The 70947-nt window shown below is 40.7% G+C and overlaps 6 protein-coding genes and 1 long non-coding RNA gene across 9 annotated transcripts in view; 3 read left to right on the top strand and 4 right to left on the bottom strand.

The window, feature by feature from the left end:
* The window catches only part of LOC135433321 (larval serum protein 1 gamma chain), an 11585-nt gene extending 5761 nt beyond the window's left edge, over nt 1–5824 (bottom strand). The window contains exons 1-2 of the mRNA XM_064689338.1: nt 5741–5824; nt 1959–1986 (exon numbers count right to left, since the gene is read on the bottom strand). Of these exons, the coding sequence (XP_064545408.1) occupies nt 1959–1986; nt 5741–5824 (112 nt within the window). The remainder of the gene's footprint in view (nt 1–1958; nt 1987–5740) is intronic.
* Nucleotides 5825–16066: 10242 nt separating this feature from the next.
* Nucleotides 16067–34744, top strand: hid (head involution defective). The gene is made up of 4 exons (XM_064689080.1): nt 16067–16717; nt 30239–30752; nt 31345–31603; nt 33291–34744. The coding sequence occupies exons 1-4, from the start codon at nt 16402–16404 to the stop codon at nt 33369–33371; spliced, it is 1170 nt and encodes a 389-aa protein (XP_064545150.1). The 5' UTR covers nt 16067–16401; the 3' UTR covers nt 33372–34744.
* A 1570-nt stretch (nt 34745–36314) lies between these two features.
* Nucleotides 36315–37372, top strand: LOC135433137 (uncharacterized). The gene is made up of 2 exons (XR_010437030.1): nt 36315–36819; nt 36889–37372. It is a non-coding gene; the product is annotated as an uncharacterized LOC135433137 (long non-coding RNA).
* Nucleotides 37373–42139: 4767 nt separating this feature from the next.
* On the bottom strand, nt 42140–43183 carry LOC135433326 (uncharacterized). Its single transcript, XM_064689343.1, has one exon. It carries the CDS (start codon nt 43181–43183, stop codon nt 42140–42142), a length of 1044 nt encoding a protein of 347 aa, XP_064545413.1.
* On the bottom strand, nt 43105–59368 carry LOC135433367 (uncharacterized). Of its 2 annotated transcripts, none has more exons than XM_064689386.1 (3): nt 59041–59368; nt 57590–57800; nt 43105–43290 (listed from the first exon to the last, which is right to left on the bottom strand). In XM_064689386.1, exons 1-3 carry the CDS (start codon nt 59246–59248, stop codon nt 43221–43223), a joined length of 489 nt encoding a protein of 162 aa, XP_064545456.1. In that variant the 5' UTR covers nt 59249–59368; the 3' UTR covers nt 43105–43220. The 2 variants fall into 2 exon arrangements, with proteins under 2 accessions (XP_064545456.1, XP_064545455.1); XM_064689385.1 differs by lacking the exon at nt 43105–43290 and adding an exon at nt 53981–54453 and having other exon boundaries at nt 59041–59363.
* Nucleotides 44954–52693, top strand: LOC135433310 (uncharacterized). Of its 2 annotated transcripts, XR_010437077.1 has the most exons (6): nt 44954–45089; nt 47656–47902; nt 47995–49515; nt 50775–50895; nt 50964–52470; nt 52543–52693. XR_010437077.1 is itself a non-coding variant. In XM_064689328.1 (5 exons), exons 2-5 carry the CDS (start codon nt 47793–47795, stop codon nt 52416–52418), a joined length of 3207 nt encoding a protein of 1068 aa, XP_064545398.1. In that variant the 5' UTR covers nt 44954–45089; nt 47656–47792; the 3' UTR covers nt 52419–52510. The 2 variants fall into 2 exon arrangements, 1 of the variants encoding a protein (XP_064545398.1); XM_064689328.1 differs by lacking the exon at nt 52543–52693 and having other exon boundaries at nt 50964–52510.
* Nucleotides 59369–64050: 4682 nt separating the features above from the next.
* On the bottom strand, nt 64051–69767 carry geko. Its single transcript, XM_064689291.1, has 3 exons — nt 69137–69767; nt 65274–65475; nt 64051–64601 (listed from the first exon to the last, which is right to left on the bottom strand). Exons 1-3 carry the CDS (start codon nt 69357–69359, stop codon nt 64415–64417), a joined length of 612 nt encoding a protein of 203 aa, XP_064545361.1. The 5' UTR covers nt 69360–69767; the 3' UTR covers nt 64051–64414.
* Nucleotides 69768–70947: the final 1180 nt, after the last annotated feature.

Genomic DNA, 70947 nt, shown 5'->3' with positions numbered 1-70947 from the left:
AACAACAAATAATTGCGTTCATAATTAAATGAATTGTTTTAAAAAGTCTGATAATATATTCAAGCACAAGAGTGACATTTTTGAGCTGAGAATTATTATTATTATTTTTATCATAATCATTATTTTTATAATTATCATTATTATTATAATTATCAATTTTATTATTATTATGATAACTTTATTATTATTATTATAATTATTATTATTATTATTATTATAATTATTATTATTATTATTATATTATTATTTTTATCATAATCATTATTTTTATAATTATCATTATTATTATAATTATCAATTTTATTATTATTATGATAACTTTATTATTATTATTATTATAATTATTATTATTATTATTATTAATTTTGATATTATTAGTATAATTATCATTATTATTATTATTATTATAATCATTATCAATTTCATTAGCACTATCACTATCATTATTATTATTAGCACATCAATGTGCAAAGCCTAAAAAGCAATTGCGCATGGCAGACTTTCTGTCTGAAAATAAATAAATTTTATTAAACAATCGATTTACACAAGCATGAACTTTGTAAATTATTAAATTTTGAAAATTATAAATACCGCTGGAGCCTAAGCTAAGCTTATTAACGAGTGTTCACTGTACAAAACTTTATTTTATGATGAAAATGTATGTCGCAGAAAATGTTTATTTGAGAGTTCAAGCAGTTTGGGAAATCACAATATCAGAGTTTGATTTAATATCAAAAAAATGTAGACAGTAATTATTCAAAACCAAATAATCTTGAATACAATTTTAAAAAATGTAAAAAAAAAAATATATATATATATACATATAAGTTGCATTGCAATCCATCATTGAAAATTAGCAAGCAATTTTCCACGTGGTGGCTTTTTCAAATACTTTGTTGGCAAGATATTGTCTGTTGGCTAAGATATTGTCTGCCTACTGCCATGCTCCGGCATCTAGTTTCCCCAGCTGCTGAGCTCAGTTACTCACATTTCTCATCGATGCTCAGACAACATGGTCAGAGCCAATGCTCGTGTCCAAAGAGTCGCGTTCTTGAAATGGCTAAGGTCTGACGCATAGGCCCCAACGGACAGTCAGTGGTGCATACTTTCGCATACCCCAAACGAGCAGCCAATGCGACCGACAGCCGGTGGCGAAATGTAACCAAAATGAATCATCGATGAAGTCGCAAGTTTTTAGGCAGCCGCAGAGCCGTTCCAGCGGCCTGGGTGGCGATTGGTAGTCGCTCTGCCCGCGTTTAATAAGCCATGCGACACACACCGAAAATTGGGTCAAGTGAGATAAATGCATAAACACCATATTTAAAAAAAAAAAAACCAGAAGGTGGGGAGAAAAAAAGCAAAAAAGCACAGCACACAAAGAAAGAAAATTTTTGCTGCCCGTCTGAGCCTCGGAAATTTAATACAAACAGTTGCTCAAAGTTGGCCGGGAACAATGGATGGGCTTTCATGCGAACTGTCAACTTGTCACGACAATTAAGCAACCCGATGACTATCTGGCTATCTATCGTTAAATGTCTTTTCCCCCATGGCCCAGTCGCTGTCAGTCTTCAACTTTGACGCCCACGCGCGCAGGCATTAAACAAATTAAAGTGGAGAATTATTGAAATATGATATTGAAAGACGACAGAACCGAATCTGATTTCTGGACAGGTAGCCCGACCCAATTCGCTTTGCACTTGCGTGTCACTTGATTAAACAGCGTTGAATTTGTTGGATCCCAAGTCCCCAACATTTCCTCACACATCAAATTGTTTGCCGTGGGGCCGCACTGTCACCTTACAAAGAATCAAAAGTTAAAGCTCTTCTTCACCCAAAGTTCTCAACGTTCTGTTCACCAATATTTGTTTACCATTTAGTTTATTATGCTGCGTACGCCGCGGCTCTGTGTTTTGTTTGATTGCCCTTATTGGGGGCCTCCTCGGAGTTCGGAGTACTACATAATTTCCAATTCGAGTTATGATTATTCTGTTTATGTTGGGAAAGTCAAATAACGGACACTATGCTGCACGCCAAGGGGCATTACGTATACACAATTTGTCGTGCATAATTTCGGATTGATGAGTTTTCAATCAGCCTGTACGATGGGTTTATTGATCTTATTCTTTATGCAGGTGTTGGGAAAATTGATATTACACCAAATGCTTAACAAATATTATACACAAAATTTCTTTGTCAATGCCTGGGAACAAATCTCAAGTTCTGTAATACCTATAAATTAATGACCATTATGCCCTTAATTTATGCAGCCTATTAGATGCGAGGTGCCGAAATTAAGTAAAACATGAGCATGGCACATTTCAGAGCAGGCCAAACACGTCAAATAAGTGTCAGATGCATAATAAACTAATGTTAAGAAGCCGACACTTATCTTAAAGGTAGTTTAAAGTGAAGGAGGAGAGAGAGGAAAAAGTTATGCTAGGGGTAAAAATGTGTCAATCAAGCTACAAAATGTTTTGAGCTGCTTATAATTCTCAAGTGGTTATAGCCTCGGGTTAGTAACAACGACTTGCAAATCTTTTGGCGTTAGCAATGTCTGTTGATGATAGATCGAGGCTTCTTGAAATAGCTATACAGACAATCTGATCAATCTAACTCCAAATGTAGTTAAACCATTCAACTTTATCTAGCTTTAGTATAATTCGTCCCTTTCTATCTACCAGATCCAGCAAAAATATATGTTTTCAATTTCAATTGCAAATCCTATAAAGTAAAAATAACATAATAATAAATCAGCCAATAATTGGTAGTAATAGGAGCTGTCTACGAATATGTATTAGGGGCCTACCTAAGATATCAGATATTCATATACGATCTGTTGATAAAGGGGCATTTATTACCAGCTTCGATACAGTATTCATTCCAAGTCGTATTATACAAATTGCGCGCTGAAAGCGTCAAATCATCGCGAGGATTAAGCGCCGTACAGTTCCCCGAGTTTCAGTCCAAGACTCTCCCGCTTCCATCTTTAAAGGCAGCTTCGATTCATTAGCTGCCATGTCAACGGCAGAAAAGTTCTCAGGGCAGAGAACTGGAAAGAAGATCACATTTTGTGTTGCGTCATTTTTTTGGTTAGCTGGTTGACAAATTTCGTTGCATTTCCTTATTTTTGATTCTTTATCAAATGTGATATTTGCCGCGTCATGGCAGGGCTTATGGCCAACCGAATCAAGCATTGATAAATGATCGCGTACAGAAGTCGTTCTGGATCCATTAGGCCGCTTCTTATGTAAATCTAGCTGCTGTGCGATTCTAATGAGCCAGGCAAAGAAAGGCACAATCAATGCAATTGTCAAGGGCTCCGGCTCAAGGCCTGCTTAGAAGTCCGCGAGCAGCGCGTGTCGTAGCGGAAGTGAGGCTCTGCCTCTGGGGGCAGCAAAGCCCGTGTCTGCCCATTAGCCGGAGCTCTTCCAGTGAAAAGAGGGGCCCGCAAAAAGTGTTAATGGCTACATTTTAATGAAAGACAGTGCAGGTGCGGCGCTTGGGCGGTCCCTTCATGCATTAGACATTCCGTTAGCTGCGCGGCCGCCTGATGTCAGCAGCCAAGAATAAACAAGCGGCAGCGGCAGTCGCAGCGCGTGCCAAAGCCAAAGTCTCCCCGATGTCTGCCAGCGCTGAGGAGAGCCAAAAATAAATATGCCAATTTCCAGATACGAGACGAGTTGAGCTCCAGCAGCAGATCCCTTCGCCAGTTGAGCAAAATTCCATTGCGCACCCATTTAGTTTATAAATAAAACTGCCGCTTCACTGTCAAAGTTGACAATTTATTTTTAATCAACAATGTGCCAGCAAGCCGGGCGCGTTCCGCTCGCCCGCTCACTCACTCGCTCGCCTTATCGCGCAAATGTATCTCACAGATACAATCGCCAGAGCTCACGCTATGCGCGAGCTACTCGCATCTGACAACTGCTACTTGCACACACACACCGTTTTTGCCATTTATGAAACACTAAATGCATGTCGCGTACGCTGTCCAGGCTTATAAATACCAGCTATGTTCTTTGCAAGTGTATTCCAGTCGAGGTTCTATGATTAGTCGCGAGTTACGGGTGTAATACATAGAGTGCCATGCAAATTAGCTGCATAATTATTCACGTAATGTTGTTAAACTGATTGCGACTTAATTTTTATAATGCTTATAATTTAAATAATGCTTATCATCCAGCCTTTAACATTTTCAGAAGACTCATAAGGCTTAATATTGAATATGCAAATGCTTTTTCTCTTTGTGTGCTCTTTTTTATGTATCTAAATATTTAAAGAGTATAGTTTAACCCTATACTACATACTTATATGTGCATTTTTGTATGTATGTATTTATGCATATTTACATTTATATATGTGTCTATGATGTTTTAGACCAAAGTCAGTGCAGTTTTGCTTTCTGCTGCGCTGCAAATTAAAAAGAAAAACTATTTTTAAATATCGCCTTACTATGCGATTCTCATGAATTGACGCAAGCCCTGACCAGTTTTGTGGGCAATCTAAAATACTTGATTCTTGAATGAATTTCCGCTTGTGTATATATTTATGTTATTTTAAATTTATATATTCACATAATAATCGAATTGTGATAAAAGTATATATAACTATTCCATCTTGTGGCTTATACGTTTATCAGCAGTTGCAGACATTTTATCATTGCTTTGCAGATGCATAGTACGCACCAAATAGACAGTCAACGTTTGTATCCTCCAGCAACAACAACAACAACATCAATTAATAAGAAATAAAACCCGGAAAAACAATTTTTAAATACTAATTATAGGGGTTTCTCCAGCAGCAGCAGCAGCAACAGCAGAAACAGCAACAGATGCCTGGATACAGATACTAATACAGCTATAGATACAGATACAAATGGTGCTGGGCCACGAGCAGCAGAGTGACTGAATCCGCAATGCAACTGCATTTATCACTCAAAACAGAAAACATTGGCAGAAAAACAAAAAGAAGAGTGAGAGCTGATTTTTTGTTGCTGCTGCTACCTTAATCGAAATGTATCTGCGAAGTCTTCCTTTTTAGCCAAAGATACTACGAAAAAAAGCAGCGCCTGCAGTTATTAGAATTGTATGGTAAAAGTTGTATAGAATGCCTATTGCAGCTTCCGCTGCACCAACTGCTGTGGCAGTTACTGCAACTCGCATTTGTTGCTGCTGCAGCCGCACGTTGATTTCCCCCCGAGGGCAATTACCAGCTCCATGTGCCAGCAGCTCCTGCTGCTCCAGCTCCAGCTACAGCTAGAGCTCCGGCCAGCAGTCCGCAGTCCGCACTCTTTGCAATTTATAATTGTAGCCCCGAATCTCAAGTTGGATGCAGCCTACACCCAACCTGCTACTGGTTGCCAGCCGTCGCCAGCCCCTACCCTCTACCCTACCCGAGGGGGAGAGGGGACAGTTGTTTAGATTTATCATTTCAGCTGGCAAAGCATCTAGATATAATAATTTTGCGTTTTCTGCCGTGTCAGTGGCGTGCTGTTGCCTCTCGTATCTTATGGATACTTTTTACGCTTTCATGCTAATTTGCGTGTGTGTGTGTGTATGTGTGTGTACAGCACACTCGCTCAACAGAGCAGAGCCTCGTTGAGTTTGAGATTTGTGGCATGCAACACGCGCCACAAATTAGAAAAAATAAGTGCCTACCGAGCGGTACGAACAGGGCTGTGGCAGGGGGGTGGGCGACGACTGCTGCGTATTAATTGGAATTACTGTAATTGCTGACAAACTGGCCGAGGTGTGAGTCGGTCCACTTGCTGCTGCAGCTTCTGCTTCTGCTGCTGCTTCTTCTTCTTCTTCCAGCCACTGGGCATCCAGCTGGGCAGCGCCTGTCAATGGGTAGGCGGCTGCCTGCCACTGCTCTTAGTATCTTATCAGCGTGCTTCTCAGCTCATCAAGCGGCATGATTGTCTCTCTTTCTTGGGTTTCTAGCGAAATCGTTGCAACGAAAGCGAAACTTGAAGCCGCCCCACGTCCACGTCCTCTATGCTCCAATAAATCTTGACCTCAAAGACTGGCGACTGGGATCAAAGCATATGCTACCGCTTAAAGACTCTGGAGCAAACGCTGCGCTTGGCCAATTTACTATATCTCTGGGTCAAATGAGCAAAACTGAGCCTTCTCACAGTGAAGCTATCAACTTTCATTACAAGCTGACCTGAAAATAATTGCGTATATTCGCATTTACTTTCAAGACAATTCTCAATGCACTTTAATGCATGCCAGTATATCTATCTGTATATAGAGTTTGTCCTGAACAACTGAAACTTTCTTTCGGATCAAAACGGGGAAAATTATGAAAAACGTTATAAACATAAGACGACTTTGCTCCCTGGGAGTTGAACCAGCAAAAGTAAAATCGGTGGTTCGAATCAAGAAGCATTTTTCAATACTTCAATATTTTATGTATAATTTGCTATACATTCTCAACAATCGAACCAAAACCAATGCATCCCACATGGCAGCCCCTCGCCGCCTGGCCCAAATCGAACGAACCAATTTTAATATGAGTTCGCACTGGCTGCCCCGCCAGCTGCGCAGCCCTCGCCCTCTTGCAAGCTCAGGCATATAATTTGGTTGACGCGCAGAATAAATGATAAATGCAATCATTATAAAAAGCACGGCAACAACCTACAACAACAACAACAGCAACAAGTTGGCTAAAATCCAAAAAATAAAAATAAAAGAGAAGACAAACCTAAAACTTGGCGAACACGAACGTATGATTAAAACTTTGCTGCGCCTCGCAGCCCGCAGTTTGAGGCGTTGATGCAACAGTCAAGATCGAGAACTAGCTGGCCGGTCAGCCGGGTTTCAGGTCTCAGCTTCCAGTTCCCAGCTTCCAGGTCCCTGTTGTCCAGCTCTCGATGCGTGTGCCCGAGTCTCGCCCCTGACACGCCCCCTTCCCCCCACCCTGCGCAGGCGATCGTGATACGCAGGCTGCTCGCACCGAGGAGCCTGCCAGAGCTCTTGGGCTAACACAAATGTTTTATGGCCGGGCGAAGCATAATTTGTTAGCCTGCTCGAGCAGTTGGCCTGGACGGAGGCAGTGTATCTCTGTGGAGGATGTGCTCGCCTGTCCGCCTTCTCTCAATGTAGCTTTCGTTTTTTTTTGTTTTTTTGCTTTTATTTTTTTTGGCTGCTGCACAGAAGCTGCTCGCTGGCTTCGATTGCGTATAATTTCAGCTGTAGCTGGTGCCTGCTTTCTGGTTTATTTTTCATGCCATCATTTGCCTGCGGGGCATAATTTTTGATGAGCTTTTGTCTGCTTTTCTGGAACAAACGATGCTGTACCCGAGAACTTGAAGGGTCGCACAGTTTTAGAAAACTTAATGCCAGCGCGATCGATCTAAATGTTCAAACCTCAGTTGACGATGTCATTTAAATAATTATATAAAATGGTATATTAGTGTATCCAGAATAAGCCCCACTTTTCTTTTTGCTACCGATCGCAGGGCATGGGCTGTGTTTTAAAGGCCTGCCCTCTACACGCCCATGCATACGAAGTATCATCAAAATATATGCTACACATTTTCACTTTATGAAGTTCTCCTCGCTGATTGTACCGGCAACGGCAGCGGCAGCGGCAGCCCCTCCCCTTAGCCCAGCAGCTGAGGCCCCATCAGCAGCGGTTGCCCCAGGTCTCAAGCCGAGCTCAGCATGCATATTTTATTGGCAAAAGGCTCGAGGGCAGGCCAGGCTTCAAGTGGGGACTGGCTCCGAGACTGGGACCGGGACTGGGACTGGGACTGGGACTGGGACTGGGCTTAGGCCTGGAACTGGGACTGTGCTCAACTGTGGGCAGTCTGTCAGGCAGTCAGCAGGGTCGCCGCTGATGAACGTCAGTCGACGACGTGTTTCGTGTCTGGCATCTTAAAGATACTTTTTTTTTGTAATTTTTATTTTTTTTTTTGGTTCGGTTCGACTCTTTTTCGCTACACGCGGTTCGACGTTTGCTGCGCTGTATTTTATGCTCATTTAATCTCGCTGCGCGTTTTTTAACACATTTACGGCCGAGCCGAGTGGAGTGGAGCGGGGCGGGGCGGGGAGGGGTGGCTACAACTACAACCACATCATCGATTATGTTGATCTTTTTCTGTCTGTGGGTTGCTCCGGCGACCGATTTTTTAACTGCGCACTTTTCAGTGCCAGTGCCAGTGCCAGTGCCAGCTCCGAGCCCGGACCGAGGACCGAAGACCGAGCGGCAGACAATGGCCGGAGTCGAGCGGCGACTCGCCAGCTCAGCTACCTGTCTTACACAAAATAAACGCACGTCCCGTTCCCCAGCCGCGACCCCTTGGCCGGACTCTGTTCTTGGCAGTTGCCCAGTTTCTTAGCCAGTTTCAGTTTTATTTTTTCTTCTACCATTTTGAATGTTTTCTTTACTCTGTCTTTGTAACATAGTTTTTGTTTTTTTTTCTCATTCGATTGTCCGTCCGTCCCACTGTCCGTCCGTCCATCCATCTGTTGGCCTGTTTGTATTTGTGTGCGCTGCGTGAAGTTTGCGGATCGGCCGGGGGAGGGGGGCGTCCAGCTTGAAACCCTTTGGGCGCTCATTGTCAGCTCAGGTTTGTTGTTTTTTGAGACCAGATAAAAAATAAATAATAAAGAAAAAAAGAGCAGCAAACCAACTGCGGCGACGAGATATATGATTTCTTATTGTAAATCATGACATTTTGTTGCTTTTGACTTGGCTGCTTGTCCGGCTACTGTTTCAATGTTACGTTTGATTTGCTACACCGCGGCGGGGCACGGTGGTGGGGCACGGACGAGACGAAGGGGCGGACAGACAGACAGTCGGACAGTCGAACAGCCTTAAGCCCATGTGAATTTTACATCTTTGAAACGTTTAAGCTAACGAGAAGTCATCGGTCTTTAAATGCAGAAATTAAATAAATATTTTTCAATACTTTTGGTATGATATTGAACCCAATTCCTTTGGGTGGGAAAATGTAAATTTACTTGTATCACCCGCGTTTTAAAAAAATATTAGATGAAAAATAATATGTTAACTTATAATCATTTATAAAATTAATAAATCCGTGCTATGATTTAGAGAACAGAATGGTGCCCACCCCAAGGTAGGAAATTGCGCGGAAAACTTTAGGAACATTTTACAAATTTTCCACAGTTGGAAAATGAGTGGAAATGTTTTGTTGAAAATTTAAAGATAAAAACTTGGCCTGCAAAAGGCCCGTCAGTATGTTATCTTATACAAAACGCACTGAAAAGTCAGTGTCAATATAAGTGGGAAATAATGTATGTGTGCGTATGAGTCTGCCTGTGTATGTATGTATATATGTATCATGAACTTATATTCTTTTACCAAATTCAGACTCAATTTGCTTTTCGGTGCGTTGCGACAGTAATATAAACGTATTTTTAAATTATGTTCTTCTATGCGATTCTCATGAATTCGAGTGTGTCTTGCTGCCCTTCATGATTTGGTAGTAAGTACACTAATAGATTTTATGTCTCCTGATACTCTTGCGGTAATCTACACTCTTCCATTTTGTATAAATGTGAATCTCTATCTCCCTCTCTCTCCCTCTCTCTATCATTATATTTAGTCCTGCTCTTACTTTAATTTTTTTTTCAGGGATAGGTCTTGAAAGTTATGCCACCCCACTACCTAATAGATCCTTAGTAAAAGTTTTAAAAATATATTTATAGATATAATATATTTTAAGCAACTTTAGATGAAGTGCGTGATATCCTAGCATGGACTATCTCTTGGTAATCTCTAAGCTCTGAATCTAGAACTTGAGCCCATTCACTGGTGAACCCTTTTTAGTGGACTTCTTCCCTGTCGGTGCTTCAGCAAAGTGCTGCAAAAAGCTCAAGAAATATAAAAGCTAACTAACTTTGAAGCTATGTTAACTCTGAAGCGACCCGTTGCCAGCTTGTTGTAAAGTTAGTAAAAACAAAGAATTACCCTAATTCAGGGGCCTACTTTTGATGTGACCTGACCCTCCAGCACTGGGCAACCTGCCAAAGTCAAAAGGCGCTGTGGAAATGTAAATAAAATTGCCACATTTATTCTCAACACACACACACACACACACACACACACACACACACACATATACACACAGAGAGAGAGAGAGAGGCGCGCACATACATTAAAATCTTGAGCTGTTCGCTGGCCCCTTCGCATTCGCACGCTTTGACACCTAAAGTGTGCGCCCATACGCCTCCACAGCCCATCGTTGCATAGCCCCACCCCCACCCCCGCCACTCCCCTTTGCTACCAACGAACCCTTCACTCGGCTGGCAACACTTTTCGCTGGGCTAAACTCTCGGCAGCAGCAAACGGCAACAGCAACGGCAACGGCAACGGGCGCCCCCTTCGTTTATTTTAATTTTTTGTTTCGCCTGCGCTTTCGTTTTTATGTATCGGAGAGGAGCATTTTTTCAGTGTTTTTCCCGAGTTTTTCTGTGGCGCTGCCCCTCGGCAACATTTGCTGCCACATTTGCCACAGCCGGCACACAACCCTCTCGCCAGCTCTCTGGGCTCTCCCATTTGCCTGGCGTGCTGCTCAATAGGTCTTGCACTTGATAGGTCAGTGACCCAGTTGATGTGGATGTGGACGTGGATGTGGACGTGGATGCGGATTCTCTGATGTGCTCTGCCCTGCTTTGCTCTGCTCTGTTGTGGCAGGGCAGTGCCACGCGGCAGCCAGGCGAGGGCTGACACTCAGCTTTTGTCGTTGCCAGATCGGGATACGATTGAATGTTTTGTCGTTAGTTATGACTGCGTAAAATAAAAACGAAAAGGTGTGGCAACCCCAACCACTATTAGCAATTGTCAACGGTCCAGTAGATAGCTGCATATGCAGACTGCGGTTGCCCCCGCCCACCCCACTGCTCCCTGCTCTAAGTACACACAGCATCGAGTTGCATAAGCCTGCGCGTTCCCTGCCTTTTATTTCATCTCATTTCGTAATTATCATTATCAGCATCATCATCATCATTATTTCTATCATCATCATTATCATCATCATCATCGTCTTCTGCCTTTTCTCTATCGCCTTGTGTTGCTTTTATTTCTGACTTCTTTTGCGCTTTCCACAAAGTCAACGTTCTTGGCGTTTTCGCAGCTGCTTCACCAATGCCAGCAGCACTGTGCCCGTGTCCCTAGATAGGGCGTTGGGCAAAGGGGGGCAATGTGTGGTGCGGGGGCCAGCAACATTGGGGGCTGGGCTGTGCAAGATTGCGGCACATGTGACGCTGTGGTCGCGTGCTGCTGCCTCTCCATGTTGGCTGACTTGATGCCTGGCTGCCGCCTGGCCCTTAGCCCTTGGCCCCTTGCCCTAGGCAGAACCCGCCGAGTTCGACTGAAGGCAACTTTTGCCGCTTGCGCTTCATTTGAGTTTGCTGCTGCAATTGGCTTGGGCGAGGGCAACTGCTGCTGTGCAGCCTGCTCTTATCAAGAGCAGGTCATCAAGATGCGGGGTAAAAATGGCAGCTGGGAGGCCATAGAAAGTGTTACTTCAAAAAAATAATATTTATTTTTATGGCCAAAGTTTGCCAGAAGAGTTTCATCTCGATAGCATTTTATCGATAACAAACTGAGCTGTTGTTGTTGCCCTGCGATTATTCAATACTACTGCCCCAATGACTTAAGCTCTGCTATAATCCAGCCTATCCCCCCGTCCCACAAATTTCTCTCTCTCTCGCTCGTGTTTAAGTGACTGAAGGCGAGCTCTTAATTTAACGGTAATTTGTGTCGAACAGACAGCTCAGCTCGCATCTTTGTCATGCCCAGCCCCCGTACTGCTGCCCCCGCCCAGCGTTCGTTTCACTCTACTGCGTTTGTTCTCCGTTTGCATTGCGGCTGCGCAGCCGCTGCGCAGGCTTTTCTGCAGCAGGCGCACAATTTACAGTTGTTTAGCCACAGCAGCGGCAACGCCTAATTGGTTCTTGTTGTTGTTGCTCCTGTTGTTTTTGTTGTTGCTGCTGCTACTTATTGTAAATATGAATTATTATTTATTTTTATTGAAGCGGGCGGCGGCGTTTTCGTCACATTTTGCGTGGCTGCCGTCAAATGCAAAAATTTATTTGTTTTCATTGTTGTTGCTGCTGTTCTTGTTGTTGCTGTTGCGAAATTGTGTAATAAATAATTTACGCTCGCTTTTGCAGCGTGCCACATAATCATATTCAATAAAAACAACAACAACAACAACAGCAACTGCAACAGCAGCAACAGCAGCAACAACAACTGCCATAAACTTGGGTTGGGCATTGGACACTACTTCGCATACTCCTCGATCCCCCTCTTCCCGCTGCCCCACGGTTCACTCAGTAACTCTGTTTACTGCGGCTGCCTCGTTTAACTCTTTGGGTCGCTGACCCAGAAATGTCAACGGGGAAGTCTTTTAATTCGTACACATCGTTTATATACATTCATACATTCATACATACATACATACGTGCATGCATACATACATATGTATATGTTATTATTATTTGCTTTAATTTTGTCAAGTGAGCTTTAAATAGTGATTTAAATTTATTTTTGACATTAATATTTTTATTATTATTGCTCAACGTTCTTTCTGCATATTTCTGTTAATCATAATTGAGAAGGTGTCGCACATTTAAAGTATAAAAAGCAATTGTGACGTCAGTTGTTTTCTTAAAAAATTAAATTACGAAGGGATTGTGTAGAAATTTTTTCAGCTTGCTTTTTATGCAGTAATAAAACTTTTGCACCTACATACATACATATGTATATTTCGATTTGTCCGCGTACCCACAATTGTTAGCTGAAAGCAATTAGTTTTATTGATTGGAAATATACAGATCTACATATATATAGTGAGAACTCTTCTAACGAACACTCCTGTCACATACAGACATACATATGTATGTATTTTTTAATCTTATGGATTTATTACATTGTATCTAAGCCAGTTACAAGTGCATACATACATACATACATACATAGCTTCTAATATCTACACGCTGTTTTGTCCAACATATACTATCTTCATACTTACATATGCTTATATGTACATACATAAGTATATATTATTAGTAATGCATATATTATTAAGTTATTCGACTAAATCCTGCTACATAGTCCAACCTGTACCTGTCTTTGTCTAACGCCCTTACCTATTCCTTTGTCACAGCTTCCTTGAAATTACGCTACATATACATGTACATACATATACATATACATATGTATGTACATACTTATGCACATGAAATAGAAATAATAAAAATTTAGGGGGAAAAAAAGTAAATCTCAGGCAATTTGCGACCGCATTGCTCTCACATTACGCTTAATCAGTTTCATTGCAAAAACAAAAGAAATCAACAGGCAGCTGCAACAACAGACCCGGCCCATACATACATATGTAACACCAGTTCTCCAGGCCATACACCGATACAACTCCCCCCTTCCCGCCAAGAATCGTAGTCAAGTAATTGGAATCCCTAATGAAAAAGCTTTGTGATAAAGCCAGCAAAAACCAAACGAAAAAAAAAACAAATCAAACTAAAGCAAAACGAGGCAGAGTATAAATTATAACAAGTAAGAATGTTGCAATCGGGTGCAACCGACTGCGCAATACTCGTTATCAGTTCAATTACAGTTTTAAACGCGTTAACCGTCAAATTGATAAGGCGTTTCCGATTTGCCACGCCCCATCGCTAGCTGCTGCAGCGCCCAAAAAAGTAGCCGACATCAGGGCAGCAGGACGAATGGACTCCTAGACGAACATGGAGTAAATCGAATATACCCCACTCACTTTGTGATAGAGTATAAAAAGCGAGCCCCTTTTTCTGTGCAGTGCTGCCCTCTCCTCTTCTCTTCCTCTTTGAACCTCTTCGCTTGTTGCATGCGCATTCATGTTCATGTTTTTGAATTTCATCATATTGGGCAATCCTTGCATCACGCGATACGTTATGTGTGTCTCTTATCTTTATTTTTATTGTTACGGCTTTATCGGCGTTTTCTTTACCTTCTCGACCTTCTCTAAGTTGTGCAGTAGAAAAAGTTGTAGAAACTTTTTCGTATAACTTTTCGCTGTGAATTTCAGTTAAGTCAATCTAAATCAATCTATTTCTTATGTACAAATACATACATACATATGTATGTACATATAACTGTTAGATCGTGTTCTTTAGCAGATCTGTCAGTTAAAAAGTCTGGATGAAAATACTTACATAGCACGGACATATTATGTACGTACATACATACAGATGTATGTATGAATATAAAGAATAATAATAAAGAATAAAAAGAACACAAATTTAGAACAAAGAAAGTTCTTATTATTTATTCGTATTAAAATAGATGTATACAATACATATGTACATATATGTACATGAATAGAGATCAGCTGTGTTGGACTCATGGGGTTTATTGATTTTAGAACTTAAACTAACTAAAATCCACTTCGTATTATTTTTTTTAATTCCTTTCGCATGTAGTTTCGCGCGCGCAACATAAATCTAAGAGCGCAGAGAGAATGATTTAGCATAATTTGAGAGCCTGTTATTAAAGGGTACGATTGTGGCTCAATGAAACAGGTTTGGAGCGCTTTAAGGATATGGTGAAATTGTTCAGAATGTGACAGTATGGAGCAAATGGGGCTTAAGAACTTAGAATTAACGATATATGTATGAACATATTTCACTGATCTGAGAATCTGTAAATAAAGCTTATCAAGAAATACATAGAAATACATACATATACATTAACATAAAATAAAACCTTTGCTATATGCATACTGTAATTTCGTCAGGAAAAAATATTAGTGCCAAGATAACTACTTTTTAACTACCTTTTTTCTACTACCTTTTTCAGTTCGCGTACTCTGCTACACTTTTTGGCGCGTAAACTCAGCTCAATCGCTTCCAACCTCACTCGTTATACCACGTACTTGCAGTATATTGGGATACTTGAAATACAATCTTGTCTAATTGAAAAATAAATAAGACCAACGAATTCTTCCGGATAATCTTATAAAAGGAAATTCGGAATGCGTCCATGTGCCCAGGTATATATGCATTTAAATTATGTTTATAGCATATCTAACAGTCGAGCCAGCTCGTACTGATTTATTTCTAAGAGCAAAGCCTTTACTCTCGCTCGTTTCGTGTTCCTTTCTTGTTGTTGTTGTTGCTCCATGACAAAACGCCAACAACAACAACGACGCAGACTTTGTGCCTGCAATCGCATTTTTTGTTTTGCTTCGACGTTCGCTGCTCTGCCGCGTCGCTGTTTGTTGTTGCTGAGTTACCTGCTCAACAAGATCTTTGTGCTGCCTCGCACTCGCACTCGAACAGGCACACACACAGGCGCACGCTCAAGCGGACACAGACACGCCGCCTACTCACTCGCTCTCATAGTGAAGAGCGTAACGCTCGCGCTGAATTTTTATTTTGTTTTTGTTGTTTCTTTTTTACTCCGCTCTTTGCATTGTATGAGCTGCGGCGTTGGCGTTGGCGTTGATGTCGATGCCAACGTCGACGTCGACGCTGGGTGCCCCGCTGCGTCCCCAGAGCCAGAGCCATAACTACTCACTACTACCTGCAGCAACATGCATGTGCATAAGCATAAGGCCTAGGCAGTCCGGCTGCACTCTGGAAGTGTGGCAGCGACGCCGCTGCCGAGGCTCTCCCTCTGCTCCCATGCTCGATGCGGTGCTCTTTTAATTTGAGTCGTTTTTTAAACGCGCGTATCTTGCAGATACGCTGCCTCGCATTGCGCCGCACAGCGCATTCAGTTTAGTTCAGTTCAGCCGCGAAGCGAGTAAAGACGTGTTTTCTCCTCAAACCAAGCCAAGTGGAAATCAAATCGCAGTTTGAGTTTGCGACACGTTTTAAGTGCTTCGTGTGTTCTTTCTACGCGACTTGAGAATTTTGAGAATTGTTTGTGTTTTTAAATAAGTTGCGCGAGCTTTATGAAAAATGCGAAAAAATCGAAAAACAAACTAAACAAAAATAATAAAACAAATATCTAAAACAAACTGATTCAATCCTATGCGATAAGTGTAAAAAATAATTTACTAAACAAAGATCATACGATACGACAAATGAAAATAAAAACAAAACAAAAAAACAAAGAATTAAAATACTTTGAGTGTTTGTGCTGCAAAACATTTCTGAAGTTTAACAACCTAAAATGCTGCAATTTTTAATGTTCAAAATATTGCACAAGAAATACAAAATCAATTGAGTGCACGCCCAGAAAAGTGTCACTGAGAGACAGCAGAACAATACGAAAAGCCAAGTCAGAGCAGGACAAAAGTCCCAAATTGAAAATCCAAACCAAACTCCGAAGCACCACACAACAAATTTACGAACTAAACCGGCCCATACACAAATATTCACACACACACCCACACCCACGCACTCACACACACGCACACACATAATGGCCGTGCCCTTTTATCTGCCCGAGGGCGGCACCGATGACATTGCCTCGAGCTCATCGGGCACCTCGGGCGTCTCCTCCTCCTCGTCGGCATCCTCCTCGTCAGGCGCATCCTCATCATCGGGCGTCTCCTCCTCGTCGGGCGCATCGGATGGCGCCAGCAGCGTCGCCTCACAGTCACCCAACACAACCACCTCGGCCACGCAGACGCCGATGCAGTCGCCGCTACCAATGCAAACGGACCAGGTGCTAATCGCCCTCTGCGAATGGTATCAGCAGCACCAGCGACATTACATCAGTCAGGCGAATACCTCGGGTAAGTTTATGGCTAGCAAGTCCTTTGAATATAGTGTCTCCCCCTAAATGGGTCATTTCTTTTTTGTTATTTGTTGTTTTTTTTTTACAGCTCTAATTAGCCAAGTTGCTGTCGTTGGCCACTTGACTGCATTTCCTTCTGTAGGTTTCACTTTTCAAGGTTGTTGACTCATTCCAAGTTTTATGCCCCCGACTATTGTCGTAGCTGCTCAGTTTGTTGAGCCACGTTCGCGATTGTTATTTTTTGCGTATGGTCAGCACATTCCGTAAGCCAGTAAGAAAAACAACAACAACAACAGCAGGGCATCATGTTACCGCATATTCTGTAAGGGGAGGCTTGAAAAACTTGCTTAAAAAAATTAAAATAATGGGCCAGATATTAGACAAAAGAAGTTATTAGCTTCAGAACATACTTAAAATATATACATATATAATACATACATATACTCATTGCTCTTCTCAAATGTGAATGCTATAAAGTTAATCCCACTAAAAAATATCGCATATATATAAACCCATAAAAAACTTATAGTATTTCCCTATTTCCCTTCCCTTACTCAATTCTTTTCTTAATATGCTTTGTGTGATTGCCAATGACAGGAATTGAATCACCTAAAAGTCATTACTATAAAGAGGGATTCCTTTGATAAATATTAATAAAAATGTCGTAGTATTTTCCTTTTTCCGTAATCCTTTCTTTAATATTATTTTCATTACCCAACGGATCATCTGAAAATCAATAATTAAAAGAGGGCTTTCTTTAATATATGTAATATTTATGATTCTTATAGTATTTCCCTAATTTGAAGCGCAGTAAATCCTTTCTTTAGTTTGTCTTGCACCCTACAATGGATTTTTTAAAAGTCAATACTTTAAAAAGGGATTCTTAAAATATATTCTATAATATATATATATATATATATAAATATATGATTATTATAGTAGGTCACTAATTCCTGGCTTGGTTTTTTTTTATTCTTGAATTAGTCATCTCAATTATAAAACATTATTTCGGTCTTTGCCAACCGCATTGCAAAATCTTTCTATTTTAATATTCCCCAATGGATCATTTCCAAATCGATACTTTAAAACGGGATTCCTTTTATTAACACAATTATATTGGAAACTACTTAATAGAAGTTTCCTGTTTGCCAACCGCATTGCTGACTAAATACAGGCTCTATAGCTGCATATGAATCAGCTGTAGACTTATTGTCGGGGCGGTAAAAAACGAACACGCCTCTGATTAGACTTAAGATCTGGCGATACGTCAGTTCTATTGCAAATTTAACGAAATCCAAGTCGATTTTCAAGTGGTAAGCCACAAACTTATGCTGAATGCGGTATTTTATAGCTAAAATAAAAAAAAGCGAAATAAACAAAATAAACGAAACAAAAGGTGGGCGTGTGCTGCTGTTGCTCGAGTGTCCATAAAAAAGAGCTCGGCACGTTTAATTGGCACGCGCCAAAAAAAAAAAAAATAATAATAAAGCGCCAGCTCCAGTTAAATACGTCGATTGCAGTCGAATGTCTTATTCGAATTGTGTATCCATGAGATATGTATCTTTGTATCTGCTTGTGTGTGGCACGTTTCTAGCTGCGGCCAGTTGCTGCGAGCCACTAACCCAAATTATTAAACGCCATTTGACCTTAGGCGCACGTCTGGCCCAGGCACCATTTGCAGTTGCAGTTGCAGTTGCAGTTGCAGCTAGTTTCGGCTGTGTTTACAAAGCATTTGACTTAACGGTAGTTTAAGTAGCCTTTGACTGCGGTCAAAGCATTGTTGCATGTTGCGGTCTCTCTCTCTCTCTCTCCCTCTCTCTCTCTGTTGTCGCGGCTTTTGCGTAATAGACCCGGCCCCTTGTCGTCGCTTGTCAGCTGCGGTTTGTTACGCCGGACACTGAGAATGGCGAGAAAAACAATTTTCAGTGTTTTTTTTTGTGTTTCTTTTATGTTTTTGGAATTGTGTTTTTCTTAGTTTTTTCCTGCCACTGTCAGCAGCTTCAGCTGCGACGCCCCGCGCTGATTATTATTTATGGCCGAGGTAGGCAAAACCTTCGAGAGCTCCCTACCTCGCACGGTCGAGTCATGAGTCACATTTTAGTAGTTGTTTATTAACTGCAATATATATGTCATAGATATGCGCTCTTAACATACGTATATATTGATTATAGCAGTAAAAAGCAATCTTTTTGGCCTGTCCAAAACGCGTTGGCAGTCGCCACCCGTTTGCCTAATTGCCCTGCTCGGAGGAGGTGGTGCAGGGAGGGGGGAGGGTGGCTTTTTAGCTAGGAGGCCTGCCTCTGAGGCCAGCCAGGTAGCCAGCCTGTCTGTCTATCTGTGTGTTGCAATCTGACTTGGCTTACGAGTTTTTGATCGAGCTATCCAGGCACTTGCATTTTCTATCAGTCCATACACTTGGCTGACGCAACACGAATTGCATTTTCGCTAAGCCTTAAAGCTGTTATTAAATGGTATTTCAGGCCAATCCTAGTGCATAGAGTCTTCCCAATTGAATTTCATTCCAATTACATGGCTTGGCTAAACCCAACCCTGCACTCAATTTGGCTTGGCCCTTGTTTGCAGTCGCTGCCCCTCAAGTGCATAATTTATCTAATAGTAACACATTTGAACAACTAGGCAACACTGCTTTGGGCACTTGACAACACTAAGCTAGGCTCGAGCTTAGCCTAACCCTATGCCGTTATGCGTTTAGCTTGATGACGAAACCCTTTCGCACACATCGTTTTTTATATTCATTTTTTGCCGCAGCATCTTCAACGCGCACCCAACTCCAACTCGGGAGAGTCGCCACGTTTGGGACAACGCTTAGTCATCGACGCAAACTACCAACCCCAAAGCCTAAAATATGTGTGTATATAGAAAGTACCAATCCCTCCCTACCCCGCAAAAGCTTCAAGTTCGTCAGCAGCAGCAGCAGCAGCAGCGGCGGCGGCAGCGTTTGGGCGCCTTTTGTGCTGCGGCTGTGCGCCTAAGTTGCTTAAGCGGCTCCAAAAACCCACCCCTAAAATTGAACGCCCGCTGGCGTGGGGCCTAACAAAAGGTGCAATGACAGTGCGGATGGTCCCCCACATCCCCCCGCTACTGCGAGGCACAATCAGGGTAAAAGCGACGCCGTTTTGGCTGTTCCCTTTTGGTCTGGTTATTCGCGTCATTCGACGATTCCTTTCGGCTTGTTGCCAACAGCTGTTGCTGCTAGGCGTTGTTTTTGCTGCCGCTGCCGCTGCCGCTGTTGACGTCGGCGTTGGCTTTGGCAGCTCTGTCGCTCTTGACATTTTCCACCATTTTGTTTTGCTCAGCAACTTCGCAGTCGAGCTAGCGGAAATCAGCGAAGCGCCGCATATACAAAAAAAAATGGCGGCAAACATGGCGACCTTTTGGCGTTGCTTTTCCTGTTCCTGTTCTATTGCTGCTGTTGCTGACCTGGCAACAGCTGACGTCGACTTCTGCATGGGATTATGCGCAGAGAGTAATGAAGCTAGTGAAGGAAGGGGGGCAGAGAGAGAGAGAGAGAGAGCTAGCTGTTGATAGATAAAGAGAGCTGCTGCTGCTGCTTATTATCTCATTGCCAGGCTCGCTTCACTCATTTTGTACAGCCTACACAGTGACTCGTGTGCTTCAGCACCAACTTCATCATCATCATCATCATCAACAGCTTCATCATCATCATCATCATCATATCCATTTAGATTTCCTTTCTGCACTTTGCGGCTGAACAAATGCAAATTTACTCGGCCCTGTTGCCAGGCCAGTCTCCGCTTTATATGTGCATATATACACATATGCATGTGTGTGTGTGTGTGTGTGTTTTAGCCATGGCTTTGAGTTGCGGCTGCCAATGCTCAGCTTCACTTTGTGCATTGTTTTCTTGCTTTTGTTGCTGTTGTTGTTCGTGATTTGGTTTTACATTGCCGTGAATTTATTTGCCGCTGTTTTATGCAAATCTGAAATGTTGCTTGTCGCTGCGGCAGTTGCTTCATTAATTGCTTCATTCAATTTGAGGATTGCGTTTCCACTGCGGATGTTGCCTGTGGTGCCATCAGACCGCACCCCGCCTCCCCCTGTGCATCCTTCTGTTATGCATTTTTATGCAGCCAGTTGCCATAAACATTTTGATGACCGAAAAATCTATCAACGCAGCTGTGGCACGCAACAGCACAAACTTCTGCTGCTTGCTCTAGCTGATACACTTCCCATTTTTGGTGGCCAAGTTTTTTATGACATATTTTTTCTGGGCATGATAGCTGCAGAGTCTGCGATGATAGCCCAGCTGCACATTTGGGCAGAGTTTTATGCGGGTGTCCCATATCTAATACCCTTTATAATACTCATACAGAGCACATTTGTAATACTCTTTCAGAGAGTAGAGCATTTTCAATTCCCTTTCAGAGAGTAGACTACTTTATACAATTATACATTTTAATAATGTTTTATATGCAGCACAAGCCAATTACGAGAAGGTAATCAAATGAAGTAGAGGCTACGATCATAAATATCCATATTATTGCAATAAATACGAACGAACGTAAACTGAAAGTTGTTCTATAAACAAAAGATTTGTTAACAAGTATTATTCCTAGAGTGAAGGGTATTTAATTTTCGACTCAGATTTCGTTTCTCTTCTTTATGTTTATCTTTTGATTTGAAAACTATGAATCTTTAAAGCAGCCCGGGTTTGTTTATTATTCACACCATTCAGCGCAATGAACTTTTCACATTTCAAGTTTAAATGCCCGCCAGGCACTTTGCTTAATAAGTAAAGCACGAAAGCAGCAGCAAAAAAAATGAATAAAAATAACAAAAATTACTGTTAGCTAGGTGCATAAACTTGACACTAGGAATGAGCTACCTATAGGCTCTAACACTAAGTAGTAGTATGTATCCAAGTGCCTGACTGTCTGCTCTTACCCGGCTCTGATTCCCCGTGTGCACATGTGTGTGTGTGGGCTGCTTTCTGTGTGTCTAGTTGGCTTTTGATTAAGTCTCACACGTCTGAGGCCGTGCTAAATTGTTTGCATTGAAGCATTGCACTGAACTGAACAGACTTTGTGCTGGGCTGGGCTGTGCAGGGCTGTGCAGGGCTGGGCTGGGCTAGTGGTCTCGACTTGGCAATATCTATGTGGAGGAACGTGCTCAAGTTTTTGTTATGAAATTGAGCCTAGACACAGCCGGCGCTGGGCCTGCCGCTCGAGCGCTTGAGCGTCAGACAAAAGAAATGCGCCCGGCAGCCGCTCAAGGCAAAGTGGAAAAGGATATATGTATCAAAAGGAAGAAAACTAAGAACAGGATATGCCAGCAGACTACAGCTACTTGTTATAATTGGCAACAAGCGAAGGCGTCCGCAATGACACCTAAAGATACGACATAGACGGGGGCAGAAGCGGGGCCCAACTTTAATGCCACCAAAGGTGTCCCCATGGAGCAATGCTCTGCATTTTCTTAGCAGTTAATCTGATCAGTTAGGGGCAGACAAAGCTGTGTAATTTCGCAAACTGTGAATAAGTAGCTCCGACTAGATTTGCATGCACATACGTATTCACATTAAGACAAATGCTGTGGGAGCATTTAGCAGTTGTTAAAGCTCGCCTCCTGCTGATCAAGCTATCAGCACATGTGCTGCAATTAACAACGCAAATAATAAACATTTTACAATTAAACAATAAATGAATTTAACAGCAAAACGCTGGGCAGCATTCGAACAGATGAAACGCAATTAAAATAATTAAAAAAACGGCAAAATGCACGTTTTATGTGCCACCAGCACAACCGCAGCAACAATAACAATAATACAAAAAAAAAAATATATTAATAAATGAAACGAAATTGCAAATGAAGAGCAACAACAACAGCAACAACAACAACAATAATAATAACAACCAGCGGCAGCAAAAGTTGTCGACTCCACCAGACGCGCTGTCTTCGCTGCGTCATCCGCCAACTGCTGCGAGTGGTGTCCACTCGACGTTGGCGTGTCCAAGGGTTGCCTCCCCTCAGCCACTCACCCGCTCCCCGGTGTCCCACTCAACCGCCTATCCGGCAAAGCCCGCGCATTGAGTTTCATGTGCGCCGTTAATTGTTGTTAACATTTTGTTTGCACATTTACTAATCGCATTTGATTGTTTATTGAAGAAGTTGATAGCTGATTGTGCCGCTTGGGCCAACAACTTGTGCAACTGCCGCTTGACGCTTCTCATATTACGTGTCCACACGGGCCAATGAATCAGTTTGCTGAACAGCAGCGAATGATATCATGTGCCCCTTTATGTAATCTTCGAAAAGCTACTTGTTTCCACTTAAAACATTTCCGATTTAATATGAGTATTATCAAACCTATGCTCACATCAAGCTGAGCTGCGAATTGAACTTTAACCTTCCTGTATGCTGAGCGGCTGTCTTGCCTCTGAGTTAATCAACAGTCAGCAAGCTGCTTGCATTAAAAAGAAATATAATAAAATAATATTTTATTAACTGAAAGCTGATTCATAATAAATAAAATAAATAATATAGAAAAATAAATAGAATAAAAAACTAATTAAAATAAAAAAATAATTAAAATAAAAAAAAAAATTAAAAAATAAAATAAATAAATTAAATAAAATAAAAAATAAATTAAACAAATAACATACATAAAATAATAAAATACATTTTCATTTTTTTGATATATAATAAAATACAAATAAAATAAAATAATACAATTCTAATAAGTATTAAATTTGCACACTCTCTGATTTTGGCTTAAAACATTTTGATATCAGCAATAGTTTTCAAAGGTTCCTTTGTTCAATAATTTATTTGTCGTGAAAAAAATTGATGTCTTTGCCCCAAAAGAAACACATGCTCAATATATTTTATATCGGTACGTGGTAGCTGCAGCTTCTAAAGCCCGAGTTGTGTACAGCTTTTCGCCAAATAACTATGCAAAGACATTTTCCGCTGCTTCATACGCCAGCAGTTTTCTGCGTCAGCTTTTCTTTTGCAGCAGCAAAATCAATGGCTTTTGGCCATTCCGTGTGTGTGCGTGTGTCTGTGTGTGTGTGTGCGTATTGGCCTCGTCGTCTTTGGCTCTGGCAGTTTTTTTTATAGCCCTTTAAGCTGTGTCGTCGCGTGGCTTTGTGTGTGCCCAACTCGAGAAATTGAAAAATTGCATTTGTCTGTCGTTTATAAAATATTGAGCATGCATTTTGCAGTTTGCTTGCGTTTTGTTTGTGCCACGCAAACGAGGCGCTTAAGCTGCGCATACTGCCCGGAGGCAGGGTATGTTGCACAGTCGATGTGCTATGTACATAACAATAGCAATAGGGCATCTCGTCGTCGGCATCTGAGTTAGCCTGTGTCTTGGCTGTGCGCTGTGATAAGCGTTTGAGCTATTTTCAGACATTTGTTTGATATGCCAGGCGCTTGCAATTTCTATTGCAGATGAACTAGTGGGAAAGAAGGCGGTCGCGTGTTTTGCAGAATTTAATGCTATGCGTAATATTCACAAGTTTTCGCTTCTGGTTGTCCCTCAGTTGGGGAAACTGCCTCATTCCATCGAGAAAACAAAAGGCATTCCGTACGCAAAATGTTCATTTCATTGAACCAAATCCCCGTTTAATTAGTGCTGCAATTAAATCAAACTAAACTAAATGATAATTATACAACGCACACGATTGCGTGCTACGTGGTCTACAAACAGAGTTCAATTTGAAAAACCGCTCGACTCGACTTGCCACTTGGGGCACGCGTCGCGAGGCACGCAACAGCCAACTGGCAACTGGCGCTGCCCGGCCGTCTAACCTTGCACATAAATCAGTAAAAAACGCGAAAATTGCTCAGCTTGAAAATATAGTGTTTATTTTTTGTTGTTTTTTTATGAACAGTTTGTTTATTTTATGTGGCGGTTCGCACGCTCAGGCTTGGCCAGCTGAGCTTGAAGTCGAGTGGAAACAAAAGATGCCTCATCAGCCTCATTAGACACACGATCTGGACGCGGCGACTATATAAACATATATGCAGCTTAAAACTGACCTCGCTCACTGCGCTTTCTTAACTCATTAGATACAATTATGCTGCTCCATGCATTGGCAGTTATATATATTTGAATAAGATAGAAATATATATAAAATCCTCGCTTTGCTCCAGAACCTTCTGCTCAGGCATTCTAATTCAATTTCATTAGTTAACGATATATACTATGTATAAGACTTCATGCATCATCCAACTTTTACTTCTAATCCAGCAAGAATCTTGCTCAAGAACTTTCTCTTACATGTGACTCACATTCACACTCACACTTTCATCAAAATTCTTGAGATGACTTCCGCATTTCGAGCAGCTGCCAAATTTGCACGTCTCATAACGGTAAAGCACATTACACAAATGGCTAATTAACGCTACCAAAATTGGTAATTAACAGTTGAATATGGCAATCGATCGATCGATCGATCGATCGACCCGGCGACACCTGCTGATTGACATTCAACTTTGCATTGTTCGCTGTCTCGACCCCGTCTCAAATACGTTTTTTTTATAAGACCAAAATGGTTTTGAGCATTTGTTATATATAGACAAGAATCTTGTTGACAACTTGGACAACAATTTTGTCGACTGCGATTTCTTTTTAAGTTCTCGCTTGCGACTTCCTGAATCTCAAGCACACAAAAAAAAAATGGCAATTAGTCACTTGACCGCATTGGGGAATTCGAATTTGGGTTGGAGCATTACAAATTGTACCGTTAACACTTTGGCCCTGAATCGAAAAAAATAAATAAAACAAAACGGCAACCCCAGCTGCAGCCTCGCCTAATTAAAGCCAACAGCCTGACGATCGACGAGCCAACAAATTTGTAGCTCGTCGCATCGTGACAGCCAGCGAATCGCCTTAAAAGACCGAATTCAATTCGACTCGATTTGGTTGCGTGCTGTTTCATGTGTGTGTGTGTGTGTGTGTGGGCGTCAGGTGTGACACAACAATGCAGCGTGTGGCATGGCGGTGAGTCGAGGCAACATGCTATATAACATTTTGTAATGCCAATTTTTGAAATTTCTTGGCTTTTTTTTTTTGGTTTTTTGGGTAAAATTAAGCAGCGGCTGCTCCTTTTGGATACCACAGTCATTCCTTTGTGCTGTCAGTCTTGAAGTTGCAGTTGTTGTTGTTGTTGTTGTTGTTGTTGCCGTCTCGTGACATCATTAATAAATGTCAGTGCTCCAGTGACAGTTAACAAAGTTTCGTTTTTTCTGTAAATGGTATTTAGAAAAAGAACTCACATTTCGCATGTATCTTTAGCCTAACCTGAATTATACAAATTCATATTTTGGCTTACAAAAGGAAGAATTCACATCACACTTATATCTTTATCTAAGCCCCAATAATGTAATACAACATTTTATATAGTTCGAGAAGAAGAATTAGCATTTCGCATGTATCACTCCTTTAGATTTCAGAAGTATGTTTGCCTTATCCTAAATTATGATGCTTGATTCTTGGCATTTTGAGAAAAAGAATTAAGATTGAAATGTATCTGTATCTCAACCTAACTTAAGAAGATTCTTTAATTGCGTATTGTATCTTTACCTTAACCCAAGAAGATTAATTAATACTTCAGAAGTATCTTTGCCTTAACCTAAATAATTAAGTATCTTATTTTGTTTATCATGAAATGAATTAAGATTTAGGAGTTCCTTCTGATCTCATAAAGAAGAATTGAGATTTCGCATGTATCTTAGCCTTAACCCAAATTAAAAATGCAATATTTTGAATTTCAAGTAGAATTAAGATTTCGCACGTACTTAAACCTAGTTTATAAACCTGCATATTTTGAGTTTGAACTGGCACACATTTAGCATCTGATCAGCGATCGGGCTTTCAGGCCCAGTGACCAACTTAGCCAACTGATGCCAGATCCATTGAAACTCGTTTCAATTTCGATTTCTGCGGTACGACGCAGTTGTTGCCTGATATTCATACTCGCATTTAGTTGTTAATGTTGTTGCAGTTGTTGTTTTTGTACTTGTTGTTGCTGCTGTTGTTGTTGCTATTTTTCAAACACTTCAAGGCCATCATGAGAGGCATATGCTGCTGCGGCTCTGACGGTCTCGACTCTGGGCTGACATGTAATCAACTGCAAAACTGCACAACTAAATAGCAAGAACAGCTGGAGTTCGCTTAGCCGACGTTTAAATACCCTATCTACAAATTGTTGGTAAATTGTGCTTAGACTGATCTTTAACATAATTCATTTTGTGTATATTTTATTGAATGCAGATTCTTTTTCACACAAGAATTAGCTGTAACAATTATGATACACGAGATCTATTTATGATAAAATTTATTACATGGGAAGTGAAATAATAATATCCATTGTTAGGGTATACAAAATGCATTCGGTACGTCGTCAAACGTTTTGTTCTTTTGTGGCAAGCAAAGCGTAACACACACACACACATACACACACTCGCACACACAGAGCGCTCAGCATTTTTCACGTTTTTCCGCCAGCCTGCTCGGTTTTTCCTCGGGCCGCGTGTAAATTGTTCTTTGAGCTTCTAACGTTCTGCTTAGTTTAACTTATAGCTTGACTTGGGCTTTGTTATTGCTGTGTTTTGCCTGATTGATGTTTGTCAGCTGCTGCTGCTGCTGCCGCCGCCGCGGCCTCAACAATTGTTGCGACATTGCCGCAACGGCGAGTATGAAAAATTAAAGTAAATTACACACATAATTGTTGTTCTAAGACAGCTCACAGATGCGACAAATGCGGCCCGTACACACCCGCAAGTCCCTCGCAATAATCGCAATTCAATTAAACATTTGCCATATTGTCGGCCATTTGCCGGGCCATAAAAATACTTGCATTCGTCCAAACAAATGCAGAAAACTAGCTAACAATTGGTCACGTTTCGTCACCAGCTAACAGCATTAACAGCAACAATAACTACTTACTGCAACTGCAACAATTGCAGCAGCGCCCGCACCGAGATGCGATCATAAAAATTGCTAAGGTGCCATAAACCTCCTAAACGCTAGATAGAGGTGGGACAGAAACAAAACCACAGAAATTGATTTTCCAACTGTGATCCCGAGTCGTAATTGTTCAGCCTAACAGTAACATTGTAGATTTAAATAAATACGATACATGAAGATATTGTGTACTGACTGTGCTGTCAAAGCATCGAAGACTATCGTTATTGTGCAAAGTATCGATTACGATAAATGGTTCTTTATCAAACTGCCTACTATCGTGAGCAAAGCAATAATTATTAATTATTTCATATTTTAATATTGATAAAAAATAAAATAATTAATAGATGATAATTTCCAAATTATCGAAGGCTAACGTAATTGTATATATTATCGATAACTATCGATAATTCGTTGTGGAACAACTTGAACTTAAAAATATTATTTGCTTTTAATGCAGCTTTTAAAAATATAAAAAATATAAATATTTTAAAGAAAATATGAGTAGCTAAAGGTGAATTAAATAAGAAATTTAAAAAGTAACAAAAACTCATACATATTATCGATTAATTTCAATGGTTCTTAATTGAGTTATTTATCGTAAAAATTACTTGTTAGATTAAACACAGCTTTTTGAATAGATTGAGCAGTTTAATAGATTGAGATAAGAAATTGAATAAATAATATATATAAATATGCATGTCATTATCGACTATCGAACTATCGGCAATTATCGAATAGTCGCACTATCGAAGGGTTTTCAACTATAAATATAAATACCGTAATAATTGTCTTATATGCAGCTCAGTCACAGTCAGTCACAGTCAAGCGATATCACAGCCCAAGCTCATCAACCTGCACCACACCTAATCGCACACACACACACACACACACACAGTTGTGCCCACATACTCATATGCAAATGCAATTTTAACACTTGGCAAATAATTTTCCACACAATTTGCAATTAGTAGTAACATTTTCAATGCGCCTCATCATAAAGGCACCAGCATGGCCCAGCCAGCCAGACTTCTACACATAGAGCTGGCTAGTTATATAAGCTGGCCAGCAGCTAGCTAACTACAAGATACAAATACGAGTCGTAATGATGCCTGACTTGGGCTACAGCTGAGCTGGACTGGCAGATTTTCAAGGTTAAATGCGACGTTGGTGCGCGCGAGCGTTCAGCGCACGTGAGCCGCAGTGGAGCTTCAGGCAGCTGGTTGACTGCCTGACTGCCTGACTGCCTGCCTGCCTGCTAACTCAAACTAGTTTCAAATGGCATAAAGTATCTGTAAGATACAAATGCGCGCATGAGCACAAGGAGTGGCGCTGTGCAGTTGCCTGCAATTAAGCGCAGATTTTGTTTTGCTTTGCAACTGCAACTGCAACTGCAACAGCTGTGAGCCACTCGATTCGCTTCACTGCGACCCGCTGCGCTACGCTGCACGCTATTCGAGTTCAAGGCTAATGGGTCAATTGCAAATTAGTGGCCTGCAGGTTGACGTTGAATGACATTATTTGAGCTTGCCTCTGGCCGTATCTGTATCTATGTATCTTAAGCTATTTCAAACTGTCTGCCCGCCAAGCCAATTGACTGACTGACATGCCAAACTTGCCAGTTACAAATGCTGGCCATAAGCACCACACAGCACCACCGAGCACCACCGAGCACCACTCGCAAATAAGTTAGCCCTAGGGGCAATTAGCTGCTTGAGACATTATCGTTTCGGTCAGTCGGCGTTGTCGGGTGATTTGTATAAATTTTGCATTACAATCAATCATATGTCGCTATTAAATTGCTTTTTAAGTAAATAAACATTAAGAAATCATATGAAAATGTTCCCCCCAACACAAGACAAACTGCCAGGCAACAACAATAACATTAAATTTATGCGCATATCAAGTGATCAGCTTAGCTATCAACGCTTTTCTGTTCTCAATTTGCATGAGATGGCAGAAAAAGAAAAAGAAAACAACAAATATATATATTGCATCAATATGAAATGACATTGTACGGCAAGTTAGATACAGCTACTTATTTAGCATACATAAATGATGTTGCAGCTGCTGCACTTGCCACTTGGCAACTTTGAAGACACATTTCAGCTCCGATTGACTCCGAAGGAGAAGATCAGATTTATACTATAGCTACGTCAGGCAGATACTTTTAACTTTTAAGATACTTTTAAAGCGCAGCACAAAAGAAGCCGCTGGCAAGGTGGGCCACTTGATGATTTTATGATAGGTTTTATGATTGGCATATAGCGAGGACTTGCCGTAATTAAAATCGCTTTTATGGGCAGACAGCGCCGCTAAGTGCCCAGTCAGTCTCAGTCGCAGCTGCAGTTGCAGTTCCAGTGGCAGTTGCACAATGGCCGACGACCTTAGACACTTCCTTGCATTGTCGCAGCCACAGTCGCAGCCGCAGCCGCAGCCCAAGGGCCAATGACAGCGCCGACACCTTTGTTTACATAGTATTAATAGTATTATTGTAATTGTTGCTGACGATCTTAATGGCCATTTTATTTATATGCATTTTCTTTCTCTTTCTCTCGCCTGCAGCGCCGCAAATCTTTCAGTATCCGCCACCGCCCAGCCCCTCGTGCTCGAGTGCCCAGTCGCCCAGCTATACGGGCGGGGATGTATTCTTTGCCCATGGCATTCATGTGCCGCCGCGCACGCCTCGCACTAGCATCAGCTTTGCCGCCGGGGAGGAGCTGAACTTCTTCCGGCAGCCATATCCGGCGCCGACAACGCCGCAGCCAATGCCACCGCAACCGCCGGCGCCGCAGTCGGCGCCACCGATGCACTACAGCCACAGCTACCCGCAGGCATCACACTTGCTGCAACATCATCCGGCCTCCTACGTGCACCCGCTGCCGGTTGGCGCCTACTATGCCACCTATACGCCGCCACCCACGCCGAACACTGCGAATGCCTCCACCTCGACCTCGGCGGCTGCATCGCATGCGTCTTTTGGCCGGCACGGTCATGGCCCGGCCATGGCATCGACACCATTGGCGCCAACTGGTCCCAAGATGCGTCTGCAGCGCAGCCAATCGGATGCAGCCAGACGGTAAGTACTTGGACCCGACCCAACCCAACCCAACCCAACCATCCCCCAAACCAAGCCAACCCAAACAACATTTCAAATTTCATTCATGTTTCGCTGCTCGCTGATAAGCAATGCAAAGTGGAACATATATAAATTTCATTGGAGGCCGTCATTTACATGCATATAAAAAACATTACAGCTTATAGTGGCTCCGACTTTTTAATACCCTCTACGCTGGGCAATATTTCAAAGTATATATAATATTGTTAACAAGAAAGTTTTTTGAAGTTTAGGTAAACTTTTATTTAATGTCGAATTTTAAAATTTAAGTTTAGCTTTTTGAGTGTAGTTCACTTGAAGTCTATAGGAAGTTTTATAAAAAAAGATTCCCACAAACAACGCAAAATTAAATTAATGAAAATGAAAAAAAAAAACCTTGCAAATTAATCACAATTTTTTTTCTTTGCGCTTACTTAATTATGCATGCACTGATAAGAGCACACACAATTTGTGATAATCATGTTCTCGCCCTCTCCCTCTCTCTGTCGCTCTCTCTCTCTCTCTCTCTCTCTCTACTCTAATGATAATCATTTTTTCACTCTCTACTTTATAGCAAGCGGCTGACCTCGACGGGCGAGGATGAGCGCGAGTATCAGAGCGATCATGAGACCAGCTGGGATGAGTTTGACGATCGCTATGACAATTTTACGGCCGGACGCGAACGGCTGCAGGAGTTCAGCGGACGCATACCGCCGCGCAAGAAGAAGACCAACAATCCGGGCAACACCAACAATACGCATCTCTGCGGCGGCGGCGACAATGCCAACGAAAACGGCTACATCCCACAGCGCGAGCGAACGGGCAAGGAGAAGGTAAGCAACGGAATTCCGTTATGGATTTTAGATTCCGATCACACAAATTAGAGACAAATACGAGTTCATTAACTTGCCGCAGCAGCTGGCAAGTCCAGATGGCACACGTGCTAGCATTTTTCAAAGCCCAACTAGCAAAAACATGCGCCTAAAAATAGTCGCAGGCAATGACAAATTGCCACAGGGAGGCGGAGTCGGAGTCGGAGTTGTAGCTGGGGCTGGGGCTGGGAATGGAGTTGCAGCCACAAGAGTCGTGCATATTTCAAATGTTGTATAAGGCAAACTTTGCACATGCTAAAAGTGTGATAAAAATTAATTGCGCAGCGCTGCTTCTGCTTTCTACTGCTGCTGCTGCTGCTGCTGCTGCTGCTCTGGAGCCAGCCCAACGCCTGCTCCCACCCTCTGTGGCTTCGGCACCGCTGCTTTATGTTAATCGAGGCAAGTGTCGTTCCCGTTCCCGTTGCCGTGCCCTCGCCCTCCTGGAGCTGCCACTACTAGTTTAGTCAGTCAAAGAGTCAGCCTTTGTCAGCTGCCACATGTGTGTGTGTGTGTGTGTGCATTACAGCCTGTACATAATATATAGTTTATATATATGCGTATACTATGCATGTCTATAAGTACTTTAGATTGCATTGTGACAAAACTGGGCGCACTTTTATTTCAATTTCTTTTTGTTGTTTTTTGCCTGCGCAATTAAAAAAAAAACTGCAACCTTCAATCGCATGACACAGACTTGAGGCACACACTCATAGCAGCAGCTCCCACTTGATACCATTTTATTTATAATTTATTATTCTGTCTTTTTTCTTGTTGTTGCGTGTCATTTGTTTGCATTGCTTGCATATTGCCCCTTATCGAGGCTCTTCGACACTCTGGAGGCCCGAAGCCAGCACTCTTGGGAAGCTGGGCAAGTTTTCGCGATTTGCCTTATCGGAGGAGTGCGCTTTAATGAGATCGTGAGAATATTTGCAATCTGACGTAGGCGCCCAGTTCCCCATTGCATCGATTAAAGTAGTCAAGTGCTTGTTACATATGTATGGCACAAATCTATGTCGAAATTCAAACACATGTGCCAAAGTGCTTTCAATTGATTTAACAAATGCCGAAACTCTATTAAAATATGCCCAAAATATAATAATAATAATTTGCATAATAAATATTGCGCGCTGCTCGAGCCGATTTGGCTATCGAGTATCGACTCGGGGCACCACGTGCAACACACAATGGCCATTCAACCGTGAATGCTCTACAAATAAATGGCATAAATTATTATTTTATATGTGTCCATTGAATGCGATAAACGAAATTGTTAAATGATAGTCTGAGCGCTTTAGGAAACATAATTACGCTGACTATATTGACCAGCCATTAACCACATTTGGGTCACCCACATAACTTCCGGTCCATGATATACGTATCGGTGTGTGGTGTGTGTGAGAGTATGTGTGTGTGTGTGTGCGTGCTGTGCTGTGCGGGGAGGAGGGGTTGCAACTGCGGTCAAACTAGCAGAGGGCACGTGACTTTGTTATGTGGAGTTCCATATTTATGCGACCCTCGGGACTTTGCTACTTTAACAATTGGGTTAGCCACATGATGAGTATTTGATTCTCCGATGCTTAGTAAATCTTGAAATTAGTTACAAACAAATACTAAATATATATATGTATTTATTTTGGAATTCTTTTAGAAACAGCAAAGCTTCACTTGGCCAACAGTTGTCACCGTTTTTGTGCTTGCCATGGGCTGTGGCTTTTTTGCAGCGCGATGAGTGCCAAACAGCAACAACAACAACAACAACAACAGCAAGAACAACAATAAAAACCATAAATAACCATATATACTTAATCCATAGTGAAATCAGCTTACGTATTTTATTCCCGTATACATATATACATATATATATACAAAAACAGTGAAGATCTTGCTGATCTAGAGGAAAACGAATCTTGAATGTGTATAAAGTTAAGGAGGTTGACGGGACACAAGAACAATATAAATGTATATGTATTTGTATTCGTACTCATATATTCATATTTCTCTCTCAAATGATAAACTATCCTTTAAGACAACAAAACATGCAACAACAATTCAAACTGCTCAATTGTAATCTGTAGACTGGCTAAAGACTAAAAACCACAAATGAACGATAAATATTTTTGCTAACATAAATATACGAGTAAAAATATTTAATACATATTTTTTGGTAACGCTTTTTCGATAAAAAAAAAACAAAAACAAAAAATAAACTCGAGCATATTTTTGTAAACTCTATAAGAAAATGTCATAAACTATATATACTAAATCTATATGTAAAATTCAAGTAAAACTGTAAACTGCCATCTTTTGAGATACTTTTGTAGGCCGGTCTTCCAGCAATTCAATGTCTGAGTTTGATTATTTCTTGCTATTTTGCATTTAGCTTTGCATTTCGTAAAATCTAAAAAACAAAACAAAACTGTAAACTTAAAAAGATAAAAAAAAACAGAACAAAAACAAAAATCTTGCTTCCAAAATATTTTCAATATATTTTAATTGTATTATATTTTTGATTGTCAAACAACAAATTTTCAACGTCTTCACATTGTAATTTCAATTACAAGAAAATATATTTCATAAATATTTGTAGCAATTACACAACTTAATTAAATGTTGCTTTAAATTAGTTCAAATCTTAAACAAAATATTATTTGAACATAAAAAGTATTTAGCTTTAATTGTTATAAATGAAAATCACAGAAAAAATCCCACACAAAAGAAAGAAAAAAAAAAAGAACATTTTTGTATATAGTTTATATGCCATTTTTGTGATGATTTTGTCTATGGTTTATTATAATTGTGCGCACATGTTTTTAGTTAAATTTGGTAGTCAGTAAGCAGCATATTTTCATGAGGATTATTTTGTTCATTCTTCAAATTGGTCTCACAATTTAGTTTTTAAGCAACATTGTTCAAGAAGTTTGCGCAAAATGTCCATTGAAATTTTCCAAAGCTTCACGACACGTTTTCAGGTTTACCTTTGCTTAACACTCAAAGCCAAGCGTTGAATGATCTCTTAACTGGAAATTTATAGAGGGCGCAACTCAATTGATCTCCATAGCTAGCCAAAGTCAAAAAGTCAACACGCAGCAAATCAAATTTTTGTTTGTTTTTTTTTTAATAGTTTTGTTGGTTAGTTTCAAAACATTTTGCCAAATTTCTTGACGTTTCAATGCTAATCGAACAGTGAAAAAATAGTAAGGAATTTAAAGAGCAAAAAATAATTAAGAAAATGAACATATAAAACGAAAAGAAAAATGAAAAAAAAAAAAAAAACTATTCCCAAAAATCGCATTGATCTCATGGATTTTTTTTATCATTTACATCAGCAATTTTTTACTTGCATTAAACGCGATGAGAAATATGTAAATTAGGCATAATTATGTAAAAGTTTAGGTTTAGGATCGCCAAGCGTTTTAGTTTACATATTCATAGCCTTAAGTTTCTTTTATGTAAAGTTTTCCGCTTGTTGTCATTTGACAAATCAAAGCAATTCAAAAAATCACGTCGCATCTAAGTAAATGTATTGTTTATCATATGTTAAATGCCTGTAAGTAGAGCAAAATTTTTTGGTAGCTTAAGAGTTATTCATTTTACAGACGAGATACAGAGAGATACATACACTAGTTAATATAACAGCAGCGAGCAGCAAAAGTAGACAAAATTTGTTTATTATGATTTTTTTCTTATGTATTTTTTTTTTTTTTATACACATACCCATAATTTGTAAACAACTATTCCACACACCCAAAAAAAAAAAACAAAAACAAAAACAAAAAACACAAAAAATCTATGAAAATTTTTGTAAATTTTTCTAAAATGAACTCAACGCAAAGTTGTCATTGGCCAGCAAAATTTTGGTTTTGTTGCTAGTGCCCAGCTTCTGCGATGATTCATTCTAATTAGTTTTCACAATGATCTCGGTAAAGTTTTGTGGCCGCGCGCCCAAAAGTCATCAAGATTTTTGGTTGCCATAAACTGAAACAAGGCAGAAAAGCAAGAAACAAAAATAAAATGAATCACATAGCGAAAATTTGTTTATTTTATTCCATGCGAACTTCCGACATTAAATTAAGTAATTCGTAATTTGTATATAGCGCAAAAATCAAATGCCATTTTGTATAGATTGTTGGTGCCAAAACAGTGAAAATGTGTGTTAAATATGTGCTGCCAACTTTTCTTATTGAAAGCTGCGATGAACACATATTCAAACTTACATAACTTCAATTACGTTTAGACTTAAGTCCCCATTATTTTCAATATGTATTCGTAAACAAATATGCATATTTCAATATGTATTTTTTCTTTGTGTAAAGCTCAAGCGAACACGACATATAACTTGTACATTTTATCTTATGCTGTAATAATTTAATATATATAAAGATATATATATATATATATATATATATATATAATATCACTATGATCTCATGAATATGTTCATAAGACAAAAGTATATATGTAAATGAAAAACAAAACAAAACAAAACGCATAAATACATGTAAGAAGAATTATAAAAACAAATGCACAAAAAAATATATATATGAAAAAGAAATAAAAATTTTAAAAACCATTAATTAGCGCTTACATAAAAATGATAACATTTAAAATGAAGTCAATTTATTTTAAATTCATATTTGTATTCAACGATTTTGTATGTTATTTATTACTGTACTTATTATGCCTAAAATAATTGTTCACAATCAAAATCTCAATAAGCCATGTACTTTCAGTCTATGCTGCCGATTTTAGACCTTTTTGTGACTTATTGTTTATATCCACTTCACTTGCTCGCCACATACCGAGCCAAACTAACCGAAAACACAAAAATATCAAAAGTTTTCAAGATTCGTTTTTTTTTTTTGTTTTAATCGAAATTATTGTGAAGCATGGATAGTTCGACGACTGACGCACCTAAAGCATACACTCGGCATGTGCTGAGAGCGATTGCATTCTTGCAAAGAGGTGAATCCATCTTTATCAATGCGGACGATATCGTTAAGCAGGTGTTGTTGCAAATGCGTCGCACAAAGAAGTTGGATGTGGTGAAAAGCCACGTGCTGAAGTCGTTGAGCAGCTTGACACGTCTTGGAATATTATCCCGAAGTCCTAGCGCCGAATACAGCTTCTATCAGTATCCCGCTGAGCGCCCCCCTTTTCCGGCAAGGATTAGATGCACTGTAAGTTCCACTTGAGCCCAGACTTAAGTTTGTTCTGTTCCGTAAAAGTAACATACGTCCTGAGCACAGAAACGCAGGCGCTTCATTGCTGGTCGCCCACCACAAAGGACGAGTCGCGCGTTAGTTAATCCCAGTTGCAAGTCCCACAATGGCAAGACTGCCAAAAATATTACATTACCAAGGCCAAGGCGACACTTTCCATTTAAGGCTGAGTATAAAACTAGGCGTTCATACGCCTATAGTTTACGCAATCATGTAGTATGCGCATGCTGTCGCCCTTACGTTGAAACATTCAATAAATTACGGACTGGTTGCTTGAAGGCCGTGGCTGGCGAGGACTCGAACCACTCGAATGTGTCCACCGTAACTGCCGAGCAGAATGACGTATTGATGAACGAAATTGAAAATCCGCCCACTGTGGATCAGTTGCGTGTAGAACAGACTCCCGGAGCTTCGATTGTTTTAAAACGTTATTCGTTCGATTCCCCAACACCTATTGTTGTGGAGAGAGAGCACAAAATAGAAACCTAATCAAATAAATGCTGTTTAAAAAGTCTGGATTTTATTTTAGGCGCTTAGAGAAGAATACATAGGCGGCTGCACTGTAATAGGCCGCCAACAATAGATGGCGTATTACAGATTTCCACACGTTTTTTTTTAGTTTCGCCCTCCAATATATGAATATACAATATAATAGCATACCTAGCGGGTCAGATAATGGCGTCCTAAAAGTATGCCCACTGGTTCCCACCGCTCCGTTTGGGTATGCAATGAAATTTTTGATTTTTGTTCGTCTGCCTGTTTTTTTCAAAAAACATTTCAAAAAACGTGATATGCAGATCGATTCCAGAGATCAGTACAAGTTCAAAAATGTATAACTTTCCAAAATCGGACCATTTTTAGCCGAATTATAAAAAAAAAGTATAAAATCTTTGCTTTCAGGATACCTTCGGCAACTCACTAACCACGCCCAGTTATGAGTTGGAGCATAGCTTACCAGGCATGCTAACAATTTCCCCCACTGGGACAGTGATTTAGCATATCTTTCTCCTTATCCTATCTATTTAATATTCTATATATCATTTCAAATTTTTCACTCTTAAAAACTGTTTTATAATTTATAATACTCTCTTAATTAATATAGCTCTTTTTCAATTAAGCTATTTACTTAGCTATAGATTTTAATAGCTTAGCTGATAAAATTATCTGTGAACAGAAACAATACCTCAAACTTGAAGGTGATGCTATTAGAAATTTAATTAATAGATAATTACATTAAAAAAAAGAACAGGCCAGAAATACACAATTGCAAATAGCAAGGGTTGATCGTATTTGAAGTCCCCAGGATACGCTAGGCGATGTCCTAAATAGTTGTTCGTTTTAGATAAATTAATAGTTTTCTGTTTTCAAAAATGTCGTTTGGGGGTCGTTTGTCCGCTATGCATAAAAATCAGCAGAAAATGAAATCCAGTCCCGGCAGTCGAATCTTGGAAAACCTTAAATGTATATTCAAAGATATTAAATATGGTTTTCATTCATAATTCACATTTCGAATGTCGCTTTTCAACCCTCGCTTCAGAGTTTTGAATGGTGGTGCGATTGCTGGCCACTTAACCAGCGAATTATGCTACCTAAGCCAATTTGTAGTTTTTGTGGTCGCGGATTAAATGCTCATAATTGCTGCAGTGCCGCACGCGACTCAGTAACAGGATACGGTGCACGGATGCGGGGCAGCGTGTTACAAAAATGATATGTTATTAACGGCTTAAGCAGGCGATGATAATGTTGGCGGCACGGCGCTGCTCGGCTGGCCCGTTTTTGTTTGGCCTGGCCTGGCCTGGCCTGGCCTGGCCTGGCCTGCTATTATTATTTTGGCAACCTGCGCCCTGATTTGACACATCCGCTTCCGCCTACGGCATGCAGCTGTCAATCAAACCGAGCCCAGCAAATTGCTGGCATATTTAATTTGAATTGCGTTTTCTAAATCTGAGCGTATGCCTTCACAGCCGACTGGTTATCGCTTACCAACTGCAGAGTCTAATTTGACATTTGAGCGTCAGCGCGTGTCGCATTTGCAGCTCTTTGTCCGGTGGTTCGGGTCATGCGAACTGTCCGTCAAATGGCCCACGATGAATACTTACTAGTTTTCAATTAAATTTAAAGCTACACTAATCAATAGGCCGCCCCCAACCAGTGTGCGCCTAGTTTATGATAATTACTTTTTGGTCCAACACCTGCCGGCAGCAGCAGGCGAACTGGGGAATCGGCTGGGGGCCGGCATTGTCATACATTGGCAATTTTATTATCCGCCCATACCAAGTGCCAAACTTTACCACAAAGGCAACAACAACACAATCGACCCTTCCGCCATCCAATTCTAATTATTAAAATTATAGAAACAGGCAACATGTGCGCGCTGTCGTTTTCCGCAAATTTAAGTTAATTAACTACCCGCGGTTTTTGAAGCCAGAAAGTACTGTGAAATTTAAGGCTTATGAACAGTTAAATTTTAACTTAAGTGAAAATTAAATGAAATACTCAGAGCTATTGAATGGCCCAGCAATGTCTTAGTTAACAGGCATATTGTATATTGAATACTTTGGCTGAAGAAATATTAGAGGCTTTTTCTTTATCCTATACGTTTCTATTTGAATTGTGAATTTAATAAATATTCTTAACTATTCACACCCTCTGCCAAAATAAGTAATCAGAATTATGTTTCAATTAAAAGTTGCTTTGTGCAACTTGAAAGCCACTTAAAATTAATTTAATTATAAATTAAACATAATTATGGTCGCATGTGCTTGGCTTGTAGTTCAAGTGTAGGTAATGCCATCTAATTGGCTTTCAGCATAAAGTAGCAAAAAATTAATTTCGTTACACGCTGTTAAAAATCCCCAAATCGCCCTCAAAGCAGAGACTTTGTATATGCTTGCAAAATGCTCTTGTAGCAGAAATGCATTAAAAATTCATTACAAAGTGCACACAGAGGGCAACAGTTTCTCTCTCTCTCTCTCTCCCAGCGAGTATATTTAAGAAACTTGCAACTCATGCCCCGAACGGGCATGCAACATACTTTGCCACAAGTATTTCGCCTCCTTAGAAGCTCCTTGCTGCGAATATGTTGAGTATTTGCGACTTAAACAGCCGTCGGTCTCTACAAAAACGGATGATTGCAAAAATGATAGCAAAGGATAAGTAAAGGATATATTTTCGCTTGTGTGTCTGCTGAAGCCTAAAATGGTCTCAGCCTGCAGGTCATAAGCAAAACTCATAAGGCATTGGCCGAGTGGATGAGGGCAGCAGCGATCATAATCAACGTCTTTTGGCACTTTATTGACAAACTAATAAAAACAGCGCAAAGGAGCCATGGCAAGGACTGGCGGCAGTGCAAGGAGAGGAAACTCGGACAAAACGATTTATTAAAATCCCTGTGCATGGCATACATAAAAAGCAGCGCAACTGACCGTTGATATGATGAGTAATTTGCTTTTGGCTTTTAATGCTCCAGACAGCGATGACTGCGTTGAGGATGGGGGGAATGAGGAGAAGGCTAACGGCAGCGATGTCAGAATAGTTGCAGGACACGGAAATTAGTGCGGAAACGGTTACTACGCTTAGCAATCTGTCAAAAAGCCAAAATGTAATAAATGAGACACAGGACGCACACACACGCACACATACAGATACTGCAATCGTTAGCTGTTAGCTCCTGTATCATCATCGTGGCCATCAACATAATTCATATAACATGCCAGAGCACGACAAAAGGCTTCCACAAGAGGACAAAGACGCCAACTACTGCGACTGATGTCAAAAGGGATGTCTTTCATATATGGCGAACACATGTGCCATATTTCATTACACGTTGATAAGTGGTCATTTGTCCACCCGATTGGGGTAGGACAACCGAGTGGAATGGGATTGGGGCATCTGGCAACGGGCAACGGGCATCGGATATGCTTTCTGCATGCCAACAGGCATTTCATAATAATTTTAACAACCTTTTTTACGCAAACATGAAGCGGACCGGACCAGACCGAGCCTGATATTAATATTATATGCGTCAGTTGGATCCAGCATTAACTGGTTCATGCTCAGTATTCATTTTCATATTCATATCCATATCCATATTCAAATGTAATGTGGCAGCTATCGGTATGAGATGGGGGGTGTATGACTTTACAGAGAAAAATCAAAGTTTAAATTTCACAAGCGAGCTCCAGACAGAAATTCGGTTCAGTCTACATATATGTATTCATCTGTTTATCCTGACTGACTGACTGTTGATCATCGTGATCATCATCAATATAAAATATTATTTAAGACGTGATTCACCGATATCGGAAATCCACTCTAATGATTGCAAATGGTGGTCAAAATAAAGGTAGGAACTAGGGTCGGTCAACGCCGGGTACTAGCTATTTTCTTCACTTATGTATATGTATATACATTTGTTTATATGTATGTATGTATTTATATATATTGTTGCATGTTACTTGTATTTAACCAAAAATACACTTAGCGTACGTTCAGCTGCGCTACAATTAAAAAAAAGATTTTTTTATGTTGCTCTCCTATGCGATTCTCATGAATTCAAGTAGGACTTGTAATTCTTCATGCTTTGATAGAAAGTGATGTGTTACAATTGCAAGTGTATGGGCAGTCTATTCAACTTATTTGTGATGTTTAAATTATTGTATGTAAGTTCATGTGTACATGTATGTGTGTCTGTAGAATGTTTGTATATTTTCTATGTAAGTATGTGTTATGATGTACGTATGTTTATTTGTATGTATGTGTGTGCATGTATGTACATGTTTATGTATATTTCTATATGTGTGTGTGTGTGTGTGTTTCGCTTCTCATGAATTCAAGTAGGACTTGCAGGTCTTCATACTTTGAAGACAAATAAAGTTTTTCATCAAAAAGTGTGCCAGAAATCAACTTTATTTGTTTACTGGTAAACATACTCTCAATTTATTTAACTCTTTCTCCCTCTCTCTCGCAATCTTGCTCTCTCTCTTTATTTTTCTAACTCTCTACTTTTTTCTTTTCTTTCAGTGATGTGGAAATAAAAGTTGGTCCCCCTCTAATGAAAAGATGCAAATGAGCATATGAATTTTTGGGTAAGTGCACAGTTCTTTTGTTCATTTATCATTGTTTAAGAAAAAATTATATTTATTAATTCAGCTCTGATTATCTTCTAGTTATGTATATGAGATTTTTTTATAAATGTTTATTATATTGGATCAATATTAGTATTATATATTTCTATATTGACCCAGTTTGGGTATCAAATTCAAATCATTTGAAACTCCTATTCTATTCCATTATCATCATCATCATCATCATAATCGACAAAGTGGAGCTGTCTTTGTTTTATAATTACAATGGGTTTTTTCCGTAATGTTGGCTCTTCCTGCTGGGTTTGGGTCTGCGGAATGTTCTCCTGACTTGGCAAGTGCATAAGCTGAGTTTCAGGCACATCAACCTGCTCTTCAGCCAGCCCGCCTTTGGATTTGGGCGAGTACTTCAATTGAAAGCGCTTAAGAAATTGCGGCACTGGCGGCACATTTCCTATAGCATGAAAGGCAACTATTCCATTTATATGCCGCGGACGGAGTAGACTGCAAAGCTGAATGAGATTAATGCGATTTGGCACTGGCGACCACTGAAGTTTCTCCAAAGGATATGGCTTTTCCTGTGCATCGCAATCAGCGCTGTTGGAAGCTACAACTTTAGCACTAGTTACGTAGCCGGCCACCTCAAATCGGCGTAGATCTGATGTCAAGCAGATGTAGTTATCCAAATAGGTGTTCGACAGCTTGATATGACCGTAGAGTGTCAGGGTTTGGGCTAGTCTTCTGATCAGATACTCATAGCCCAGCAGGGGCACCTTGAGCACAGTCGGGCTTTTCATAGACTCTCCATAAATGTAGATGCCCCTGGCGATCTCTTCGAAATCCACATGGTTGAACGGCTGATCGACTGCCTGGAGATTTAAAAAGAGCACCTCAGTGCCCTGTGCAATCCATTCCTGGTAGGTTACATTGCCCATCAGCAGACAGAGATCGTCCTGCTGCACAGCTGAATAGTACAAGAGCAATCTGCCGCCATGCACCTTGCGGATGAGCAGCATCAGGCTGTTGCCCAGGTCATTGCCGGCACAGAGCATCAGCTCCAGACGCTTGCCATCGCTGAGGCGCAGTATGAAGGGTTGCGCTTCCCTAAGTATATGGAAGTCCTGCTCCGATATGTTAGCTCCACGAGAGCGTAGATAGTGCAGCAGTTGACTGGCCAGCGGCTGGGTCGTGTACATTTTGCAGAACTTCTTAGGCAGTCGGTCCACCTGCTCCTCCATGCGATATAGATGTGTAATGAAAACCTTGATGTGGCTCTCATACAGCTTCGGTATCACATCCACAATTATTTCTGGATACTCCTTGAGGCGCATGTTGCTGTTTTAAGCTTAAAGGTAGAAGAAAAGGTAGAAATAGATTAAATTGCGCCAGTATTCCATCGCAATAAATTGAAATAGTTAATCAATTTGATAGCTACACCCACTTGGTGACCTTTTTATAAAAAGTTTATTCAACCATTCAAAAGCGGATACGTTATTTATGACCTATAATTGATTAATATGAAGTCGCGACTTTGACTTTGCGTAATTTCCCCAAAACCGAAACAAAACAATACCAAAACAAACGTTGAATAAGGCGTAAACAAGTCGAAAAATAACCGAAGCTGGTTGAATGACAGGCATTGGCATAGATCCGAAATTGGCAACAATTTAGCTCGTTTTAGCTCGCGAAAGACGTTTCTGGCACAACCCACAATCTTGAGATTTCGGTTTCGCTTTCAATATGACCGCCAAAACGGGCCAAGAGCCAACTGCTGGCTGGTTACCTCACCCAGCCTCAGTCAGTAAAGGAGAAAAAAAAAACGTGTAAATTATTATTACGTTGCTTTCAGACCAAGGGAAAAGAAAGCAGCGTGGGGGGACCCGCTGTGGTCTGGGGTCTCTGACTAGACCAGAAAATTACTCAATGTCGCTTAACTTGGCTGCAGCTAAATGCCATCGTCTTGTTGTCTTCCTCGGTCTGTGGAGTCTTGTAGCTAGCTGGCAGCTCTTTCGGTTTCCACCCGGTTTCAACTTTCACTCTCCGGACGACTAATAATTTGCTTACCTCTGCTTGCTGGTTTCTGCCTGCAGCTCTTGGCTCATTATGATTAAGCCATTTAGCGGGCCAACTGGCTGTCTCGGCGGCACCCAGATTCGCTGCGAGTATTGTACAATAATTCGCCTGGCTATTTATGAAGCTTACAGAAAAGTGTAACAAATGGTTGATCAACATGTAATGCAACTGTCTGATTTAATTAAAGTAGTTACCTCTGCACAATAGGTTGAATGAACTATGAACTATCAGCTCTCCCAACGAAACTCTATGTGGGAAACAAGTTTATAATTGTCAGCCCATTTATGCATATGCGATTCCAAACAAATCATTCGATTTAATTGCAATGCTTCAAATATATGACCTTTTCACACTGGCATCCATTGAAAATGGCAAACAAAAATCGTGCAAATATTCGTCCGACTCTATAAAATATACACGATAGGGACCGTATATTTAAATTTATGTTTCCAAAGAATAGAGACTCCAACTTATATGGTTTTCAAATATACACTTGTCTGCGCAAATCACCTTTCTATGCGATTTTCATTAACTTAAGGTACTACAAAATATGAGCATATTGTGAATTGTTTGGGAAGTAAACTTTTCTAAAAATAAGAAAATGTGACTTTGTGCGGAAAACTACTGATTTAGTTCATTTTATTTTTGCGGAGTATGCTTATAGTATTGTAATTTAAGCTCTTGACCCACGAGCTTCATTCATCCCCATCTCTCTCTTTCTCTGGCTCTCGCCATCTTTCTCAATCTCTGCCATGGCAGCTCTCTAACTAACAGCTGCTGATCGTTTCGGCAACGTTTTCACTCTCCGCCTGAGCATCTTTCTCCCGCTTGCTCTGCCCCCCTCTCAGCAACCAGTTGGGAACCAGGCAGCAACTTGGCTGGGCCGGGCTTGGCGCATGCTCAGCGCCGGCGTCGCGTGTCAAACGAACGCCGCACTCACAGCCGGAAAGACGTCGCTGGCGCATGCGTCGTTAAGAAAACAAAAATATAAATTTCGTTTCGATTTCGTTGGTGGTTTCTATTTTTCTGTTGCCACACAACGCGGACGAGAGTTACCGAGAAGTGCAGTCAGTAAGTGGAATTAAAAGCCGAAAGTGTGCAAAATCGGAGCCGGCTAAACAATTGTATCTGTGTGTATGTGCCGCAATTGAGAGTTAAACAAAGCGTAGCAATTGTGACAATAGAAGCGGCCCGACTATTTTTAAGTTCAACCAGCCAAGAAATGAAAGTTGTCTGAGTCGTTGAGTTGTGCAAGTGAATAAAACATTGCGTAAAAATTAGCCGAAAGCTAACAAAAAAAATAATAAACAAAACAAATAAATGACTCATTCTGCAGTTGAACCCCAAATCGAACCTCAGCACGCGTCACACATAAAAGACAAGGGGCCGTCAGTGTGACTGGATTTACCAGCTCCGCCCTCGCTGGCCACGCCCAGCTGCTTTGGGGGCCAACAGCACTAAAGAATGCACAACACGTACGCTGCTTTTTGGTTTCCGTGTCCATATCCGTGTTCGTCTTTAGCCCAAAATTGGAGCTCATCTCAAGCGTAAAGTGTCCTTTCGTGTAGTTGCCGCTTATTGGAAGGGGGACGGGGGGGAAGGTGAGAAACCTTATAGCATTTCGGTGCCATGTTGTTCCGCACTTGTGCGTGCCTCGACACACAATCGAAACATTTTGTGATCCTGGCACCTGCTGCTGCAACAAGGGGATGGCACCTCCAACTCCACCTCCACATCCAGATGAAATTAGCTGCCATTTCTTGTTGTAAATTCCGTCGCAGTCTGTTGCTGCAGCTAGTCTTCGTTTTAGTGCAGCGCCCTCTGTTGCCTGTTGGCAGCAAATGCAATTTTCTAGTACTTGCTCGTTGCGGCGTCTCCGCCGTTGCTTGGACCATAAAATTTTGGGCAATTACAGTTACAGCTGCATGCTGCATGCGGCAAGCTGCTGTGGCAAGTGAGTCAGTCTGTCAGTCATTTGGTCTGTGTGTGTGTGTGTATGTGTGTAATTGCATGAAATTTAAATTTTATATGCGACCAACACATATGGCATAGTCGTTTTTATATTACGACAAGCATAAATAATAAATTTTGCTGGTTTTCCAGCTGTTTCCATCTGCTCCAGCAAACACTTTAAAGCTTTAACGTATTTTTTTTTTTAAACTTTTTGTGCGTCATCTTATTGAGAAGATGTACTTTAAATTCAACTTGAGCAACACACAACAACCTTGACTTCATTTAAATGCAAATCGATCGACGCCAAGTGACGCCCTAAACAAAACAAAGGCAATCTTTATGGTGAAATTTATGGCATATGCGGCAGAAAAAAAGTGTAAAATAAACAATGATTGTTGTAAAATTAATGAATGAAACGAGTGCTAAAGTTAAGCTGATAGGTAGCTCAGAAGAAGGCCAACAATATAATTTATATTGATTAATAATGCGATTATATTCTGCAAGAGATGGCCATTTAAAAATGACTTTCACTCTTTTATAAATGAAGATCAAATATAGTGACATTTTATTAATCAAATGAGAATACATTAAAGAGGAACATTTCGGACTCGATTGTTTTAGACTAGTGTATGTTTAATGTGAGATCTTAACTCCGTGGAGTTGATTTTTTTATTTTTATTTTGTCAAAAATTTGCTAATTATTTGTAATATAAATGTGCTTTCGTTCAGTAAAAGGTATGTTTATCTTTTGAATTGAACGTTCAGCATAAATGAAAAAGCGAAGCTTGACAGGAATAAATTTGAAATGCCTTGTAGGTGGCAACTATTCAAAATGCTGGTCATTAATTAAGTAGCTTCTAACTGATCCTATAAAATTTGAAATAACTTCGTGTTTCCCTTTTTGACCGATCGATTTAAATAACAACTTCCAAGTGCTTAATTTGATCAAACTATAGTTATGGAAGAAGCGTAATAGTGGCCAATGGGAACACATAGATATTTCTTAATCTGTCTGTCTGTTATATGCACTTGCAGCATAATAATATTGAGCATTTTTTACGAGAACAAGTGTAGACTGCATCATTTTAACTACCCAAAGCTTAGCAAATAAAAATCCAGAGCAGTGAACGTGTCAGACTGTGTGTATTAAACTTTTAAGGCCTGTCAACGCTCTGTGGCAACAAATGGCGACAAATAAAACGTCACAATAATATGAATAATTTAGCATTGGGCTCAAGGCGCAGTGCACTAGAGCAAAGCCAGAGTCGGAGCCAGAGTCAGAGTCAGACACAGACACAGAGACGAGCACCCAAAAGAGCTAAAGATTATGGATATGATTATACGGCGTAGTCATCGTCGAAATAAAGCTGATGATTACGGTGGCAAGTCGAGTCGAGTTGCGGCGTGCGGCTGCATAAACACGGCACAATCATAAAAAATAGAATTAAACAAATGTCAAGTTGTCGTCGTCGTCGTCGTCGTCGTCGAGATCTCAACGAGCACGTGAGAATTGCATTAATATGAATGCAAATGTGCTGCATTCCCACTCCTTCGATGGGGTAAATCTATAAATTTATGTGCAAATGTAGCGAGAAATTTGCCGCGAGGACTCTAGAGAAATTCGCAATCTTTTCCAGTTTGTAGTCAAGAGACCTGACAGCAAGTTTTTATGTTATTGTTGCAGGCGACGTGCGAAAAGTGGCTTACGCTTATGAATTGCTGACGTTAGCTGGGGATTTCCAATTGCGAGAAACACAAAAGGCCACTCTCCTCACACCTACTCTCACACACACACACACGCACACACAGCTCGGCAGCAGCATGCAGTTTCGACAACAGCCGCAAAGTACTATGCTATGGAAAATTGCATTTCTAATTATCGCATTAGTCGGCAACGTGTCGTGCATAAGAAATGGCGACGGAAATGACGAGTGAGTTCACGTCTACCTTAATTTATGCAAATTTTACTGTTTCCCCCCACCCAAACTGTCAACTAAACCAAATCCCGCCCACTTCCTGACAGGCAGAAACACATTTCCGCAAAGCTGAAAAACTTTTTTCCCTCGGAGCCGCTGATTGAAGTGAACGCCATTGCTGCACAGTCCTCCCAGACGTCCGCACGGGTAACGAATGGCGGTTTTCGACCCTCACAGATGCTGGAATTTACGCCCTCGGATGTGATGCACGGTGGCGTACAGCGTTATCCGCCCAGTTATCTGGAGCCCAACTATAAGCATCAAGTGCCCAGCTCCTTGGCCAGCCTCAATCCGCAGCAGACGGCGATGGACAAGCAGTTCTCCTTTCCAGACGAGACCCGACCACAACAGCAGACCTCCTTCCATAGCTATGCCAGCACCCAAATACCCACCACACCGGTGGTCAGCTATTTGGATCCCTTTACACAGCAAAACTATCGCTATACGCCTACGCCCACGCCCACAGCCACACAGGCTACGCCCATTTACATTCAGTATCAACGCGAACAGCCCGAGGAGCAGGGGGATCAGGCCTACACGGTGCAATCGTCGCTGCTCGTAGGCAACCACTCGCCGCAACATTCACGCCCCGTTGCTGCGGACGAGGTGTATCTGAAGCGACCCGGCTATGTCTTCGATGAGAGCCCCACGACGACCTATCGCCGACCAGTGACAGCACCCACAGCATCCACAGCGAATAAAATTTCATACGATTCGCATGATTACCCGCCGCCCAGCTATGCCACACAGCAGACATCCAATTTTGTGCCACAGCAATCCAAGCAGCAGCCACAGCCACAGCCTCAGCCACAGCCACAGCCACAGCGACTCCGAGAGCACCATCGGCCGCCTTACAACCGCCAAGACGTCAATGACAACCGACCAGCATTGGCAGGCGGCTCATCGATAAATGTGCCGCAGCCGCAATACACGCAGTCGTCTAATTATGCAAACAACTTTGGTAATTATTTGCAGCGACCACCCAGTTACCCTGCCAACTCCCACTCGCAATCGCAGTCGGAATACAACCCCACGCACTATCAGTACGAGCCGCTGCCTCAGCGACCACTGTCTCAGCAGCAGCAGCGACCGGGACCCAATTACTATGAGTATCAAATTGGCGAGATACCACCCCAGCCGCAGTTCAGTTATCGTCCTGGTCCGCCGCCTGGCTATCGACCGCCTTACCAGCAACCAGCGGCAGCAGCAGGGGCTGGAGCTGGAGCTGGTGGCCTGGCCACTCTAGCGTCGCTGCTGAGCTCGACGCAACAATATGCGCCACAGTTTACAAATCTGCTTTTGGGCGGTGGCGGTGGCGGTGGCGGTGGTGCAGCATCCTCCTCTTCCTCCAGCAGCAGCCCATTAGGCAGTCTCTTAGGCGCTTTCGCCGGCACACAAGGCACGGGGCAGCACGCCCGACCGCCCAACACACAACTCATTAGAGCCCTGGAGAACATCGCACGCAACGACGATTTGCAGTGTGTGCCCAAGGTGCTCTGCCAGATGATTGCCGGTCAAACGTTACGTGGCCAACTGCCAGGCTTCATTACATCGCCGGCCATAACCAAGTGAGTAGCAGCAAGAGCTGCCGCAATTGCCATCCGAAATAATGTGGCAAGGGCTTAACTTGCAAGTAAATATTATTAAATTTACATTCCCATCCGATGGCAGCTCCCCCCGTTCTGTGCTCGTTTAATTTCAAGCAAGCGTTAACTGGGATTAGACCTCATTCATTATGCAAGTCGATCTGGCCCGACCATATTGATTGTTCTATGAAATGAGCCACGCTCTGATTGAGACATGGCCAGCGGCCGGGGGTTCTGTGTGTGTCTGAAGCAGCTCGTCTGTAAATTGATATTGTTTGGCTTTTCGTTGCAAATTGGCATTTACTCAATTAAGTTTTATAAGCAGCCTAAAAGGCAGCTGGGCAACATTTGTTAGATAATGAGGAATATAATAACCATTGAATTTAAGTGAACGTAGCTACTCGTCAGCTGTGTACTAATATTCGATCAGGTTTTTCTGGGAGTTTTAAGAAAATCGTCTATTCACATATATATGCAAGGTACTTTGTGAGTAGTTAAAACTACCACTTGTTCACCAAAATACCGAAATTAACTAAGTAAAAGTGGCTATTTTCGGAATGACGAAGACTGAATACCCTTGCAGAATTATAACTTACGGGGTTGCATATAGGTTGAGCCCGTGATTGGCAAGGCTTGGTGAGAATATCTTGAAGAACAAAACATTTTCCTTACAAACCGATTCTTCCCACAAAGCTATATGATGTAGTAGTCCGATGATAAGGTATGTGTTATATTTAAGGAGCACAGTGAAACTGAAACGTTCCGAGTGTGATCAAGTTATTTTGAAAAACTAAGAAGATTTTCATACAAAAACTTCATTTTTGAGCGATCGTTATTCTTGTGATCCGATATTGACAAATAAGATCTGTTGATTCGATTCAGGAATATAGATACGTTATGGAATATAGATAATATAGATAGGAATCAGAGACATAATCTTCGATGCGTTACACATTTAATGGCAGAATTTTAATACACTCTGTAAGAAACAGCCAAATGAAGGGACGGACATAAAATATGTATTTGTCGGGACGGGATGGCTGCCTTTTTGCGTAACAATACCCTCAACAAGAATATACTAGAAATATCAATTGAAAAAGGGTTCTCAAAAACCAGTGTAGCAAACCTTTCAGCCCAAAAGTACCTAGCCAGACACAGATACTTGGTACTTGGAAGAAATAGCAGGAAATGCTTTAATTCTAAAGTTTTTAAAACTTTTTCATTAATTTCATTTCCAACAGCTTCTTGGCTGGCTTCCCAGTCGCCTCGCCAGCACTCATTTATGGACGCGCAGCACTGCTTGGAATTAGCGGGGGCGAACGAAGCTGTTTTCAGACCTATGAAAAGTGCCCAAAGAATGAGGTGAGCTGATGGCTGTGAGCATACCAATCAAGGGTGTTTAATGATTATTAAAAACTCAAACTGTCTAGATGGAAATCATTCACTATCTGAACAATCATCGCGGCGGGTTTTTTAAGTTCTTCAGCGAGCCGGAAGAGCAACCAGCTGTAGCACAACAAAGCGAATCTGGCGGAGGCTCATTGTTCAGCATACTCGCAGCGCTGACGGGCGGCGGGCAGGAGCAGGGGCTGGGCCAGGTGACGCGCACAACGCCTCGGCCTAGGCCGCGACCCACACAAAGACCCAGTACGGACATTGCCGATGGCATCGGCAGCTTCTTCACCCGAGTGCTGTCCGAGTATTTAAGCGGCGTGGAGTACCAAAGACGTCGCAGAAGGAGAAGGAGTCTGTTGCCAACGGAAATTAAACGCAACATTCAGGCGGATAATGGCCGCTTGATGCCCGTTGATTTTCATGATGAAGAAGATGACTTGGATACCCAGACACCAGTCAAGTTTCAAGATGATGACGAGGCTGAGGCAGCCCAGGCACACACCGAGCTGATAGGTGTGCTGCAATTTCCCGAAGACCAGGCTGAGGGCGAGGGTCGCATACTGCACTTCAAAAACGAAGAAGGAGCTGAGCATCATGACAACGGAGTTGTGCGATTTCCGGATGCCACGCCGGAAGCTCTGCGCGACAGCGAGCGAAAAGTTATCTACGAATTCAATCGAGATGCAGCTCAACGTAAATTGAGATTTCCCCAAGACCAAAGCGAAGGCGAGCGGCAGGCTAAGAAGTTGCAACTGGCCGAGGGTTGGACAGCTGTGCTGCCCAATGGACTTGGCGAGGAAGACTACGGCGTGGAGAAGAGGCGTGGCAAGCGAATTGTTTTTAAGGATACCAATGAGGAGCTCGAGGAGTTTGATAAGCTGCTTAGAGAAGAGCAAGTGCAGGAGTACAGGGAAGAGGAGGAACGGTTTAGAGAACAACAGTTTAGAGAGGAACAACAAAGAGAACAGCATACACCACCAAATGCTGTATATGAGGATGCAGCACCACCTCAACGCGGCGCCAGAGTCCTTTTTCCCGATCATTACGAGCGTCATATTCGCAGAGGTAAGATCCTAAACCGACCCACCTATGCGCCCAGCTATGAGTACAATGATAGGGGCGAAGAGAAAGAGCAACGTTTGGTGGTCAGTGATGAGCATAGACCGAGTTCCTATTATCGCCTGGAGACGGAGACATCATCAGACTATCAGACAAGTCACAGTCAAAGTTTTATGAACTATGGCGAATACCTGCCGGGAAATACCGTGCGGTTCGTCGAGTCGAATGACAGACCCAGCTATAATGCACAGTACAACTATCCGAATGCGAACTATATAAGCAACAACCGATATAGCAGCACTTATCAGACTACCTCGACAAGGAGACCCAAACACGAGGATGATAGAAATATATATGTGACTAATTCACAAGGTGTGACCGAGTATTACATAAGGCCCGACGGGCGCAAGGTGTATCTGGGCAGCGGTTGAATTTCCAGAGTGTATATACGTCAGACGAGAGGCAAGTTCCCATTAGTTTTAGGTCTGTAAATAATTGTTATCGCTTAAATGCCTTTAAATATTTATTAAATACTTTTTAAATCACAAAAAGAAGATGCTTCAGTCACAGAGACAGCAACAAATCAACAAGTATTTCAAGCAAATGAAATATGCAAAAGAAATGGCACATAAATCTAGCGACAAACGGCGTCATCGCGGGGAATACGTTTGAAAAATTAAATGTGATAAACCGAGGGACACCAGGGAGATAACCAACAAAAAAAACCTCACACACACAATTTCAGCTGTTTTTTTGTTCTGCTCCCAAATGGGACGTTTCACAGAGCCAAATCACACAAAAATGCAAAGTGCAAAAAAGTGCAGCATAGTACTTTTGTGCGGCGGCACACACAGCACACAGCAGGGTTGTCAACGTCGCCAAAGCTCAAAGCAGCGCTTGTTGTTGCGCTTGTCTACATTGCGTCGCAGTCGTGTCGTTTTATTTACAGCACTCGGGCTGGGGCGCTCAACAGTGCCTGCAAACATATGCAACGAGTTAATAAATAGCAAAGCGACGACCAGCGCTCTGGTGCGGGTTTCTGCTACCAATGTGCGGCTAGGGTTAGGGTTGTGTATTTTACCAAAAGCTGTAGTTGTAGTACTTGAAGCGAAACAACCGAGAGCTGTACAACAGTGGGTGGCATATGCAGCAATAAGAAGCAGACGGCCAAATACCCTGTAAATAAGAAGCTACATTATATCATATAAGTAAGAATGTTTTTAGTTGAATTAAACATTCGTTTTTAAAATATCTCACATACTCAATACACACATTAGCACATCATATACTGTCTGCTTGTTTACAGGTTATCCACAAGAAGTAAGGAGGATAATTTTACTTAATAAATAATAATGCAAAAATGCCAAAATGGAAGCATAAAAACATTATTTATGAAGGAACTTTAAAAAGTGAAGTTGCCAAGGGTAAGTTTCTTACAGAAAACTATTTATTCGGCAGCTTAAGTTTCTATTGAACACTTACATATCAAATATATAATACATAATACGTCTTACTAGGAGACCGAAAATTCGTCTGGCAACAATGGCTTAAAAGATATTATTTCTAAGAAATACTTATAAATATTATTTCTTGGTTTTTTAAGCACTTAAACAGGGTATCCTGTGGCTTGAAATAAGTAAAAGATCCTGTTTCAATTTTTGTATTACTAGCTCAACATAGCCTTTCTGCACGGTTACAGGGTATTCACAACGAGTAATGCCTTGCGTCAACAATTTGTGCGCGCCGCTGCAAAGTATGCATGCGTTTTTTTCCGTTGCATGCGTTTTTTTCCGTATGCATGCTTTTTGGCGTATCAATTTTTGTTTGCAACCAGTCGTGTGGGGAGGGGGGGGGGGGGGTTTGCAAGACGGGGGGGAGTGCAAAATGCATTGTCCGAGCAAATGAAACTTCGAACTAACTGGACGGGGTCTGTGGGGGATAAGGGGGGGGGGCTCTTAAAAGCGCAGGCATGACACGGCATAGGCACATACAATTTTCATTTGATTTTTGTTGATTTATTTGCTTATTCTTCATACATACTTATTTAAGTCTAAGCCTATGCTGTCTGTCGTTTAAATTAAAGCCCTTAAAAACAACTAACAATACGAATTGATGAAGAGTGACGATAGATGGAAACAGAGTTGGAGTTGGAGTTGGAAAGAACGTAACAAAGATGTCCATGCGATTGACTGACTACACGATGCGATGCAGATGCTGCAGATGCCCCCGGAACTGCGGCGTCTACAATAAAAAATAAAATAAAGCCCGCCCATGTTGGAGTGGCGCCTAGTCCGACATGCGACCACTCCTTAGCGAGGCTGTGGCGGCGGCAGTGGTCCAGCGCCTGGACATGGCATCCGTTTGGCCAGGTGCTTGCATAGCGGCACATCCCGCACAGCATCGCCGATAAAGACCGAGAGCAGATACCATTGTTTCAAGCCGTCGGTTGATTGCACTTTGTAGTTCCTGAGTGGTTGAGTGGGGCGTGTATGCAAAGAGTTGTTCAGTCAGTCATCATCATCATCATCATTATCATCAGGCGCAGGCACAATAGTCGGCAACGAAAGCGGATTACAAAAATAATTACTTATAAGTAGCGGGTAATATACACAAGTCTCTGGCAGCCTCCCATCACAAATACCCTTTCCACGCACCACCAAAACCAGAATCTTGCCCTGGACTGGGGCCATATTAAAAACAAAAGTAACTTGCGCTTTACCACCAGCTCCACTTGGGCAGGGGCACGAACAAGGCTCATAGGTTTTATGGTTAAATTGTGGGTTGGGTGGAATTCAGTGACATGTTAAAGACTTGCGATGAGTTGTAAATATGAATTTTTGGTTAGTCAGTGCGTGTAAGCTGGTATTAATTTATGAATTATGATCCTGTACAAAAATATACAAGTTATATTTATATGTTAAATACACAAATATTAATGTGCAAAAGAAAACACAAAGCGTCGCTCAGTTCAAAAGAATGAGGTTGTAAATTCATGAGGTACTTGTTTGTGTCATTCGTTTCAATTTTATCACAGGATGCATAGTATTCGCCCTTTTTTTTGCTTTTGTTTTAAGGGGTTATTTCTTTGAAAATAATATGAAATTAATTAAACCAATATAAAAGTTTACAATTACTGCTTGAGTTGAACCGGCAACTTCTCGTCTGTTAGTTTTACGCTCAGACATCTAAGCCGTCATTAGCCTAATGACGCCACTTGCAAGTCGAATTTGCCAAAGGAAAACTTCAGTAAAAATTTCGGCTTGGTCCCCATTAAGTTCGACTCTTTATATATACAAATAACATAATGTCGATATATTTGTGACTTGTGTCCATGCGCATCTCTAACTAAGAGCTTGTCCACTTAATTTGTTGCTGATTACCTTGCAGTGCGCTCAAGCACCAGTCACATCTGGCCACAAACACATAGCTCTACTTTCACACGTCTGCAATGGGATAATTTAATCAACTCAGTAACAAACACATCTGCAGTGCCCTCAGGTCCATTCCAGAGCCGAAAGAGTGCCATGCGAAAAAGGTGCAACAGCATCAAAAATACAACTGACCATTGCAAAAACTAAACTGAAAAGAACCGAGCTGTGCTGTGCTGGGACCGATTTGCACTGTGCGCTTGCATAAATTTAATCAAAAACTTTAATCATATTTTATTATTACAAAACACGTCGTGGGCAAACGTACAAAACTTCTAATGCCAATTACATTTGCAGCGCAACGAAAACTAAACAAACAACACACAAAACGAGTGGCCGAAGGGGCAGGCGGAGGTGAAGGCAACAGGACAGACGAAACGACAAACCGACAGACGTTGAGTACATTTCAAAAATAATTTTGAATATTTGCTCTTGACACGTTGGGGGGGCCAGCACTTGGCGCTGCTCTAGGATGACTGCTCCATGTTCGGGTCTGGGTCTGGGTCTGAGTCTGGTCAGAGACCAACGGAGGGGGCAAAAGAAACTTTGAGTGTTGAAAATTTTGCATGTTAAGTGTGAAAATGTCAGATGCATGTGCAACACATTTGGGCTGAGGCGAGTGCGATATGACACAATATTAAATGAAATTTACAACAATGGCCAAAACTATGAATGCCAAATGTTGCGCATACGACACGTATGCCAGAGGTATCCATGCAAAAAGCTTTTGTTTAAGGTTTAAACTATCTTTTGTTTGCCAAAAAATAAACAAGCATTAAATATTTAAAATAGTTTGCTATAAAACGAAGAATACATTCACTATCAGTGAGCAAGCAGCCAGGCCAAAACTTAAGAGTTCTTTTATTATACAAACTCTAACCAAAAGGGAGCGAGAGAAATTAATTATGAATCACAGCGCTGCGACGCTTGTTTCTGGGAACGAAGAACTAACTGAAAGAAAAAGAAATGGCAAACAGTGCGGAAAAGAATAATTTCCTCAACTTGGAAACGTTGTGCATTGCATTGCATTACCATGACAATAGCGACTGCAAGGGCAACTAACTCATCAGGAACTGGTAAAATTTATGTAAACTTACAAATTGAAATCCAAACCCAATGCCAATGCAATGACATGCACATTTAAGCTTTAGGAGTAACAAGTACGTGAATCCAACTGCAGACAGACAGGGAGAAGACATTAAATTATGCGCAGATGAGTTAGCATGGCCAATGACAATGAGCTGGAGACTGCGGCGAGGGGCTATCGAGGGGTATAAGGAAGGGATAACAACAACGAAGAAATAATAAAAATTGATTGGAAAACATTTTCAACTAAAAACAAGCCATTCATTTGCCAAATGACAACAACAGCAGCGCCAAATTGCAACGTAGCAATAACAAATGCAATCTGAGATGCTCATTTCAGCGCGAGAGAGAGAGAGAGAGAGAGGAATGCCAAATGCGAAAGAGAGGGGGCAGCAAAAGTTCAAGTTGTTACTGTCTGTCAGTCGCCAGTTGGGAAGCCATAAAGTCAGCGTTCCACTCGAACAAGAAATAACTAAGAAAATTATCTAAGCTCTGACAACACCGACACACAGATGTTCTATGCGATGGAATTTTAAGAGAACTTTGACTATGCACATAATGCACCCTATATTTATGCAGCAAAACCAAAAACAATATAAACACTATATATTATCTTTGGCAGTTATATATCTTAATATCCATTGATAATAATTGATAATGTTGCATTTATTGATTTTATATAATAATAAAAATCTGTGCAGCAAAATTATCTAAAGATCCAACGATCTTATCTATGTTGCCTTTTGTTAATATTAATATATTCAAATTTTAAAAATGCAGCTGAACTATCTGAATCTATCCATCCGTATTAATTATGCTGCATTTTTTTTTAAAATAACATTTTAAAAATATTAAATTTGTTGATTTAAAATATTTTCATGTATTTATAATCTATGGTTGTCTTTTCTCTGATTTTCCCTCTGCTGTTGCACGTTAAGTCAGGATTAAAATTCTCTAGTAATTCTTATCGACTATGATTATTTGGCATTATATATGAAAGTTCCAGCATATGCTATAAGCACCATTACCAACATATAGCATGCCCTTTGCAGGCAGATTCATGTTGTGAACCGAAAACTTTGACCTACCTCAAGACCTCTGACCAGGGCGCATGTAGCGTAGCCTTGCCGTCGCTTCCAGACTGCCGTTGACTGCCTGGACGTGAGGCATGCACACGACACGGCTCCTCGAGTATGCAAGCCTGTGGCCCGAACTCGCGCTGAATCTCCTTCTGGGCCAACTGGGCGTCCAAAGCTAGCGGGTGGGCGGCGTCACGTCTGCTACGCGAACGGTACGTATCTGCAAGAGTGGCAAAAGGGAAGTTTTATGTTAGTATTTCGCAGTTGGCAGTTAGCTGTCGTTGGCTGCTTGCTTATAAAACGCGAAATTAGTCAAAGTGACAGCAGATGAGAATGCCAAAGTTACCCTGCGCGTCGTCTGCCGCTGTGGTTGATTGCACAAGCTCGCATAGGAGTTGAGAGTGCAGCACAGCTCAATGGGCAGCTTTGGTATTTCCCTGTTAGCATTCATGATTGCTTGTCATCAAGCACTTGGATTTACCCAAAAAATAATAATAATAAATAAAACGTTGCCCGCAATTCAACTAACAACTAGCCACACGGCTGATTGTAAAATATTCCGGCCAACAACTTGGCTGACTTCAGTTGTCGTCTCCACAGCCTTGACCCCATTTGGCTTGCTTAAGTGGACGTGCACGACGAAGCGCCGCTGCCAGCTTTTGGCCGGCATTTGAGCCAGCGGCCCGCCAATTTTGTCACACATTTGGGTCTGGTTTTGTGCGATGCAGCGCAATGAGCGCGTTTACCTCAAGAGTGCGCCTACCTTGATGAGATGCACAAGAGAGCTTAGTTGTTGGTTTGCGGTTTGTCAACAAATGTTGCAAGACTCTAGACAGGCGGGTTTTGTGATAGTGTTTAGTAGGCAAACATTTAGTATAAGACATTTCTTGATATAACGGAATTAATTGGCTTTTATTGATTATTTTTATATATTTGTGTGAATATTACTTTTCTATTATTTCTCTCACTTTTATGGTTATTTATTATATCTACTATTATTTTGTATATTCTTCTTTAACTATTTATTTTATTTAATTTATTTTTATTATTATTTATTATATTTTATATATCTGGATATTGTTTTGCTCTCACATTTAACTATTCAATAAGTTTAATCTGTCTTTGGTAAATGAACCAATTAACCGGGATTAGCTCTAATTAATCAAATTCCAGACTTGGGAATAGAAATTGTTTTCTCATGCCCTGAAAACTTGTGGTATTTATTAGTAAGGTTTTTACTAAATTATTTTTGTTGTTGTTTATGAAACTTATCTGTTTTCTTTGTTCGATTGAATTTCTGCACACACACACACACCCGAGCCGATTTGAATAATGGCAAATTATTAATTTATGCACAATTTTTTACTTTCACTTAATGAAAAGAAATTGAAATGCCCAACAGCTGAATCATGCCCCAATGCGGCAGTTGCACTTTCACACTCAGCAAAGGGCCAACTTACTTGGGTTGAGGGAGTAGGCCAACTTTTTGGCAAACTGCGACAGACGCACCGACAGGACAATAACTGGAAAACCGACCAGCTGCACGGGCAGCTCGAACAGCGGATCCGGATTTTGGGCGAGGCCCTGCTCCACATACTCCAGCAGCAGAACCAGCAGCACATACAGCGTGGGCAGCAGCGACAGTGTGCAAATGTAGCGCAGATTCATGGTGTATGCTCTATGTGGAATCCACACCCAATCGAAAGAGGAGTCGAGTAGTCGTAAACAGCCGAACTAGGCAACTTGGTGCGTTTAAAGTCTTCGAATGACTGACACGACTTGGGGCCGCCTCAAGCCGCCAAAGCGCAGCAAACAAAAAACTAAACCAAAGAGAGAGGATGACAAAATGATAAAGTGTAAAACTATAAAAAAAAAACATAAACCAAACACGACTCTCTTCGCGCTGTTTAAAGTTGGCGGCCAAGTTTGCTTTGCATTTTGACCAAGTTTCGCGCGGAAGCAAAAGAAGCCAAAGACAAGTGAAAGTGAGGCAATGTGGTCAGTGAAGTGGAGGGAGTAGGCCGAGCCTACTATCTTATGAATGAGTGTGTGTGAGAGTGTGTGTGAGAGTGTGCGTGTGAGTGTGCGTGTGAGTGTATGTGTGTGCATACACACCAACTACACCTTTAAAAGTGGACAAACCAGCTATTGCTCAGCTGTTGCCCCCCGCAACAAAGTCAGTCTCTCTTTTGTATACTTCCCTCTCTCTTCATTTTATTTATTTTTTTTTTTTGCCTTTAATTATGAAAAGTTATGAAATTTTCCATGTTAGTGGCCATTACTTTTTCACTTGGGATTTCCTTTTGGCTAAGACTTTTGGCGTGTCTGCAGTCTACCGTCTGGTATGCGTTACAGTTGGCTTTGCATATCAATTACTTAATCTGCGGTTGTTTAAGCCACGTTTGCCTAGCCGCTCGTTTCCGTTAGCTGCTTCAACCGCGCTGAGAGATTTGTATAAGGCACAGCTGTTAAATAGTTTAGCAATTTTCATGGGGCTAATTGTTAAGAAAAAAAAGAATAGTTAAAAAAACAATAAAATTCGTTTATATGCATGTACACACAATTATATAGGCTAATACCCTGAAAAGAGGCATGCTGAGTTTCACACGCAACTTGTGAAGTTTATAAGACCGATTACTCGTGTTTATATATTCAAAATTTTTATAAAACAATTTAATCTTTAATTTACAGCCCGTTGTACTGAAAATATTGTAAGCCGTACTTATTTGCATATACTAGATTCGGGCTATATTTGACCTCTACCCAAAATTGGCATCTTTCAAATATGTTGAGAAAAGTGTCATAGTTGGGACCTAAGCTATTTATACTTTAGGGCTAGTTAAGGTTTGGCTATAGTAACAAAATTATTTAACCACTTCGGTTCAAAGCCCATCAAGGATAACAGTCACTTTAAAAGCAGATTAGATTAAGAGACATATAATTAGAAAACATTGTAGACAACAAATGTTTGTTAACAGAAACAGACTAATGTTTGATAGTCTCTTATTCAATATTGAAAATCATTTGGCCTGCTGATTAGGCGCAGTTTCAGCAATTTTAAACAGTTTGATTACTAAACAATAACTAAAATAATAAAAAATCTACTCAAAAGACACGCCTAATCGATGTTAGCTAGTGCCGAAATTATTACTACAAGTCCCATTTCAAAACGGCTGCTAGCCAAAGCTTTTCATGAGTTTTGTTTGTTTTGCCAATTAACACAATTTGCAGTTTATTTGAATAACTAAACTTTAGCAATTGTTTACCCAACCATTTGTCAGGTGCGTGGTCTGATCTTTGGAGCACGTGTCATTGTCCACGCTTTTCGGTTGAAGCAACCTGTTCAAGCAACCGCAAATTTGTCTCTGGCTTGTAATTAATGTGCCACATGACTTTCAATTACAAGCTCATTTGGTAAATGCATAAAAAGTAAGCTTCAAGAACGAGGAAAACCAGCAGCCAAATCCAATCACGGCTACCCAGTTTATTGAGACTGCAAGACCCGCAATCAGCGCGGTCAGTTGGTCGACTAGCTGTGCTTACAGTTAGCCAGACAATTGAGACCATTAGCAGACAATACCAAGAACTGACACAATGAAGGCTTAATCAGTCGCTCGATCAGTCGGTCGATCGGTTTTAAGCCAAAACTTGACCGACAACATGTTCGCCCCACCCCGGGTCCCGCCCCGGGTCCCGCCCCGGGCACCAATTGGCTAGTCATTCAATCAGTCGGTTGCCCGGTTACGCAAGACGGCGCCTGTTAACACTTGCGACTAAAGCCGCAATTACAGAGCGCTGCAGCTTGGCAGCTCTCACTCTTAGCCTGGATTATATTTGCAACGAAACTTTTTTATTCGCGTACTTCAAAGTGGGTAGGATATGCCGGGCTGTTATACCCTAGGTGATACCCAAATGCTTGGCAAGAGGCATTTCTGCTCATAATCGTTTGCCCTAATTTGTCTTTTATGGCCTTTGATATCTTGACTGAACAGAGCTTGCTAAGTCTCATTTTATTAGACTCTACGGATATTCTCCTTATTTTATCAAATTATATTAAAGTAATTTAAAGTTGTAATGCGAGACTTTGAATGATTGCAGTTGCAAGGGTATTTGGTTTTCGTCACGCCGCCACTTACTATTCCTTCTTGTATATTTTTCTTTTTGAGCCGCGTAATTTTCGGGTTTTTCCAGTTGCATGGCACTTGTTGCCGTTTTGGTTGCTCGCTCGCAGGCCCGGATTTGAGTGGGAACTGTTGGGGATGTTTGGGGAGAGACTTTCCTTTGTTTTGGCAATGCAATGCGGAAATATTAGGCAACCTGACAAATTGATAGAAGTTTGAGTACCGGCAACGGCTGTTGAAAGTCATGTTACGCATAAGCTGCACTCGTCTGCACTCGGCTACCATTGCACAACAAACAGCACTTGCAATAACAATAACAATAGCAACAAACAACTTGTCAAGTGTCAGACCAAAAGTGGTGCTGGTGGTCTGTCCCAAAATCGAAGCGCCCGAACGGCACAATGAAAGTGCACCAGAGTCCACTTTTGGCACGCAACGAGCGTAACAACTGGCAAACTGACCCAATTCCATTGATATTACAAATTGTTTACTTTTATTGTTTATTGTTTTTGTGAAGCCATCCAATGAAGGCAAAAGCGTTATTTCGCACTTGTTTTTGTTTTCTGGTTTTTTTATTTTTTACCCCCTTTGGATTTAGCTTTTGCAACTTGAAAACTTGCCAAATGCAACGTGTTTGGGGCGCCTTGATAATTAGTATACTATAAAAGTAGTTTGCAGAGTATCAAGAAGTGTCGCAAATAAATCGAAAAGGCAGCACGTGTCGCTGACTGATTTATGTGCTTGAGAGCCTATCGAATCGAGTTGTTTACTTTCTGTTTACTGTCCACTGTTTGCCTATTGTTTAATATTTAATTAGCCATTAAGTATGTCTGTCATAATCCCGCAATTTCGCTCAAATTCTTCCCATTTGGTGTGTGGCCATTTTTACGCTCCAAGCATGTTCAATGAGGCAATCAGCGAACACAAATATTGTATTGGTTTTTTATTACCTTTTCGTTTGAGGTGCGCAATGTCAACGATCCATTTGCATTAAGTGTATTCGTTTTCTTTTTTTTTTTTTTGTTTGCTTATTGTATTGAATCAAAAATAGCATATACTTTTTTATTACAACACAGTTGGCTTAGGTGATATTACGCCAAGCCCGGTTGAGTCCTCTGGCAAACGTGGACGTCAAAGGCGGCTTTTTTGAGTAAGGGGCGTCTCCTATGTCGTGGTTGGAGGAGGTCCTTGAACGATCTTCTCTTGAGCCTCCTGACTACACCCAGCGAGCTATTCGTTTTCTGTGTGGTGTATTATTTGCATAGCGCCCAAAAGTATGCAATGGAAATTGACAGATTTCTTTTATTTTTATTTTTTTTGTTATATATTTTTTTTTTTTTACTATCAATTTTTATTTTAATTTTCCTGTTTATTATGAGAACAACTTAAATTAAATTTGTTAGAAAATTTACAATACTACATTGGTCTTGGTCTACATTAAGTCTTTTTGAAAGGGTTTTCAAAGCATAAGAAATCACAATGAAGAAGAGAGTAGCTGGGACTTATCCGGTCTTCCCAGGATAGAGTCTGTTAAGACCCAAAAGGGATTTCTACAAAATCTCAATACTGGTCAGATTTTTCCGTTTCCCTGACACTTATTTTTGATGAAATATTTGTAATTAAAGCAAGCAATAAATGAAGCAAACTCGCCCATTTTTTGTATCCTTTCAATGCATTCAAATTGCCATTTTTAATTAGTCTGAAAACTGCATTGATTGCACCGAATAAAAATTGTAAAATCATAACCAACAATTGTTCAAATTATAATAAGTAGAAACAAAAGCCTTTTCATGCTGTGACATGGCACAGCAATAAAAAGCACTGATTAAACGCAGTCTTTAGACGGGTTTAATAAAATGTGAAATAATTTACCAAGATCAATACAAACGTATAATTATTATGACGAGGAAGTCAGTTTCATGTACTATCATTAAGAAGTCGAATGTAAAAGCTACATTCACAGTGCAAAAAGCTATTCGAAACTCATTATGGGAATTGCATGAAACAAATTGAAAGTGTTTAGTCACTGTTGGGTTATCGTGATTGGGGTTTGATCACACTGCAAACTGGATTTTAATCACAGATCGAAGTATTCGTAATACGACCTTCCAATCGTATTACAATTTCTATTAATATCTACACAGCTGTTAAATTCGATATTTCCTAGCACTTGACAAAACAATTATAAAAACATTTTCAAATGCATTCGCCATTTAATGCTCATGCTAAGGCGAAGGGCGTTTACCGCGTAACAGGCCCAAAGATGACTCAGCGCAATTAATATAGTACATGCAAAGCCCATAACGATCATTAGTAAACCCACAAAAATGAAACAAACAAAACAGAAGCACTCAGGTTTCATATTAAATAACAATATGCATTTATTTACAATTATACGCGCGCCTCGAACTAACATTAGGCATAATGCTAAAACTAACATATAATTGAGATAGACTAGCCACACTTAAATGACTACTTAGCACTAACAGCTAATTGCAAATTGTCACATCAGTCATGCCGCAGGCTCCATAATGGCAAACTGCAGGCACTTTTCTTTCAGCCAGGTAGACGGCTTACGGCGTGAAAACATATAGTACAATAGGTGAGTCTGTTCAGCATAGAGCCCCAGATAGATAGATGTAATCGTGTGTGTTTGTTGTGTACACTTAAACTAGTTCTTAATTAAATACGCTATGATCACATTAGCCGGCGCCTAAACGCGCACCTTGTAGCTAAGCTTCATCAGCTTCTTGGAGCTGATGGGGCAGTTAGGCCACAGATTGGCGCATCCCATGGGACCGCTCAGATTATCGCCAGTATGGCGCATTAGCTCGCCCATATGAGCCGCAAAATACCATTTACTTGGCGGCATATTCATCATCCAGGGCATGGTTGGAGATCTGCAAGAGGTCGATAAAAAAATACGGAAATCACATTAGTACGTTAAATGTATATGAAGAGCAGCGCATTTCTCAGGGTTTTATACGGATCAGCGATTGTTTTTGGGTCGCGTTGATAGCGTTTTAGCTGCTTTGTTTGAAATACCTTGTAGACACGACAGCTCAATAGAACTAAATACTACAACGATTCTGTATAGTAAGTGAGTCGGTTTAACAGTTTTTTACGACGCTGCGCTCACCTTCGACTCAAGTGCGAGGTTACAGCAACGACAGAGTTAGCTCAACTTGTGCGACGCGTCGATTTTGTGAGGTAGGTTATGCCTGGTCGATGAGTCTGATTTCGAAATACCCGTTTAGATGCGCACCTATTACACAACCCAATAGTGGAATTGTGCATGAGTTTGTTCAAGCAAGGCCAGACCTAAGATGTTTGTAGACACTAAAATCAACACATCTGACCAAGTTCATTGAACGACCCGACAGGCCAGAGATCAGCAGTGAAAAAGCGATTATCAAACAGGTGAAACCGCAATTGAAATGTTTTTAGTTGCAGTTGTCGTCCCATAAAAGGGGTCTTGTGCAAAGTGCCCAAGTTAAATGTTAAGTAACTTTACAAGCTCTGATCTTTATATAGTGCCTGCTCAGTCACGACTCGCCTTCCTTGCGACTTACCTTATCAATCTTAGCAGCTCGCGCTCCTTTTCGCTCAGTTGATACTCCGGCTTGGCGGCCAGTTCGCATAGCATTTTGGGCAGACACGATTCCTTGATGGTATCCGTCAGCTGTGACTTGGTCTTCAGATTCGCTCCGGTCACAACACCAGTGGCTACTGGCTTCAGAGCAGCTGCTGCAGAGAACTCATCAAAGTCGTGCTCTAAAATTTGTACATAATTGATTAACTTGAAAAACTCAATTAACTTATTTTGCATTGCATTTCGTTTTGGCATTCGAATTTTGGGTTTGCTAAGTATTTATTCATAATTAGGATTCTCATTAATATCGCTAACCGCTTTCTAATTAAGACTTGCAACTGCGCAAAAGGATAAACCTCAAGGCCTCTGAGCCGTATATTCAGCATAGCGAATATAAGTTTTGATAAGTGGAATATAGAATACACTTACAATTTATTTACACGAGAAATTAATCAAATTTAGTGATTCGATTTTAAATGAATTTAGGCAAAATAATTTAGAGAAGACTAGCTTTTATAAAAGAAAATAATTAAATATGAAATAAGAAAACTAAGAGGCAATATTATCTAGAATATATTTGTGGATTATCAAAATGTCTTTTTAAATACCTTTCCTTTCGTTGGTAAGGGTATTTAGAATTCGAATGTGCAAAAATATTAATTCATCCACAATATTTTAACAATAAACGCGCATTTGTTTCTAGTCAAATTGTTTTTGTTCAAGAATGTTCATATTTCATTAAACAACTACGCAAATATTAAACTGGAAAATACCCCTCTAAAGTAAATAAAGACGGTGTGCGCGACCATAAGATACCCTTTTTATTGATTGCTATTAAGCATGTATATACCTTTTGAGTAAACAATGCAAATACTTCGCTTTTTATTTCTGTTCGGCTTCAGACAAAGAGCCAAAGAGTCAAATATTTAAATGAAGTTTCGTATTGTATCAGATGTTGCGAATTGTTTGCACATTTTTTCTTAAAGGCATTGCGAACGGTCAGCCTGATGACAACTCGCCCCCAGCAAGGCCAAAACGTGCGTTGAACTTTGATTTTTTTCTATATGAATATAAACACAAATATTTGCTTAGTCATTTGGTCGATGTTTAGTTTCATTAATTATGGTGGTGTATAAATATTAAATTTAAGTCTAAGCCAACTGGCATTTATTGGTAATTAACCACAAATCAGAATCCCCAACTGTGGTCTTTGTACGCGGAAAAGACTTCAATTTGACAAGTGCTCAGACCAGAACCTGTGAAAAGTGACGCAAAACTCTGGGGTGGCGTCTTATTTGTGGTTTTTAATTTATAGCCGTATAAATATTTTAGCCAAGTCTATTCCCAAGAAGAAGCAAAGTCAGCGGAGTGTAAAAATAAATAATTTAAACTAAACCTGATTGCCAACAGATATCCCAAATTCACTTAAAATGAACCTATGAATAGTCAAGTTTTATATTTGAAAAAAATCTACAAATATGTTTGATTTTATTGATGAGTTGAGGACAACAGAACAGTCTCCTAAATGAAAGCACTTTATGCTTAAATGCACGTACTGCCTACGGGTTGATCAGCCCTCGAAATGCTGAAATCAAATTAAATGCAAGCTCTGCATGTTTATCACGCACTGCAATTGTCAGCAACTTGTCTTGGCCAAGAAACGTGAAGTTCATGCCAAATTCGGTAAATGCAGCGCGCTGGCAAAAAGAATAAGAACTTTTGACATGCATTGCTTGCCTTTTTAGTGAGTGAAACCTATAGCACAAAGAGCCTGTTTAACTATTTATCAACCATTTCCCAGATATTAACACCGTTATTATGCAATAGCGCAGAATTAATTTCAGGGCACTCTCGATTTCCGTAGAACTAGTTTAGCGCTAATCATTAATACATAAACCGGCGCTCGGCGCTCGACGCACGGCTTGATTACGTATTGGAACTGGTTCCAGTCGGCGTTTACAAGTGTTTCTCAAAACTACGTGCGTTTTTCAGAGCGCTTTGCTTGAATCACATCAATAAATTAAATAGCACAAGTCCAGTCAAGTTTTCTTAGTGCTATTCCGTATTGTCATTGTTTATTTTGGCAACTTCCTGTTAACTTGGCATAATCAGCATTGCTCTGCAGTTGCGTCTAGACAATGTGCACGGCATTGCAATTTTAACTCTGGTGAATAAAGAGCCCATTGAACAATTTCGAAATACACCCTGCAACTGCAGCCTGTTGGGAAAGTTGAGCTAGAGTTTCCCACAAAGATTTCCAGCACATGCAAAGGCATAAGTAAAAAACTTGTCGTTGTCGCTGATTTTATTACGTGAAGTTTATTTGCTTGGCATTTTTCCACTTTCACCTCTGCAAGCAAAAACACAGAAACCCAACCGCACACATACAAAATCAGGCGAGACCCGTCCACAGATGAGATCATGTTAATGACCTGGGCTAAATTACAGTTAGACACCACTCTGAGGCCAAGATTCTCATGTACTTGTTAAATAGTAAGAAATTAGAGTGACAGTGCTGCAACCATGTGCATGTGAATGGGAATGTGAATGTTAATCGTTCCGATTAACATGAAGTTTGACATGAGCATGAAAAGCCGTTGTGATAATTGAAAAGCTTTTTGACCTCAACTTAAAATACAATCAACATATTCTCCAGCTCTATTGTTGGCTCGTAAAACTGCCTCGAGCTGCACTTTGACTTTCCGATTGATTCAATTAACTTTTTTCTGTCATTGAGGTTTCCTCTTATTGCTATCGACCATATATATGTTTGTATGTGTATCAACTCGTGGCATTCATTGCATAATCAAAGCTCATATCCATTTGTTTACAAAAAAAAAAAAACATTTGCGGCTCTTATGTCACTTTCCTACGAGTTTGTCTATAAAAATTATGCAAATCGTTGGCCATTGGAAAGTGGTTACCAATAAATTTTTAGCTGTTTGCCGGTACGAAAGCTACAAACATTTGTTCAACCTGGGCATTCCGTGTCCGCTAAGGTGTTAAATAATATTGTTTATTAATTTACTGTGAGACCTTTTGATATTTGTTGCGCAACATGCGAAAGAAACCAAACCTAGCATGACTGGCATGACTAAAGCTCGAAAGACAATATCAGCGTCTTAAAATTAGAACAAATCTTATAGATTGTAGCATGCCAGATTTTTGTATCTTAATTCCATAAGAACCGAACTTCTATATGTGTAAAAGGTATGGAAAATTTTTAACTGCCTACTTAAAATTCGTAGCAACGTTTTGGCCAAGTTAAATATCTGCCCGTAAAATGTCAAAAACTATGTGTGTACAAAGATGTCTAGACACTGTGCTCGTTAGATGATGATACATGGGTATACATTTTGGAAACTGGATTGTATTAATAATAACATTTTTGCCAAAAATATGAAAAAATATCAATAAATACAAGTCAATTCCGGGTACCAGGTAAAGCTTTTTATCAATTATTCGCTTACACGTGCTGTCAGCTTTTTACAAATTAAGCGACTAAAAAAAAAAGCATGAAACATTCATTTAAAAATCGAAATTGACCTTGATACAGCCAAACAAAGCGCCGCTTATGAAAAGACAAGAAAAACAAAAAGTTGAATTTGTGAGGCAAGCCATAAAAAAGAGAGACAGACATTTTGCAATGCGAAGCGGCCCAAGTGTGTAAAAATTTGCGTTGTTAATGCCAAAAAAAAACAAGAAAGAAAGAAATAAAATATAAATAAATAAATAACAAAACGCAAGAGTCAAGTTTAAATTTGCGTTTTAAAAAAAAAAAAGAGCAACTCGCTTACAAAATTGAAATGCAACGCAAATGGGAATACTGGAAATGTCACTCACCTTCGCCTATGTCGATTTCGGCATTCTTCTGCTGAAACTTGCCAGCGGCAGAGGCGGGACCAGTCGGCGGCCCCCCGCCCTGCACGCCCACCTCGTCCGGATGATCCGATTTAACGCCGCGCACGCTGTAGCCCCCGTAGCCAAAGAGATCGCCAACCAGCAGCAGCGAGACGACGCCAAAGATCATGAGGCGGCAGCGCCAGGCGGTGTCCATGAGCGCCATTCGAAAAGGTTGACTTCACTTGTAGTTCGTTGTTGCTTTTTTTTGTTTAATAAATTCTGTAACTCTCGATTTTTAGCACCTTTTTTTTGAATATATGTGGAAATTTCACAACTTTGACAACGACACTTTTTTCAATGAAAACTTGTGGGTAAGCAAAACAAAAATGAAAGTTGGAAAAACGAAAGTAACGATTTGCGTGTTTTTTGTTTTTGGTTTTGAAAACGTTTTCAAATTAAACGCTAGCTGCCGTTAACGTTAAATGTTGTTGTTGCTGTGGCACAGTGGCAATTAAATTTGGCATTCAAGCGCACACACAGCACGTTAGTTAATGTAACTGTAAATCCGCAGCTAACACACGCGACAAGCCACAGACCGACGCGTCCAACCTGAAGGCGGCTTTCAACAGAACTGAAACAGCAGCCGCTTCGCTTAGCTCGGCTCAGCTCAAGCCAAGCCAAGCGGCCAAGCGACCAAACAGCTGACGGCCTACTGAGACAGAGAGAGAGAGAGAGAGAGAAAAAGAGAGCGAGCGAGGGAGCAATCGCTTAATCTAAAGAGCGACTTACCTGTTGCTCACCTGCTGCTTACTTTTAGCGCTCAGTGTTGTGTTAATTAGATGCGAACAGTCGCCGTTGCAGCTGTTCATCACAACAAATCGAAATATACCATCGCGTTTTATTTTGAAATTCTACTTATACAGTGTATACATATATACCTAGATAGATGTATATACGTATATATAGCGCTGATGATTTGATGTATATGGGGCGGCCACAAATTTGGTTTTGTTGAGTTCGATTACCTGTCCGGGCTAATGGCCGCTGCCGATATTGGCAAAGTGCATACTGAGCCGCAGCCCAAACGCACAGTGGTAAAAACACAAGCTGCCAGGCGATTATAACAAATATATATATATGTTGAAATATAAATAAATCAATGGCATTTGCGACACATTAAGATAACAATGTTTTTAAAATTAAAATGCCAGAAAAACATCATAAATTAAACCAAAAATCAATAGAATATAAGGTAATATAAGGTAAGGTAAGGTAAGGTAAGGTAAGGTATATAAGGTAATTTAAGGTATTATTATTTCGAAGTAAAAACAAAGAAAATCTTTTAGTCTTATCTATAACAATAATAGGGATGTATTCGAAATAATTATTTAAGAAATCTATGTAAAATTGGTTTAATAATTGAACAAACTCAAACTTATATTATCAGCGGGAACAGCTGCTACGTCACTTAAAATGATTTAAAGATAAGCTTGATAAGCTTTATTAATTAGTTAATTACGGGTCAAATGGACTATTCTGGGCTAACTATCAAACTAAACGTATCTGTCCCTACTAGTCTAACACGTAATTATATAATGTTGTTCAACTAGCATTAGAGAGTATTCTGTTCGGAATTTACTCTTTCTCGTATAAAGGCTTTTAATCTTAACCATTTAGCAAGATGATAGTCTTAGTCTAAGGTCTAAGTTTGTATTCATTTATGTACTTCGTGACTCAGGTCGTACGTTGCTAGTAGAAATAGTATATAGACCTTTACTAAATGTAATTCGGTTGTCAAGAGATGAGTTTAG

The sequence above is a fragment of the Drosophila montana genome, unplaced genomic scaffold (genome assembly GCF_035044405.1).
Source record: "Drosophila montana isolate Dmon_TW-CO22-7 unplaced genomic scaffold, ASM3504440v1 contig_3217_1, whole genome shotgun sequence".
NCBI classification, from domain to species: Eukaryota; Metazoa; Arthropoda; class Insecta; order Diptera; family Drosophilidae; genus Drosophila; species Drosophila montana.
This window is presented reverse-complemented; position numbering and strand designations above follow the sequence as displayed.

What these genes read in the sequence shown, in the direction of transcription:
- hid (XM_064689080.1), top strand. Translation starts at nt 16,402, where the DNA reads ATGGCCGTGCCCTTTTATCTGCCCGAGGGCGGCACCGATGACATTGCC. An exon ending in CAGTCAGGCGAATACCTCGG is followed by an intron (nt 16,718 to 30,238) that starts GTAAGTTTATGG and finishes TCTCGCCTGCAG; the next exon opens with CGCCGCAAATCTTTCAGTAT. An exon ending in CAATCGGATGCAGCCAGACG is followed by an intron (nt 30,753 to 31,344) that starts GTAAGTACTTGG and finishes TCTACTTTATAG; the next exon opens with CAAGCGGCTGACCTCGACGG.
- LOC135433326 (XM_064689343.1), bottom strand. Translation starts at nt 43,183, where the DNA reads ATGGAGGAGCAGGTGGACCGACTGCCTAAGAAGTTCTGCAAAATGTAC.
- LOC135433310 (XM_064689328.1), top strand. Translation starts at nt 47,793, where the DNA reads ATGCAGTTTCGACAACAGCCGCAAAGTACTATGCTATGGAAAATTGCA. An exon ending in ACATCGCCGGCCATAACCAA is followed by an intron (nt 49,516 to 50,774) that starts GTGAGTAGCAGC and finishes CATTTCCAACAG; the next exon opens with CTTCTTGGCTGGCTTCCCAG. An exon ending in AAAAGTGCCCAAAGAATGAG is followed by an intron (nt 50,896 to 50,963) that starts GTGAGCTGATGG and finishes CAAACTGTCTAG; the next exon opens with ATGGAAATCATTCACTATCT.
- LOC135433367 (XM_064689385.1), bottom strand. Translation starts at nt 59,248, where the DNA reads ATGAATCTGCGCTACATTTGCACACTGTCGCTGCTGCCCACGCTGTAT. An exon ending in GGCCTACTCCCTCAACCCAA is followed by an intron (nt 57,801 to 59,040) that starts GTAAGTTGGCCC and finishes CCACTCTTGCAG; the next exon opens with ATACGTACCGTTCGCGTAGC. An exon ending in CCCTGGTCAGAGGTCTTGAG is followed by an intron (nt 54,454 to 57,589) that starts GTAGGTCAAAGT and finishes TCAACCACTCAG; the next exon opens with GAACTACAAAGTGCAATCAA.
- geko (XM_064689291.1), bottom strand. Translation starts at nt 69,359, where the DNA reads ATGGCGCTCATGGACACCGCCTGGCGCTGCCGCCTCATGATCTTTGGC. An exon ending in CGAAATCGACATAGGCGAAG is followed by an intron (nt 65,476 to 69,136) that starts GTGAGTGACATT and finishes TACAAATTTTAG; the next exon opens with AGCACGACTTTGATGAGTTC. An exon ending in GAGCTGCTAAGATTGATAAG is followed by an intron (nt 64,602 to 65,273) that starts GTAAGTCGCAAG and finishes GACCTCTTGCAG; the next exon opens with ATCTCCAACCATGCCCTGGA.